General features: G+C 40.4%; 2 protein-coding genes, 1 long non-coding RNA gene and 2 other non-coding genes across 5 annotated transcripts; 3 read left to right on the forward strand and 2 right to left on the reverse strand.

Moving 5' to 3' along the window:
- Positions 1-16,613: 16,613 nt before the first annotated feature.
- LOC125592055 lies at positions 16,614-16,720 on the forward strand. Its single transcript, XR_007327905.1, has one exon. It is a non-coding gene; the product is annotated as a small nucleolar RNA R71 (small nucleolar RNA).
- Positions 16,721-26,294: 9,574 nt separating this feature from the next.
- Positions 26,295-28,066, reverse strand: LOC106405025 (heat stress transcription factor B-4-like). The gene is made up of 2 exons (XM_013845649.3): positions 27,269-28,066; positions 26,295-27,168 (listed from the first exon to the last, which is right to left on the reverse strand). Exons 1-2 carry the CDS (start codon positions 27,545-27,547, stop codon positions 26,440-26,442), a joined length of 1,008 nt encoding a protein of 335 aa, XP_013701103.2. The 5' UTR covers positions 27,548-28,066; the 3' UTR covers positions 26,295-26,439.
- A 6,925-nt stretch (positions 28,067-34,991) lies between these two features.
- On the forward strand, positions 34,992-38,428 carry LOC125591655. Its single transcript, XR_007327763.1, has 2 exons — positions 34,992-35,608; positions 35,693-38,428. It is a non-coding gene; the product is annotated as an uncharacterized LOC125591655 (long non-coding RNA).
- Positions 38,429-50,818: 12,390 nt separating this feature from the next.
- LOC125592248 lies at positions 50,819-50,925 on the forward strand. Its single transcript, XR_007328086.1, has one exon. It is a non-coding gene; the product is annotated as a small nucleolar RNA R71 (small nucleolar RNA).
- An 8,496-nt stretch (positions 50,926-59,421) lies between these two features.
- On the reverse strand, positions 59,422-60,749 carry LOC111208068 (uncharacterized protein At3g43530-like). The gene is made up of 4 exons (XM_022706784.2): positions 60,364-60,749; positions 60,180-60,297; positions 59,727-60,098; positions 59,422-59,658 (listed from the first exon to the last, which is right to left on the reverse strand). Exons 1-4 carry the CDS (start codon positions 60,747-60,749, stop codon positions 59,422-59,424), a joined length of 1,113 nt encoding a protein of 370 aa, XP_022562505.2.
- Positions 60,750-69,485: the final 8,736 nt, after the last annotated feature.

Consider the following 69,485-nt stretch of genomic DNA (forward strand, 5'->3'; position numbering starts at 1 on the left):
GTTGCGATTTCTACCTGATTCGTACCGATTTAAAGTCCACGATAGGTTCTCGGTTTATATGAATTGTATGGTATGAATCGAGCATCTTTCCAAAGATAATTTTTAAGCCAACTGGAAGTGCTAGACCAAAATTTTCGGATTTTTTTTTGTAGTGCGCTTTCGTCCTTGTGTTGGACGTTCGAAGATCAAAAGAGTGATCAAGTTGCGTTTGTTTAAGACGGCTGACGCGTTCGTCGGAGCCAATCGACGAACGGGGTGTAAGGTTTTTGTGGTCGTGGTCGGACAATTTGTTCGCATAGTCTCGAATTTTAACTTGGCGACGTCTCGCGGTTGTTTCGAAGACTATACGAAATATTTTCGGTGCTGAAGAAATATTATTTTCCGGTTTTGGGCAGGGTGAGGCCGCTGACAAGAGTCTTAACGTTCGTAGATTTTCTAGGTGTTTCCTGAGACTTTTGCGTTTAACTGAAGCGTAAGTGTTTTAATTAAAAAGGAGCAATGCATATTGTAAAGAGAGATTTTTTTTTTTTTTTAAATCTCTGAAAACTCGATTACAATAACGCGTCTTTTCCTATGTGGGAGTATACGAGTATACGCACCCACTCCCCCCCCCCCCACCTTTTAGAGAGGGTGATAGCTGAACTCGTCTTTCGACGAGCTGCCTACGTACCTCTTTCGAGGATTAAGCCATCTCGTAGTTCTGTTTTATGTCGCGAGCAATTTTACTCGACGGTTGTCGCCGTGCTAACCGCCTTGATCGTGATGACCGTGGCCGGGTCAGCGTTCTCTTCCGGATGTTCCGGTTGAGTTGTAGCGTCGGCTTCGGACTCGTGTTGAGTTTCGACGTCCGAAGCGTTTGCGTCAGCAGACGATGTTAAATCGTCTTTCCTTGAAGCGTTTTTGGCCGAAGATTGATCTATCTTCGTGCGCTTGCGATTTGCCATTGCAGAAGTCGTCATTTGCCTTAACTTGTGCTCCGCGAGGAAGCATAGTCGCGACTGTTTCTGACATCCCCAGATAGCTGCGACTCCGTTTGGGGTCGGGAATTTGACACCTAGGTGGTATGTCGATGGAACGGCTTGCATGGCGTTGATCCATGGGGTTCCCATGATCACGTTGTAGATGGCAGGATGATCAACCACCGTGAATTCGATGATTTTTGTGATCTCCTTGGCCATGAGTGGCAGCTGGATTGAGGGTCATCGATACTTCCCCTGAAAAACATGTGAGCGGTTTCGGCGTTGGAGTTACTTCTCCGAGTTTGATGCTCATCCGATTGAGAGTGTCGCGGAAGATTACGTTGACTGTGCTTCCCGTGTCAATGAGTACTCTTCCGACTTCCAGATCTCGTATGATGAGATCTATGACGAGCGGATCGCAGTGAGGTTGGTCGATCCCGCCAGCTTCCTCCTTCGTGAAGGTGATTGAGCAATTTTGACCATCTCGGGTAAGAGACCATGTAGGCCAGTTTGCGCTCGACTCCGCCTTCCGCTGGTCAGCCTTGATTGTCGAAATCGTATCGTTGCAGAATTGCGATCCTCCAATGATCATGTTGACTCTGCGACGATTGTTATCGTTCCCCTTGTCGTCCGGCCTTCTGCCGCATTAATCCCCAGATTGGTTTCTTTGAGGAGATTTCTCTGCGGCCTTGCTCCCAAGACTTTGCAGTTAGTCATGGAGTGTCCTCGGGACTGGTGGAACTCGCGGAAGGTGTTTTCGTCATATCCTTGATTGCGAGTCCACGTATTACCCGTGGTTCGTCCCTGGTCCGAACTGATCACGTAATTGTGCGCTCCTTGGAGAGCTTCCCCCTCGTGATGGACATACTTGTCGTTACGAGAGTTCTTCTTCTTCGTTTTTGGATCTATATCTTTCGAGGATGGTCTTGCCGACTTATGTTTTTGCGATAAGACTTTCGTTTCTTCCTCTATTATGATGTAGTCTGTCGCCTTGTGGAGGGCATCCTGGATCGTCCGCGGTTTGTCGAGGGTTATCCATTTTCTGAATTTCGACTTGTACCAGAGCGTCTTTCTAGGTGCATCAATGGCCACCTTGTCGCTTATCCCGCTGACCCTGGACATTACCAGCTTGAATCGACTGATGAACTCGCGGAGGGGTTCGTCTTCCCACTGGGATAGACTCCAGAGATAGACATCGGAAGTTTCTCTATCTATGAACATAGAGTATTGCTTGAGAAATTCCGATGCGAGCTGTCGGAAACTCCCGATAGAGTTTCGCTTAAGGCGTGCGAACCATTCGAGGGCTGCTCCTTCCAGATTCTCGACGAACAGGCGGCAGTAGCCGGCGTCTTTTTCGCCGTCCTTCAGTCTCGCTCTTCCTATCGTGATGTGGAAAACCTGAAGGTGCGCCATCGGATCGGTCGTACCATCATACTTCGGTACTTTGATTTTTCCCGGATCGGATACCCTCATAACTGATATGCGAGTGGTGAAGAGGGTCTTCCGAGCCCCTTCCAGCAGTCTGTCGATCTCCGGTGCAGCGTTGGTAGCGTGATGGATTTGGGATTTCACGGCTCTTACTTCTGCCGCAGTCTTGGTGATATAGTCGCGAAGATCGCGGATATTCGACGTCTCGCCAGCAGATTTCCGAGCCTGTCGGTGTTTACTGCGAGTGAGCTCGGTTTGCTTTTCAGCCAGCTCTTCTTGTTCGTTCCAATAGAGGACTTCCTCCTCTTCAGTCATCGGTTTGTCGAACGGAGAGCTTTCCCGAGCAGATCGGCTTCTGGTCCTTCTTGGATGTCTGTCGACGTCTTCATCGGTATCGTTGGAGACATCGCCAGGATCCAGGTCGACGTGCTCGACTTCGTTATCCTCCAAATCTTTCGCGGGAGGCGGAGGGCTTTCAGGGTTCCCCCTTTCGACGGGAGATTTTTTGCTAGGGTTTTGACCCGAAGGTTGTACCCGCGCGGCTCTAGGCTTATCGAGTGGGGTAGCAATGTCGAGTCTTTTCCCGCGGACTTTAGTGGTTCCGCGGAGATGGATTGCTCTGGTCCTTGTCGTTAAGGTTTCAACCTGTTTGGTCAAGGTGCTCACGAGCCTGTCCTATTCTTCCGACTTTTTTTCGTAGGTGGCGAACATCTTTTTAAACTTCTCGGGCGCCGCGGCGTTGGCTGGTGCGTTGGCCGCGGATACGTCCGCTGCGGGAGTGTGGAGATCAATGCCACTGCTTCCGTTAAGAGGAGTCTGCACATTATCCGCGTCGTCAGTTGACATGTCTGGTTGAGCGTGATGTGGTTGAGAGTTAGATTGATCCGTACCCCCCCCCCCCTCCTTCTAGCGCCAAACTGTGGGAACCGAAATTCGCACTGTCAATTTCCGTTTAAATTAGGAAACTAGGAAAACCCTAATTTCCCAGAGGTCCCGGAGATCTGTTAATACCACACGTTAAGCAATCAGAACACGAGATATCAACGACAAAGTACAAAAATCGTGAAAAGAGAGCAAAATAGATCTTATTATGAATCCGTGTTTGAGCGTTACAACAAGGTATAAGCCTGGGCTCGAGAGCTATCGGCGAGATTCCTAGTTCTAGCAACCCTATAACGGCTAAACCTAATTGAGTCGCAGCTCGAAATAACAAAAACGGAAATATGCCTAAATCGCTCTAAGTGCTAAGTTTGCTCCGAAAAAAGTCTCTCCCCATGCCTCTCGCCTAGGACTCCTTATATACTGGCTCCTAAGTCGGTTTACGCTTTTCCTCTTCTGCCCTTAAGCCGTCATAGCATAAAAATGGAGATATTCCATTTTTTCCGATCTTCGTAATTATCCGCGGAAACTTGACATTTATCTTTCCTTGCGAACCAAGCGTAAACCGTCATGCGGCCTACGGGCTGTTGGTTAAGAAATCGTAAGTTGGGCCTCGAGTCATGTCTTAGGTCCCTTTGGGCCATCTTCTGACTCCAAGCGTTTATTACGGCTTCTTTTGATAAAGAACGAACTTTCCGCGGTTTTTACCGTAAAGTTTGATCGATGACTCAGAATGGCGGGAAACATGAAATGGGTTCGCTACAGTCTTCGGGGGATAACATCGAAGGGTAGACGAGAATGCATGGAATAACGTCGTATCGACGTTTCAGAAGAGCTCGGTCGCTACGTAGCAACCGACGGAACGGACGCTCGGGCGCTACGTAGCGACCGAGCTTGGCTCGAGCTCGGTCGCTACGTAGCGACCAAGCGGGACAGACGCTCGGTCGCTACGTAGTGACCGCACAGCGTGCATGTGCGGTATTTGCGTAATGACCGAGTTTGGTTCGTCCGTGTTCTGATCGTCATACTCGGACCTATCCGTAGCTGGTCTGGGTATGTTTCCGATGGCTTATGTTTGATGTAAATAGAATTCAAACGAAGCTTTATCTCGGGAACATACATTGCGATGTTTTCTTGACCGAGCATGATTTGTTGCGGAAAGACATGCTTGTATTCTGCGGGGATTTGGACGTTAACTTCGTTGTAACCGTTTTCGACCCCAACAACATGCGTAGCCCTCGCCCATCAAATGGGGGCAGAGAATATCCAGGTCTTCGGCGACTCCCAGCTGATAATGAATCAGGTACAAGGGGAGTACCAAGCAAAAGATGACATCATGATCCAGTATCTGGCGGTCGCTCAGTGACTCAAATTCCCCGGGAACAGAATTCAAAAGCCGATGCCCTGGCTAATCTAGGGTCCGCCCTGGAAACGAGTAGCCAGATGAATATCCCCCTGCTCGTGCTTCAATGGCCATCTACCATGGAGGAACCCCCGTCAGAGGAGGTCTCCGCCGTCGAAGAAGGCGAAACCTGGATGACCCCCCTAATCCGGTACCTGGAGGCCGACATCCTCCCAGAAGACCGTAGCGAGGCCAGAAAGATCAAAAAGTAAGCCGCGAGGTACGGCATCTCGCAGGAGAAGCTGTACCGGAGATCTTTCTCTGGTCCGTATCTGAGGTGTGTCACACCCCAAGAGGGCGCTAGGATCCTTGTAGAACTACATGAAGGAGATTGTGGATCCCACTCTAGCGGTCGAAGCTTGGTGCTCAGAGTCAGAAGGGCCGGTTACTATTGGCCCACAATGGCCGCCGACGCCAACAAACAAGCCAAGCACTGCGACCAATGCCAAAGGCACGCTCCAGTCTCCAAGCTTCCCCCGGAGAACCTCAAGTCCATAAGCTCACCATGTCCCTTCAGAAAATGGGGCATGGATATAGTAGGGAAATTTCCTATGGCGCCGGGGCAGAAGGTCTTCCTTCTGATAGTCACTAACTACTTCTCCAAGTGGGTCGAAGTAGAAGCGCTCAGCCGCATAACAGATCTCCAGATCCGCAAGTTCCTGTGGACCTACTTAATCATTCGCATCGGGGTCCCCCACGAGATCGTCACCGACAATGGACTCCAGTTCACGAGCCACAACTTCAAGGAGTTCTGCAAGGACTAGGGCATAAAACTAACATTCGCCACACCCCGACACCCCCAGTCTAACGGACAAGCCGAGTCTACGAACAAAACAATGATCAACACGCTTAAAAAGCGACTGGAGGGCTCTCATGGGAAGTGGGCGGAAGAGCTACACGGAGCTCTCTATGCCTTCCGGACCACTCCTAAAACAGCAATAGGGGAAACCCCCTACTCGCTGGTCTACGGCTCTGAGGCCATTGTACCTACAGAGATGCCCATAAGAACAACGGTCACCGGATCTACCTCTAAGGAGGAGAATAACGAGCTGATGGCACTATGCCTCGACCTGATCGACGAAAAAAAAGAGGCCACTCGACTGAGAAACTGGTCCTACCAGCAAGACGTCTCCAGGACGTACAACAAGAAAGTCAGAACCAGAACCTTCCAGCAAGGGGACTGGGTTCTACGACGAGCAGAAAAAACAACGGAGAAACTCACCCCAGGGTGGGAAGGACCCTATAAGGTCATCGAGGTGCGGAGAACATGCGCCTACAGGCTGCAAGATAGCAAAGGTAAAATACAACCCAACTGCTGGAACGCCCTGCACCTCAAAGCCTATCATTTTTAATACGGTCTCCGGATAATGATTTCTATACTACTATATACTAATTAAGCATTATGATTTCCTACTCCTATGTATGCTAAACGTCTTCGGGCAAAGCTTATAATAAAATAGTTCCGACTATAAAAGCAGAGGGGAAATTATTATATTTAAAGGGGCATACGAGCTGGATCAAGTCTCCAGAGACCTCCGATCCTGGCCAACCCTCACAAAAAGTGGCATGACCACAGTGTCACGCCCACAAAAAATCAAAACGGGTAAGAGACATAAAGCAGGAATGGGTATGCGCAAGCCTGAGTATGCTGTCAAAACTACCTAAAACCCCTGTGCAGCCTAAGGCGCATCGGGGTCCCCAGAGTACCAATGTAAAAAGTACATGTATTAAAACGCTACGAGCTACACAATACATGGAACACATGGTATATACTCATTTCAAAAGTACTGTGAAATACAGGGAGCAATCTAAATCCTGCTTCTCCAGACGTGGAAAGCAGCGTAAGCCTGGCACTTGGGTCATAACACCCACACAAGCACCCTCTACGCCTGTCAGTGACATCCTGCAGATGTAGAATACAGCATATGAACTCGATAGTGGCCAGCTTCCGAGTGGCATAATGCGAAATCCAAACAGGTACCGGTAGTAGTCTTGCCTAGGAAGGCGGAGTACGGTCCCTGCGAAAAACAAAACATTCTGGGTTCCCAAGGAACTCTGGGTCCTTATGCGAGCCCCCGATCTAAAAAGGAAACCTAAGGTTCCCCAAAACGATTTCGTGTCCTACGCATAAAATCTGAGGAAGAACCTCCAGGTTCCCCCGTAGCCTCCGGGTTCCAATCAAATAATCTCAGGATTTAAAGAAGCACCTCCGGGTTCCTATGTGGCCTCAGGGTTCCAAAGATAAAAGAAGTTAGAACCTCTGTGCAGCCTAGGGCGCATCGGGGTCATTACAACTTCAAAGAACCTCCGGGTTCCAACCAAGCGATCTACGGATCCAAACGTCTGGGTTCCAACATGGCCTCAAAGGCCTAATACGATTCTAGGAAAAAGGATAGAACCCATGTGCAGCCTAGGGCGCATAAGGGTCGTTACATCCCTAAGGGACCTCTGAGTTCCCACACGACCTCAGGGTCCAAATACACCAGGGTCCCGATACGATCTCCGGATCTAAGGGACAAACCATGTATTCTCATATAACCTCCGGGTCCAACCACAGAAACCTCCGGGTTCCAACCAGGATCACCGGATCTAATTAGAGAATCTCCAGATTCCTACATCGCCTCCGGGCCCCAGTCTCGGTCTCAGGACCTAGAGAAAAGACCTCCGGGTCCCAAATAAAAGACCTCGTGGTCCGACAGGAACCTCCGGGTCCCAAACACGATCTAAGGATCCTAAGAGAGCCTTTGTGCATCCATCTCCGGTGATCCCCGGGTCCTCATGCAACCTTCAGGTTACGAGATCATTCTCCAGACTCCAAACAGTCCACATTCTAGCCCGAAAACCTCTTGATTATTAACCTATCTCCTCAGATCCTAACATTCAACCTACGAAAAAAGAGGGATCATAGACTACAAAGTCCCACCTCGATCGAGGAACAGGCGAAAAATATTTTTCGAAAGAAAAAGCATGCAGGAGCGAAGTAACAGCAAGGAGTAAATAAAAGGGTAAAAGATGAAGCATCATTATTCATAAAGTCAAGGAGCGGGCTATAAAGAGCGCCTTTATTCAAAAGAAAGCGACAAAAACCAAAGTCTCAAAAGATAAATCAGAAAGAAGGTCCCTCCAAGAATCGATACCCTATAACAGATCTCGGGGTTGCAGCCTGGGAGAGATCCTCTGATCGATGGTCAAACACTTCAGCTAAAAACAGGTGACGCCGATATTCTTCTTCCGGATTCCAATGGTCTACGCGCTTCTCCAGCCATTCCTTCATAAGCTCCAACCTAGCCGAAGCTCTCACTTGTTGAATTAGTAGGTCCCAGCAAGCCATCATGTCTTGTACCTGGCCACGGAGAAGGAGTGCCTCGCTAGTCAATCTCCGATAAGCATCTGCCAGAAGGTCCCGATTAGGCATAATCTCGGCGCTTGTTGACGAGATAGAAGATAGACCCCCAGCCGATAAAGCGGCCCTCGCTAGTTTTGGTGGAAGAGTATAAGAAAGACGCCGCTTCTGTGCTTTAACCTTCTGATACTCGTCAAAGACAACTGATGCCGGAGACCTTGTCACGTTTCCTAAAACAGAAATATATATATCATGAGAAGCAAACAAAGACAGAGTCTTATCAGATGGAAAGGGAAGGCTTACCCCAAACGCGACTATGACGCAAGGCCTCCCTGCTCACCAAAAAGGTCACCTAGCGGAATCGCCGAGGAATTCCCATTATAAGCTTCACCACTGCTTCTCCAGCGAAGGAAACCGGGCGAGACACATCTGAGAAATCAAGAGCTGAAACGTCAGGATCAAGCTCCCGAAAGGACGGTAAAATTCAAACCTTAGAAGAAAAACTTACCCACGGTGCGCCAAGACGTAGGGTAACCCACTGGGTCCTGAATCTTCACGAACACGTACCGGCTGTTCCAACCATCCCCGAAGGGGTGATTACCTCTGACACCCCTCGAAGGTTCCTCGACCAAAGGGGCGCCGTCACGGGATCGAAGATGGTAGAACCCATCTTTGTTCGCCAAAGGAGCAAAGTAATAAGAGTATAAAATCTCATGCACCCCGATGGAAAATCCATGGAGCTCTCCAAGTACTTGGATAGCCATTTAAGTCCTCCAGGTTAGGGGAGTAAGTTGAGAAGGACAGAAACCGAAGGAAGATGACACTTCGTCTATAAGAGAAGGAATAACACCCCGGAAGCCTGCTTCCAGATACGCTTCATAGATAGTCACCTCACCCACTCCGCCATCCGGAGCGCGTTCGAATTCGGTCGGACTCCTCACCCCCACTGAAGGATGAATCGAGTACTTCCTCCTTATGTTAGCCAGGTCCCCCTCTCGGATCTCGGAACGGGGACCGTCATCAAAGAAACAAGAACGGAGCCTTCTCAGGGGCGCCATCGGAACCGCTTCACTATCAGCCTCCGGAATATTCCCCCAAGATGGAACGGGGGATGAGAAAGGATCGGTAAAAGGACGACGCGGCCTTGCACGACCACCCACGAGCGACGACAGAAATGAGAGTGGCTCGGGATTCATCTTTCTCAGCTAAGAATCAGCGCTAGAGTTGGGTTGAGGCCAGCTAGGAACTATCGTGAATCTCTATTTATATCCGGGTCGCTCCCTTTCCGCGGATCCGAAAAGGAAATAAGGATGTTTCCAAATATCCTGAAGAACCCCTGCTTTAAAGAATAAGCAGCGAAAAGGAAACCCGATCTCTGCAGAAAAAGAGAAAATACTTCCTATAAAATGGAAAATGCACGTTTTTGAAAGAATAAAAAGAGCATCTAGTACGGGCCCCAGCCCCCGGTCTATCCTCTGCATGTCAGTGCACGTAGCTCCTCCTCAGGGAACATCAGAGCTCCAGGCTCCACCGTCTCCAAAGACATCATCAGAAGCCCATAAGCTTTCCATCTTCGACAAGAATCAGCGGACCAAGTAGCACCAGACCCCGGTCTGATATAGATTATAGGGGATACTGATCATCCCCCGGGTTCAGAGTACAGTTCCGACCTGAGTGGAACCCGGGATCGCAAGATTACTGGAGCGATGTCCTGCCTAAGGGAAGCCTGCTGATAATGAGCAACTCCGGTTGACTTGAGTGCACAGGTTATTCCCCGAGTTCGATGACGAAATCGAGCAATAAGGGGCAAATTGTTGGGAAAAATACTCAGGTATTGAATTTCTCCAGACCCCAGGCAGGACACTAGCCTCTGGATCCCCGCTGGAAGGAACCCCAGTTCCCAGGATCCCCGCAAGAAGGAACCCCGGTTCCCCGTTATGGAGTTTTCCGGGCACGGTCCCAGGATCGCCCCCTTCCTCCGGGAAATGGAAAACTTCCGATATTTCCGAATATGGAAGAGTTTAACCTACTTCAACCGACTAAGGCCCGCCTTAGGAAGACTATATAAAGGGAACCTAAACCCTAAAATAAGGGATCGACACTTCGAGACTTAGAGATTAGAGCTAGGCGGCTAGAACTACGGTTCTTACTCAAAACTGTTGTAGTTCCAGCTCTTTGATCTAATAAAACGTCTATTTCTGCTTTCTTACTTGCAAGTCAATACAAATACTTACGAATCTAAGCGTTGTCCATCGTTTTGTGGTACTCACAAAGATCCTACACAAAAATCCCCTAACACCTAGATTGGCTGGCAAACATCATAGTGGTATATAAGAAGAGTGGAAAATGGCAAGTCTGTATAAACTTTAAAGACCTTAACAAATCCTTCATAAAAGATCCTTTCCCTCTGCTTCATATAGACAAGTTGGTTGACGCCACTACGAGACATCAGTTGATAAGCTTCATCGATGCCTTCTCCAGATATAATCAATACACATTCACTCAGACGATGATGAGAAAAATTCCTTCATTACATTGAGATGCATCTACTGCTACAAGCTCATGCCTTTCATCCCGAAGAACGCCAAGCTCAATTTACCAGAGACCGGTAAACATGATGTTTGTAGAGCCAATTGGCCAGACTATGGAGGTCTACATAGAAGATATGCTCTTGAAATCATTAGACTCAGAGAATCACATTTCTCATATGTAGCAGACATATTATCCACTGAGGAAATACATCATGAAACTCAATCCTTCCAAATGTTCGTTTGGGGTGAGTTTGAGAATTTTTTTGGATTATATAGATAGTCACACACAATGGCATCGAGGCCAACCCTAGCAGATTAGAACAATCTGTTCACTTATCTCACCACGAATCCCTAAGGAAGTCCACAAACTCACTTACATGCAGGATGATTGTCTTGAGCATATTCATATCATGGTTATCTAACAAATCTCACGATTACTTTGAAGCCCAGAAAAATCCAAAAGACTTTATCTTTGATAAAAAATATGAAGATGCTCTCATAATGCTAGAGGATTATCTTACTACGCCTGCCCTGCTATCAAATACCAAATACATAGAATAATTTGTTTCTCTTCTTAACAGAATCTAAGCATGCAGTGATTGTCGTCTTGGTGCAAGAGTAACTAAGCAGTCAATACCCCATGTACTACGTTAGTAAATCACTCATGGATTCAGAAACACGACACATTCAATTAAAGAAGTTGGCTCTGACTTTAGTGGTAGCAGCCATGAAGTTACGACCTTACTTCCAAGCTCATCCGATTATAGTAACATTATTATCTATCAAAGAAATACTAAAGAAGCCAGAAGTATCAGGACATTGGCCAATTGGGCAACAGAACTCGGAGATTGTGATGTAATATTCAGACTCTTCATAGCCATTAAGTAATAGGTGCTAGCCAATTTTGTTGCCTAACTTACTCCACCCATTCTCCCTATAGTGGAGGAAAAGGTAAAAAATACGAAAACAAATTAATTACGAGAACGCAAACTCTACGTGGAAGGATTTAGCAACATGAGAGGAGCAGATGTAGATATAGTACTCATCTTACGTGCACGAGACACTGCCCCCGAAGCAGTAAGATGCAACTTCGAAGGTATAACAATGAAAGTGAATATGAAATTTGATAGCTTGACTCAACCTGGCAAACAAATGGGACAAGAGAACCTATAGGTGTTTAGTGGCTCGTTGTTGATAGTCAGTCAAACACAAGGAGGATAAGAGGATAAGGACGCAAGAATGGTGATATTAGGAGTTTTCAAAGTTTTTAAGACAAATGTTGTAGTATAGTGATTGTCGAACCAGTTCTGAGGGATATCAAAGCACTGAGAATGCAAGTACTCACTTAATCTAAGTGCAATCAATGATTTAGATGGGTTTTAAGCTATGACTAAAACTAGAAAGCAATAACAGAATGATACTTTCTTGACTAAGGAAAAAGAGAACTCATGGGCATAGGGATTAGACCTTGGGTGATCAAGTATCGAACTAAAGATGGCAAATGATCAATCAAACTATCAACCTTAAGCCTAGACACAATTCTAAGCAAGCTCTATGTCTAGATGAATGCTCATTTGCTAACATATCTCAAACATCAAATGTCTTTGGTTGAATAATATGAAAACAATCATTACTAACAAGTCTATTAGCTATCTTAGCATCTTTAACAACAAATGTCTTTGGCAAAGTATACTAAAAGCTTAGGAGAATTATCTCAGGCATTTCATCAAACACCTTTCGGGTGGGAAATGCCTATTGATCAACTTTTGAGTGGCCAACTCAGAAGATGCATTAGGAATACTCTACTAGCAAGGGACAAGAATGATCTACACTAAAACATCCTAGAACTAACCTAATCACCCTTAATCTCCCTAACCCATGAATTCAAAAGGTGATTACTCACTAATCTCCATGATTCCTCTTAAACCCATATTGGATTTCAGATTAATCATGTAGAGAAATATATAAGAAATCAACAAGAACACAAGAACATAACAATCAAAATCCAAGAGATGAACTTCTCAAGAGAGTTTTTGTGTATTTCTCAATAGATCAAAAGATAATCTCCTCCTGGTGGCTTACAGAGTATTAAAACATAGGTTTAGAAAATAAAAACGTGCATCATGAAATGACCAAAAGGCCCTTAAGTAAAATAGAAAACAGACCCAATAATAGACGCGGAGCGACCTCGGCATGTCGCTCCGAGAGGTCGCTCTGGCCTTCGGGAGCGACCTCAGTGGGTCGCTCTGAGAGGTCGCTCCGGGCTTCGCTTCGTGTCGTCTCGCCATAGAGACGCGAGCGACCTCGGGGTGTCGCTTTGGGAGGTCGCTCCGAGAGGGGTGTGAGATGCGAGTGACCTCGGCGCGTCGCTCTGGACTGGTCGCTGTGGTGAGCTGGAGCGACTTCGCCTTGTCGCTCTAGGAGGTCGCTCCGAAGCGTATAGGGCGAGCGAGTTCATGGCGTCGCTCCGGTAGGTCGCTCTGGCTGGAGTGACTTGAGATAGTCACTCTGGGCTGGTCGCTCCAGGCAGTGCTCGTCCAAAGATCACCCTAATCACCTCCTTTGAGCTCCAAATGCACCCAAGTGTCTCCAGGAACTCCATGTGGTACTCCAATACCTGATAGAGACATATGTATGCAAAATGCAACCTAGATATGGCTTAATCCTAATCTATATGATGAAAATGCACATGAATAAATGGATAAAACACTGTGAATATGCAAGATATCAACTCCCCCAAACTTATTCTTTTACTTGTCCTCAAGTAAACTTTCTAGAACTCATAGGGAGAGAGATTTGAAGGTGGGAGCTCATAGCCAAAAGAAACACACAAAGCACTCAAATCAACATTTAAATTCAGCATTAGTACACCCTCTCTTATTATACTCTAGCTTCTCTAGACCTATCTGAACTCTTTTCATCCCTACACTCATCATCATGCATTCACACATGCAAATCAGCTAACTCTTAAGTTCATTAAGCATAGCATCAAGTGAATTCTTGTAAATGGTCAATTGGTCCAAATCATTTGGTTGAGTAAGGGAAGGTTTTTATTCAAATGATTCAAGAGGTTCAAAACATATGATCTTTAAGGTGGTTTACTCTCGAAACAAATAGCCTTGACATTGCACATAATATATCTAAGAAAGTGACCAACTCATGCATACAATGCTCAATCTCCATTGTTCTACCCTTTTCCCAAACATACAAATCACACAATCATTTCCCAATGTCAAAACCAACTCACACCTCTCACCAAAAGATCCTAAGAACATCAACTCTTTCTCTTTGAAATCTACAAGGGATTTTTCACAACCTCAAAACATTTTTTAGCTCCTAACAACTTTGCTAGCCCCCTTTTTCATTCTTTTTTTTTTTTTTTTTTTTTTTTTTTTTTTTTTTTTTTTTTTTTTTTAGATGGGGGCCAAGACTTTTCATAACTTGAGCTAGAGGTTTTTCTACCTATCCCAATAAGACAATTCACTTAAACACAAAGAGTCATTTCTTTTCCTTTTTCATTGCTCCCAAATCATAATCACAACACTCACCCCCCCCCCACCTATAGCTAGACAATAGAATGTCCAATCTAGCAAGAATGAAGATCAAGCATTGTCGTTCCCGATACTCTCAACATTATGCACATGTAAGACTTTCTGGAGAAGGCCTCACTCATCAAACAATGAAAGCTTAAAAGGAGGGAAGGGTTTTGGGAGTGGTCTACCACTAGAGTTTGTCAAAATAAGATTGGCATAAAGGATGTGACAACTCAAGTGTGTATAGCCATGACTCAGTACACAAGGGACCATGAGCAAGAAGCATTAAGTTCATTCAGTTCAAATAGGGTTTGTAGTTGGCTTCAAAGACTGAGTTTCAGCAATCAACAAGTTTCAGGAAGATTTTTCAAGGCTCGAAACATACAAGTCTTTTTGAGAGGTGCAAAAGCTACTCAGGTGCAACGTAGTGTTCTTTACAAGGCGTTTAAAATCATTGCTCCCAATACAAGTGAATGCAACCTATATGCTCTAGACTCTCCTAGAAATGCAAATGATGCAAACTAAATGAATTTTTTTTTTTTTATATATGCAAATAGGTATGCAATGCATGACTCAATGAAACAACATCAAAGCAAACATGATCAAATACTTGGTACCTCCCCCAAACTTAAATGACACAGTCTCTGTGTTGTCAAGTAGAGAGAGATACCCAAAAGAGAAAGCTAATATGCAAAAATGAAATGGTATATACAAGGAAAGTAGTGGGTTACCTTCTATGGAGAATGAGTAGAGGGAGATGCCCCCTCCTCGTCGTCCTCAGGTGGTAACTCTTCAAGGTGCTCATCAGTAAGAGTGCCCATCTCTTCAATGTAGAAGGCTTGTCCGAACACAGTTGGTTTCTTCATTTTCTCCTTGATGTCAAAGTGTAGAACATGCCCTTTACCCAAATGGAGATCAATCGTGCCCTCTTTCACCTTAACAATTGCTCCTGCTGTAGCTAAGAATGGCCTTCCAAGAATCAATGGGTCTTGAGCCTCCTCACCCATCTCAAGCACCACAAAATCTGTAGGTATCTCATATTTTCCAATCTTCACAGGTAGGTCCTCTAAGATGCCCACAGGGTACTTCACTGAACGATCAGCTAACACCAGAGAGAGTTTACACTTCTTGTACTGAGTGAATCCAAGCTTCTTTGCAACAGACAAAGGCATCACGCTGACACTAGCTCCCAAATCGCAGAGACATTTCTCAAATATCATAGGTCCAAGAGCACAAGGTAGTGTGAAGCATCCTGGATCCTCTAACTTCTCTGGAACATCAAGCCTTTGGATGATGGCACTGCACTCATGGGTAAGAATCATCATGCTTTCCATTTCCTTTTTCTTTGCAGCTACAACATCTTTCAGGAACTTGTTGTATTGAGGAATCAACATGAAAGCATCGATGATGGGCATTGCAACCTGAGCTTCACTCATTTGCTTGTCAAACAAAGCCTTGTACTTCTCTAGCAGCTGCCTCTTGAACCTACCAGGGAATGGTAGTTTGGGTTCATAGGGAGGAGGAACAAAAGAATTCTCACTTGCTGGAGCAAGAACTTCACCATCCTTCACTGTTTTCTTCTCTTCCCCAACCTTTCCTTTACCCTTGGCTTCCACAATCTTCTCCAAGATTTCATCATTGATTTTCTCATCAACAATCACCACTTCATCATCTAAGTTGATGGCCACCTCCTCACCTAGTTTCTCAGCATCCCTGGTGAGGGTTGTAGGAGGTAAATGCTTACCACTCCTAAGGGTGATAGCTTTGGCCTCCTTGGGGTTTTGGTCAGATTTTCCAGGTAGAGATCCTTGCTGGCGAGTCTGGTGAGTGTTCATGGAAGCAAACTGATTCTCTAAATTCTTGACTGTAGAAGCAAGATGTGAGAACTTGTTGTTGAGCTCATTGTAGCTCCCATCAATCTTGGAATGAAGGTTTTTCAACTCATATCCAACATGCTTCTCACTTCTAGTCTGAGACTCCAAGATTTGTTTCAGGAGGGTGTCAGTGCTGCTCTCTTGAGGAGCAGAGGAACCAGATGAGGGGTTTTGCTGAGGTTGATAGCTGCCTTGCTGGTTGTTTCGAGGCGGATAACCAATTTGTTGGTTGTTGGGGTAGGATTTCTGTTGGTAGTTGTTGTACTGAAAGTTGGGCTCTTTTTTGTACCAGCTACCATTGTTGTTGATGAAACACAGCTCTTCCTGACCTTCCAAACCCTCAACCTCATGGACAACAGGTGGTGTCTCTTGACTTGGGTTACCAACAAAGTGCAGCTGCTCTTGTGTGGCTTTATCATCAAGGAGGATGTCTATCTTATCCTGTAGGGCTTTCAACTCCTTCCTCGTCTGCTTATCATCTGTTCGGTTGTTTCTGTCGTGGTCTCCACTGTAGACTGCATCACTCTTTACCATGTTGTCAACCAGCTCCTCTGCATCTTCCTCAGTTCTCCCCAAGAAGAACCCATTGCTAGCTGTATCCAGTCTGGCCCTGTACTTAGGAAGAGCACCACGGTAGAATGTGCTCAGCAAGCTCTCCTTAGAGAAACCATGGTGTGGGCATTGAGCTTGGTAGCCCTTGAATCTCTCCCAGGCTTCACTGAAGCCTTCCAAGTTCTTCTGTTGGAAACTGGAGATCTCATTTCTCAGCTTAGCAGTTCTTGAGGATGAGAAGAATTTCTCCAAGAATGCTCTCTTGCACTCATCCCAAGTAGTGATAGAGTCGATGGGTAGAGACTTCTCCCACTGGCGTGCCTTATCCCCCAAAGAGAAAGGGAATAACTTCAACTTTAAGGCATCCTCTCACACACCATTGGTTTTTGACAACCCACAGTAGCTGTCGAACCTGTCCAAGTGATCGAATGGGTCCTCTAAAGCCAAGCCATGATATTTGTTGTTCTCGATCACGTTGAGGAGTCCTGACTTGACCTCAAAGTTGTTGGCTGCCACAGCCGGTGCTCGGATTCCTAGTCTATGACCAAGAATGTTGGGCCGGTCATAAGTACCAATGGGTCGAGCTGCCCGCGGTTGGTGTTCTGCCCCTTGCGGTGGATCTGCCATATCAATATCCAATCGCTGCAAGTGGGCTTGTTGTTCTTCTTCTCTTCTAGCTCGAACACACTCCCTCTCTAAAGCTCTGATGTCTGCTACTATTGGAACTAGGTTTGTTGGACCCCTGCTCCTCAAGTTCATACACCTGAAAGTTAAAGGTAGGTGAAGAAGAAGAATCAGTAACAAAAGAAAATAAAAATGACTTAGTCTCAAGTAAGTGACTAAATCTCAATGTTCAAATCTACTCAGAATTTGGCAACGGCGCCAATTTGATATTAGGAGTTTTCAAGGCTCCTAAGACAAATGTTGTAGTATAGTGATTGTCGAACCAGTTCTGAGGGATATCAAAGCACTGAGAATGCAAGTACTCACTTAATCTAAGTGCAATCAATGATTTAGATGGGTTTTAAGCTATGACTAAAACTAGAAAGCAATAACAGAATGATACTTTCTTGACTAAGGAAAAAGAGAACTCATGGGCATAGGGATTAGACCTTGGGTGATCAAGTATCGAACTAAAGATGGCAAATGATCAATCAAACTATCAACCTTAAGCCTAGACACAATTCTAAGCAAGCTCTATGTCTAGATGAATGCTCATTTGCTAACATATCTCAAACATCAAATGTCTTTGGTTGAATAATATGAAAGCAATCATTACTAACAAGTGTATTAGCTATCTTAGCATCTTTAACAACAAATGTTTTTGGCAAAGTATACTAAAAGCTTAGGAGAATTGTCTCAGGCATTTCATCAAACACCTTTCGGGTGGGAAATGTCTATTGATCAACTTTTGAGTGGCCAACTCAGAAGATGCATTAGGAATACTCTACTAGCAAGGGACAAGAATGATCTACACTAAAACATCCTAGAACTAACCTAATCACCCTTAATCTCCCTAACCCATGAATTCAAAAGGTGATTACTCACTAATCTCCATGATTCCTCTTAAACCCATATTGGATTTCAGATTAATCATGTAGAGAAATATATAAGAAATTAACAAGAACACAAGAACATAACAATCAAAATCCAAGAGATGAACTTCTCAAGAGAGTTTTTGTGTATTTCTCAATAGATCAAAAGATAATCTCCTCCTGGTGGCTTACAGAGTATTAAAACATAGGTTTAGAAAATAAAAACGTGCATCATGAAATGACCAAAAGGCCCTTAAGTAAAATAGAAAATCGACCCAATAATAGACGCGGAGCGACCTCGGCATGTCGCTCCGAGAGGTCGCTCTGGCCTTCGGGAGCGACCTCAGTGGGTCGCTCTGAGAGGTCGCTCCGGGCTTCGCTTCGTGTCGTCTCGCCATAGAGACGCGAGCGACCTCGGGGTGTCGCTTTGGGAGGTCGCTCCGAGAGGGGTGTGAGATGCGAGTGACCTCGGCGCGTCGCTCTGGACTGGTCGCTGTGGTGAGCTGGAGCGACTTCGCCTTGTCGCTCTAGGAGGTCGCTCCGATGCGTATAGGGCGAGCGAGTTCATGGCGTCGCTCCGGTAGGTCGCTCTGGCTGGAGTGACTTGAGATAGTCGCTCTGGGCTGGTCGCTCCAGGCAGTGCTCGTCTAAAGATCACTCTAATCACCTCCTTTGAGCTCCAAATGCACCCAAGTGTCTCCAGGAAATCCATGTGGTACTCCAATACCTGATAAAGACATATGTATGCAAAATGCAACCTAGATATGGCTTAATCCTAATCTATATGATGAAAATGCACATGAATAAATGGATAAAACACTGTGAATATGCAAGATATCAAATGGCCAAATATTTTGTAACAATTTTTGAAAGTTTTTTGGATATTTTAAACAAATCATGCATAAAACATATTCAACCATTAATAGAAAAGAAGATGAAATGATGGATTATATATTCTGTAGAATGTATAACATAAAGATGTTAGTTGAATGTATATTCAAACGTCGTGAAATACATGACAAACTTTAGGAGATATGTTTTTTACAAATTTCATAACATAGACAAAATAGAAGATTGCATTTTCTGGTATATTATAGCAAAATACGTAGATTGCATATTTTGAAGCTGGTTGATTGGTGTGTAATCAGCTGAATTCATATTTTACTGAGTTGATTACACACCATTCTACCTATCCAAATTGGTAGAATAATATTCTGAGGTTGTAGAATATAAAATTTATTTTTATTTTAGCTACAAGTTTGACCATAACTATCTTTTTAAGAAAATCTTATTTTATTTATAACATTCATTGTAATTTTAATTTTTACTAATCAAAACTATAAGGATAATAAAATCCAAAATAAGTAAAATGAAATTTTATTATATAAAGATAATAGTAAATTTTTTATCTCTTTTTGAAAAAACACATAAAATCAGATCTTGCGGAATTTTTTTAATATATTATTTTATTTTTCATTACTAAATAATAAAATTGCGGTTGTCTTTTTGACATATCTACCAATATATTCAAGGAAACCTTAGCAGTAAGACTAAAATTTATGATATTAAGGCAACAGTATTTTTTTCTTTTTTCTAGGAAAAAATCTTTATAAAATTTTAGATCTTTAAGAATTGTTTTTCAAAATTATTAGTCTACTTTTCTCTACCAAATAATAATTTTACTATCTTTCTCAAAAAATAATAATAATTCCACTACGTGGGAGGATCCTCACCTTTCGCAAATAAATATCCAAATAATTTTTAATTTACTGTTAATTTTTTATTTAAAATTAAAATATTAAATTAAATAAAAATTTAAATTAATATCATAAATTACATAACTTCAATATCCATATTGATAATTGATGTATTATATTATTCTCACCTTTTTTATTTAGGGAGTGTATATTTGGAATCAAAATCTTACCTTGATTAATATTTAAAGTATCATTAGGAAACTTGGATTTGTAATAAAGCATTTCTTATAGTTTTGGACTGAAAAGTGCAGTTTTGGACTGAAAATAATTTCAATGGTATTGAAGACATTAGAAATAGTTACAACTCCTAACTATCATCTATGGAAGGGCAAGATGGAAGATCTGCTCTCTGTTAAAGAATTCCATGTTCTAGTCTTCGAGGAGAAGAAACCTGAGAAGAAGACGGATGAAGAGTGGAAGTTGCTGCATCACCAAGTGTGTGGGCTGATAAGGCAGTGGGTAGATGATAATGTTTTTCATCATATTGAGATTGAGACAGATGCTCGTTCTTTGTGGAAGAAGCTGGAGCAGTTATATGCTAGGATGACCAGAAATAATAAGATTTACATGATCAAGAAGTTGATTGAGCTGAGGTATCAGGAGGGAACTCCGATGAAGGATCACTTCAATGCGTTTCAGGGATCGCTCAACAAGTTGTCTGATATGGGTATCAAGTTTGATGATGAGATTCACGGTCTGTGGCTTCTCAGTACTTTACCGGATTCTTGCGAGGTTTTCACGATGTCTCTTTGTAACTCCGCGTCGGAAGGTGTTATTTTGACGGATTCAGTGAAGAACAGTGTTCTTAATGAAGAAGCAAGAAGACAGTCGAATGCTAGCAGATCGCGTTTAGATGTTTTTGTTAGTGAGTCAAGGAGAAGAAGTTCAAGTAGAGATTCTAAGAAGGACAAGAACAGGAGCAGGAGCAAATCTAATAAATTTGCAAATATGGAGTGCTATTTTTGTCACAAGAAAGGACACATGAAGAATGATTGCTGGAAGTTGAAAAACAAGCAGCAAGGTAATCAAGAAGAAAAGGTGGATCGGGTGACTGTCACCGAAGATCAGTTTCTTATTCTTCTTGAGGGTGATGCCATTAATGTCGCATGCCAACACACCAGTTGGGTGATTGATAGTGGAGCTACTACTCATGAAACAACACAGTGGGATTTGTTTTCTACCTATACTACGGGTAATTATGGTTCCGTGAAGTTGGGAAATGATGCGATGGCTCAGGTTGCTGGCATTGGCGATATATGCTTGGAGACTAGTCTTGGGACTAGGTTGGTGCTTAACGTTGTTAAGCATGTTCCTGATATTAGGATGAATCTGATATCGACGGAAAGACTTGATGATGAGGGTTATTTCAGTTTGCACGGTGGTTGTCAATGGAAGCTCTCTCGCGGTTCTTTGATTGTGGCTCGAGGTGAGAAGTTTTCATCCTTCTATTGGATGAAGGCTAAGGTCTCCAAAGACGCTGTTAATGCGGTGGAGAATGGTGGTGCCATGGAGTTTTGGCATAAGAGACTCGGTCACATGAGTGAGAAAGGAATGTATGTGTTGTCTAAGAATGAGATGATTCCATGAATCTCTGGTTTGCACCTGCAGAAGTGTTCGCATTGCTTTGCGGGAAAACAACACAGGGTATCTTTCACGTCTTCTGCGCCTTCTAGGAAACCCGAGGTACTGAATTTGGTACATTCAGATGTGTGTGGTCCAATGAGGACAAGATCTCTTGGCGGCACATCATATTTTGTGACTTTCATTGATGGTCATTGAAGAAAGTTGTGGGTATTTCCTATGAGGACGAAAGATCAGGTGCTGGGATATTTCAAACATTTTGTGACATTGGTTGAGAGACAAACAGGGAAGAAGCTGAACTGTATCCACAGTGATAATGGTGGAGAGTATTCTGGCCATTTGATGCTTATTGCAAAGAGCATTGAATAAGGCATCAGTTCACGCCACCTAAGAGTCCACAGTTGGATGGATTAGCTGAAAGGATGAACAGAATGATTGTCGAGAGGATGAGATGTTTGATCTCACAGTCAGGCTTATCGATGACTTTCTGGGGAGAAGCTTTGAACACGGTGGTTCATGTGCTGAATTTGTCACCGAGTGTTCCATTGGATGGTGATATTCCAGAGAGGGTTTGGACTGGTAAGGATGTTTCTTACAGACACTTGAGGGTCTTTGAGTATAAGGCATTCGTTCATATTCCCAAAGATGAGAGATTGAAGCTTGAGATGAAATCACGGTAGTGTGTGTTCATCGGTTATGGTTAGGATGAGTTCGGGTACATATTTTATGATCCCATTGAGAGGAAGCTCGTAAAGAGCAGAGATGTTGTGTTCATGGAAGATCAAACGATAAAGGACATTGACAAGCCCAGAAATCCAACTCAGGTTTTTGAGGGTTTGATCGAGATACAGAGGCTACTCCTTCTACATCGGTCCACGGTGAGGTTGAGGTTGTTCAGGATAATACACCCAATGCAGATGCTCCCACACACGAAGACGGTAGTGGTGATCATGGTGACGATCATGGTGAGACACCAGCTGCTGAGAACCAACTTACTGTTGTTAGAAGATCCGCGAGAGGTCTTAAACCATCGACAAGGTATGATCCTAGTGAGTATGTATTACTTACTGATGGAGGAGAGTCTGAAAGCTATGATGAAGCTTTGGAGGATGAACAAAAAGATATGTGGTTTGGTGACATGGATGAGGAGATGGATTCTTTTGAGGAGAACCATACTTTTGAGTTAGTGGAATTGGCTAAAAGCATGAAGGCTTTGCTTAATAAGTGGGTGTACAGAATTAAGCATGAGGTTACAAATTTTCCACCTCGATACAAGGCTAGATTGGTTGTGAAAGGCTACATCCCAAAGAAGGGGATTGATTATGATGAAATCTTTTCTGCTGTTGTGAAGATGTCATCCATTCGGGTTGTGCTTGGATTAGCAGTGAGCCTTGATCTAGAGGTTGAGCAAATGGATGTGAAGACTGCTTTCCTTCATGGTGATTTGGAGGAAGAGATCTACATAGAACAACTGGAAGGCTATGTGAAAAAAAGCAAAGAAAATTTGGTTTGTCGCTTGGAGAAAAGCCTTTATGGATTGAAGCAAGCACCGAGGCCGTAGTACATGAAGTTCAAGTCTGTTATAGGGGAGCATGGTTATGCAGAGACTGATTCAGACCATTGTGTATTTGTGAAGGTGTTTGGTGAGGATGATTTTATCATCTTGTTGTTGTATGTCGATGACATGTTGATTGTGGACAAGAACAGGGACAAAATTTAGGAGCTGAAAAGTCAGCTAAGTGAGTCCTTTGCGATGAAAGATATAGATCCATCGAAACCGATTCTCGGTATGAGAATTTTTCGAGATAGAGGTGAGAATCTAATTCACTTATCTCAGGTGAAGTACATTGAAAAAGTACTTAAACGGTTTCACATGGACAAGACTAAAGTGTTGAGTACTCCTCTTGCTCCACACTTAATACTGAGCAGTCAACAAAGTCTGAAGATATGGCAAAGGTCCATATGCTTCTACAGTGGATAGTTTGATGTATGTCATGGTCTGTACAAGACCAGATTTAGCCTACGCCATTGGAGTTGTCAGCAGGTTTCTCTCCAATCCTGGAAGAGAACATTGGAATTCTGTGAGGTGGATTTTGAGATATCTCTGAGGGACTTCTGACCTGGAGATTACATTTGGGGGTAACAAGCATTTGCTTGTCAGTTACACTGATTTTGACATGTCTGGAGATGTTGATTCTAGCAAGTCTACTTCGGGTTATTTGGTAACATTTGCGGGTGGAGCTGTGGCATGGCAGTCGAGGCTGCAAAAGTGCGTTGCAGTATCTACCACTGAGGCAGAGTTCATTGCTGCAACTAAAGCTTGTAAAGAGTTGTTGTGGATGAAGAACTTCTGTGAAGAGAACGGTTTCAAGTAAGAAAAGTATGTGTTGCTTTGTGATAGTCAAAGCGCCATTTGTCTCGGAAAGAATTCTACATTTCATTCGAAATCAAAACACATTTAGAGGAGGTATCATTGGGTACGAGATGTGGTTGCATCTAAGGAAGTGGAACTTGAGAAAGTTCATACGGATGATATTGGGGATGATATGATGACAAAGTCTTTACTGAGGGGAAAGCTTGAAGTATGCCGAGGGATAGCCGGAATGGCTGTTTCCTCCACCTAGTCGGAGGAGGAGTTTGTTGGATTCCTTCTAGATGGAGGAAACACATTGGGTTTGGTTGGTAATAACCAAACTTGGAAATTGGGCCATTGGTATTAGTCTATATGATTAGTATTGGGCCTTGGGGGTTAGTGAGACACTATACAAAGTCTCTTAACCTAATTTGTGTGGTTAAAAGAGAGAAAGACTTGGCACAAGAAAGAATTGTGCTTAAGAAGACTCATTCGACAAAAGAGAGAAAATGAGAGAAGAAGACAGATTTCGTCTGGGTTTTTCAAGGCAGATTTGGAAGGTCAACCGGATCTTGTCTGGGCTGATATTTTGTGGGAAGCTTCTTCGGTCAGTGGGGTCAACGGTTGGATCTCCTGTTGTCTGGGTTTTACTGAAACTGGTCTTCATAGTTCTTCAACATTGATGTCTTGAGTGTTTGGTAATCCGACGGTTGGATCTTCTCTGATTGAGCTGAAATTTGGCAGAGGTGTTGTTGACTTGTTCATCTTGGATTTGAATGGTGGGATTAGTCTCTGGTTGCCGGAATCCTAGTGAGCTGAGGTCATCTTTTGGCTGTATGTTTTGAAGCTCTTATTGTTGCTCTCTTGTTGTTGTTGTTCTTGTGTTGGAAATAGTTCTTTGTAGCTAGAGTCACTGTTCTGTTCAGGGTGTTGAATAGGAAGGACGTGTTTGTACTCATACCCATTTATATAGTGGATTTTTTAGTGAACTACGGTCCCGTTGGGTTTCCTTCTCACATCGTGCAGGTTTTCCAACGTAAAAATTGCTTGTCTTATTTAGTTATTGTTTATTGTATATCATTCCATCGTCGAAGTATTTTCCTCACAGGTTCACACAAGGTCAAGGGAACACGACCATTACATTCTGCAGCGCCTCATGCCCATTTCCCCAACAAGGCCTTGATAAACTGCTCCGAAAACGGAATCCCAAGGAAAGCATTGACATATCCAAATCTTGAGATCTCTTTATATTGCTCCGGAGAAGCGTAGCCAACGAGACTGCAAGGAAAAGCCAGAACGAAGACGCAATATATTCTTCTCGAGAGAACATAACAAGGAGCAAACTAGCGATGGTGGAGACTTATACAACTGAAGCGGAAAAGTACTGGTAGATGAATCACCTATGCCGAAATGAAAACGCCCAGATCTTCAACAATAACAAAACAAAAAAGTAGCAAGATACAGACTTGAAAGGCATGAACAATCTTTTGTGTCTACAAGCAGAAACCCGGAACCAAAAACAGAGAAATTCAAGTCTATGCCAAGTTAGAAACAAGGACAAACCCCCGTTTTAAACACCGTCTCCTTTCTGATTAGGTTATCAAACTAAGAGATCTTTAGATTTCACCATTAAAACAAGAAAAAGATTCCCACCGTAGTAGGAGACAAAACTTAAACAAGACATATGTTAAAAGAATCACACCGAAAAGATTTACAAACATGAGAACACTACTGGACCTGAAAATGTGAAAATCTGAAAGGTTTTTGTTGAAGAGAGAAAATTAAGAGTTTAGGGGAGAAAAAGAAGATAAGGTTTATTTTATGTTTTGATTTTATTTTAATATTATAGATGTATCACTATTACAAAACTAATAAACTAAACATAATATAAATGTAAAACTAATCAAATTATTTATTAAAATTAAAAATTCAACATAAAATATAGAATTTTATAGAGAATATGAAAAATAGCAAAATCAATTTACAAAATAATAGTACGGTTGTTTGGAATATGTGCCAATACTAGGACAATCTAAAGAACTTTTTGAAGAGGCCCAAACTTGTTAGAAGTTAGGACTGAACTAAATTGAACAGTTGGAGATAAAACCAGCCTTTTGTGCCCCAATTTATGAATCAAAGATGTAGCCCATTTGAAGGCTTTTCTTTGGGTGACTAAAATTGCAAAACAACAAAAAAAAAAGTGCTTTATTAAATAAGAAATTCCTGGGAACTAGAAACTGGGGCAAAGATGATGTGGATAGATAAAAAAAAAAAAAGAGAGATAAAAATAAAACACATGCAAGGAAAGAAGACGTGAAAGCATTAAATAAGAAATCAATAAACTCGATAGGTCCAATACACATGAAAATTTCGAAAATGCATGATAAAAATAACCTAAAAGCATATCTACATTAGACCCCACTCACATTCTCATTTTCCACAAAACAGAACAAGCCAAAAGTTAATAACATAAAGTTAAACGAAGATTATTAATCAGGACGTCAAGCTGTTCCGTAGATCCGAATTCAAATTTACACCACAAGTGATTTCCACAACACGCTTTCACATTCTCTCTCCATGGTTTACCATTTTATTATTAATCAGGGAATCAAAAAAGTAAGATCGAAGTCCATCATAAACGTACACTAGTAGAAGTGCTAATAATGCTGATTCTTAACGAGATAAAAGAAAAAAGAAAAGAAAAAAAGACTTTTAACGTGTAAAAGCAGTCATGAGATTCAATCCAAGGTCTGAATTATCCAACACCAGTCGAGTTTTGCTACTTTGATGTGAAAAATGATGTAATCTTTTCTTGGAAGAAGGCAATGAAACTCCAAAAAGCTTTGTCTTCCTCGTATTATTCTCCTTGTAATTAGTCTCATTTTCAAGAACACTAATGGAGCTTTGAGAAGTAGGAGGAGAGTGATTAGGGACAGTGGCATTATTGTAATAATCGAGCGGAGGAGGAGGTTGTTGCTGTTTCTGTAGGAAAGATGGTAAGTAAGAGTTACTTGGAGCAACAGGCTTGACATGATTCTGAACAAAGTAGATAATGTCGTTGTATAGTTTCTTCATATGAGCAAGCTCTGACATTAGGACCGTGTTGCTCCGTCGTAATCTCTCGTTGTCTTCGGTTAAAGCGGTGACTTGCGCATCCACTGTAGTGGGTATGGCTCGTGGTCTCGGCGGCGGAGATTCGCACCAGTAACGGTCGTCTATTGAAGCGGCGGCGGCGTCGACACGCGGTGGTAAAGGGAAGAAAGAAGTGCCGTCGGAGAATGGAATCTGCGGCGGAGGACGGTGAGTAATGAACGGAGAGTGTTGGTTTGGTATCATCTGAGATGTTTTTCTCCGGTGGATCTCGCAGAGTAAGTGCTTTTCTCCTCTCTTGAAAAACTCGTTCGCGAACTCCCATCTGTCTGGAACAATCTTTCTGAAACCCTAGAATCCAAATAAAAATAGTTCCTTAAAAGAAAAAGAAAAAGAAAAAACAACCAAAATGTATATGAAAAATATAAAAAATCGTTTTTGCTTTACTTACATAAGTATTGAGCTGACGAACGAAGCTAGAAAAGTTGTTGTGTTTAAAGTACTTAGGAAGAAGATCACGAGCAAACTCCGGTGGACGCCAAACGATGAAAGTAGTGTCATCGTCTCCCCAAGAAACGACATGATCCGTCGCTGGATCATCGACAAGCTGGTACGTCTTAGTCAGAAACGGCGCAGGAACCGCCTTGCCTTGACCTTCCACCATGAACTGTATCCTTTCTCCGGTGCCTCCACTACCGTAACCATAGCTATTCTCCACCATCATCGCCATTACTGAAAGGGATGAGATACAGAAAGAGAGGAGAGAGAAAGAGACGATCGTGTTTGTTTTCTAGGACTGAGTATAGTGAGTGAGCAATTCTTCAGTTTTCTGCTTTATATTTATTTGGAGGTTATCGTGTGTATCTGCCCGCGTTACTAACTTTTTTTTTGTTTTAAATATTTTCATTTATATATTTGTAATAGTTTATGAATATCTCTCCTGCTATATATGAAATTAGAAGACTCGTGTATTCACTTTTGCATGTCCAGAAAAAATAATTATAATGGTTATCAAAATTTGAGATGAAAAAAGTATGCATAAAAGCATCTCTAAACCTATTCTATTTTATACCATGAATTTTATTATAAAATATATTCTTTTCTCCGATTCTACAGTGATTCAACAGTAGAGTAGTGGATAAAATTACTCTATGAATATAGACTAACTCAATTTTTTTTTTTTTACTTTATTTTCGAGGGGAATTTTTATTTATATTTAGTTCTTTTAATTTTTAATCTTTTTATTTTTATATACATTATTTAATAATGTAAACGATACATAATTACATCCAACACAGTATATATACGTTTGAAGTCTATTATCACTTTTGTGTAACAGTTTTATAACATATAATTTATTTATCACATTTGAAGTAAGAACAAAAAAAAAAAAAAAATGAAACACTTGAAGCATATAGTTTTTATAAGATTAGCGAAAGAAAATAAGTACTAAATTTAAAATAGACAACATAACCTAAAATTAAAACCATAAAGAGTAATTACTTAATATTTTGGTAAATTATTTAAAGATCCACCAAAATTGTTAAAATATTATCCAAATGAAATAGATGGAGAAGCTTGTTGATCGTGTTGTTGACCATGTCATTTTTTTAGATTAATGTTTGTTCCGCTTGACCATGTCGTTTTGTAATGTATTAATATAATAAATACTTAATATACAATATCAAAATTCGTAAAATTTTGTGAAAAATCAAATATATAGAACCAAACTGTAAATTTTATAAACAAAAGGTATCAATCATAAAATATAAGAGAATATTTAAAATTATTTATTTTGAGTAAATATAAAGTAAATCATTGAAGATAAAATTTATGTTAGTTTAAGGTTATTCTATTTAAAAATGCAAATACTCTAGAATTAGAGAAAATCATGGATTTTAATTTAATAGACCCATATGTGAGAGAGATTCTATTTAAATGATTTTAACCCTTGTTCTAAAACACGACTAAGGCAGCCAGCTTTATAGAAGTTAAACGCTCGGCGGTTCATGAACGTAGCGATTTGCTCCTACTCGGTGAATTAGGCAGAGTGGTATGAAAATCTTCATTTTCATCATTTTAAAGTTCAAAATCACTCGGTATATATATATAATCTACAAATCTAATGTTTTAATCATGTTTAAAACGCATAAATAATGAAGATTATGGAACGGATATCAAAGGCGGCTAGTATAAAAGTTGCAAATTCATAACGACGTAATGAAGAAGACGAAGAGATATTTACGAAAATGCTACTCATTAATTCTTTTCTTTTTTTGGAAAATAACCAAAAAAGTTAATACAGATAATTTATATATTTTAATAATAGTATTATTTATTTATATAACGTAAGATGGAAAATACAAATTCTATTGTATTTGTGAGAAATACCTATTGATTATTTGTGAGAGATAAAGCTAGATATTGATGGTTAAACAAAATTTATTGTTATATATTTTTATGCACCCTGAAATATAATTTTTTGTATAGTATATGCTTAATTAAATTTAAAATTAAATAAATAAGGTTAATAATTAAATTTTATATAAATGTGTTATTAATAAAACATAAAAATATTTTTTAAATATTTTTTTAGTATAAAAGTAAAATTAAATGAATTAAGAGAAAAGAATTTATTTTCTATAGAGAAAAATACATTAGAGATTGTCTTAGTTGGTATATTGACAAAATTATATGTAGGAGAATCATGTCAATTACTACAAATGTTCACACTTATTAGAGATGATTCAAAGGATGAGATGTGGAAATACTAGAGAATTTTGTTGTGCCAGAGAACATACTGCTAATACGGAATTTGGCCATAAGCCAAATTACACATCGAAATACATATTGTTGGAGCTATATCAATAGTGATCAATATATTGTTAAGTCTGGATACTTAGTCACTAGAAATATCCTAAAGCATGAAACTGGGATAGTATAGTTAGAGCCTAGTATCACTAAGCTTCAAATCTTCGTTTGGAAAATTAATGCTCCTCGGAATATGCGACATTTTATATGTCAAATGGTAACAGATCATGTAGCGATAACAAAGAATCTGGTACGTCGTCATATTTGATGTGATAATCAGTGTCCTAGATGTGGAGAACCTGATGAGTATGTGACTCATGCAATTTTTGAATGCCCTCTAGTTTCAGAAGTATGGGCCTTATCGAGCACACTCCGAACATATTCCAGTCTTGAGTGTCTACACTAATATGGACTATCTCTTCTTGCGGAAAACAACATTGAGGATCCGGTTTTGATAGAGATCCTTATCTCTGGATAATTTTTTTTTTGGAAAACACGAAATGATAAATTATTTAGAAGAATTGGCAGACACCCACTAGAGCTGATTAGACATGTGGAAGGATAATGTAATGCTTGGTTCTTGGCACATGCAACAACTATTTTAGAGGCTCAGTCACCAGGTATTATTGATTCACAAGTTGTATGCTTGTAGAATATATGTTTGGTATATGGTTCTTGGACTTCTACATCAGAATTTAGTGGATGTGGATGGAATTAAAAAGACGCGTTTGGAAAAATCCAACTTTTGGGTTCAAGAAATCAAAGAAGAAGGGAGTCCTCTCTGCATTTAGAACTAGAAGAACTTGGTTGCAAAATGGAAAGTATGCTACGTCATTCTACCTATCAGACCTTTAGAATGGACTGCAAGAACTTAATCACAATGCTTAGAGATCTTCAGGCATGGCCAAATTTCTCTACTAGCACAAGTAATCTGATATGCTCTTGCTTGATCAACATGGTCTTGAGGAAGGTCATGAAAGTAACAACAACTTTAGGAGTTTAGAAAGCTCTAGAGGGACATTATCAAACCAAAAATCAACCAAATCCCATATAATTGAAACAAAGTTTGCAAGATATAAAATAGTGGAGAGTAAGAGTATTGAAGAAAATCTAAAGCTAACTGATGATCTGACTAGCCTCAACATCAAGCCATTCAAATCCTCACAAGTATTTCTCCTCAATATGATTCGTTGGTACACACGCTGAAGTATGAAACTGGAAAGAAGCCTTGACGGTTAAGGATGTTACTACATCAGCTTAAGCTAAAAAAAATTGAACTAAATGAGAAAAGCCTCACAAGTAGGTCAAGATCAAATGCAGAGGCTCTAGTGGCTATTAGAGGAAGACCAGAAAAGAGGTTTGGAGGTCAAGGGAAGTTTTGTTCTAAGAGAAGAGATCAAAAGTAAGTGTAAGAAAAAAATGTTGTTTCTAAGATTTATTCTGTCCAGGTTGCATTGTGATTCTCAAAGTATTATTCTTCAAACAGGTAACACCTGTGGTAGATGACAGTGAACACGACAGCGACATTCCTAACTTGTAACCTGCTCTGGTAGATGACAGTCAACTCGTTGGTGGGGCGTAGTACGTCGTGAAAGTTATATAACTCTTTTTTGAAAGGTTCAGACACGGTTATGGTTAATCGGAACATAGAAAAAGGTAGGGATGCTTGTTTAGACTGAAGACTAAAACAAGGAGAAGAATTTTGAGGCATTGTTGCTTTTCAGTCTAGGCCTTTTAGTTGGCTGAGTGATGGTGACACGAATGATGAGCCAAGAACTGTTAATCAAGAAGTTGGGCTGAGTCGATTAAAATGGATCAGGTCATCTGATAAGAGTAAGATGCTCTAACAGTTGTAACAGCCATTGTCTTATTCATATGTAGAGAGAGAGAGGGAGAGAGAGAGAGAGAGAGAGAATAAAACATAGCAAACAGAAAAAGAAAATTAAGAGAGAGAGAAAGAGAGATCTGGTGCGATCAATAGCTCGTGAGATGGATAGCTTTCTATTGGTGGATAGGATACGAACATTTGTTCTGGTTGACAAAGTATCATTGGTAGAGTACGCGATGTCGCTGTCATTTTCACTGTTGTAACCTTCTCTACTAAGCTCTTCAAACAAGTAACACCTGAAAGAAACAGTATATGAGTTAACTATTGTATCAAATTGATCAATAATGGATGATGAGAGTTTTGTTCCCTCTCTAGACATGTAAAAAATGAATATATGGGTAAACAGTTGTGTGGTGTTCTTAAGTTTTCGTGTTGCGGTTGACTGATCAATAAATTTAGATCGAAATTTAGATCAAACCTGAAATTGAATCGGATTTAACTTGAATATTAACACTGTTCAGCTGAGATCTGAAGTAACAAGTTTCAAAGATTTAAGCTTTAATGGTTAAAAAAAATGGAGACATATACAATTTTTGTACAATATATCTTGTTTCCAAACATCATATCTGCCTTTTTTTTAAACAAATTAGGCCATAACATGAATGCATTATAAAAGGTGTTGAAAATATTCAAAATAGAAACTTTGGACTATATGAAATTAATTCATATTTTGGAAAGCATTATTCATCCTCTTCATTGTTAATGGCCAAAAAATTTTGGAATGAGTCTGAAGAAATTAAAAGTGTTATCAATGTAAAGAAATTTGAAAAAGGTAAAGGATATCATTTCTCTAAATCTGATGTGCTCTTGCCTGGTAAGTAAGGAAAGTTAATTAGACTAATTAGAATATGTGTATTTGTAAATTTCACAAAATATTTGATACAAATAACAGTTAACAAACGTCGTTTGTTGTCCATATGGATACGGAACTACCAGTTTGATTTACAAAGTCTGTATGAATATGTTATGTTGCTGACAAAAAAAAACCGTTAACATGTTTGGTTATTTTTTAAACAAAATACAATAAAATATTTCATGTAAACGAAATGAACCACCATATACTAATTACATTATTGGATAGAGAAGAATCTGAGAATATGTTTCTCTCTATTATTGGATAGATTGCTAACAACATAATTAATTAATTAATAATTATTCACTCAGTCACATAAGTTGGTAAATATTAAAGTGAAATAAGAGTTATCTTCGAAATATATTTCAGTTTTAATAATATAAATAGTGGCAGTGGTCTATTGACTACTATTTTAGTGTTTAAAGTTGGTTTTATTGGGTCTCTAATTCAATTTAGGTTTAAAAAAGATAGACTTACGCTATGTTTTGATATTATTAACTGATGCATTCAATCTAGGATGATTAGTTGGCGCGAAGACTCAGATCACTTCATAATTATTAAAAAATAATGATCTTCCTAGGATTGAACTCTTTTGGATTAATACATCTGGCTATTAGAAAATAAATACGAAAACCAACTTTGTACATATAAAACTTTATAAAAATTGGTCTCTTTCTTCCTCTCTTTCTCCTCCCTATCTCTCTATCGAAACTCAACTAATGTTAAGATTTTTCCGACGTTCGGCGGCACGTCTGAGCGCGTGCCAGCTGCCGGCGCTGGAACCCTCTTCTTTCTCCGCTTATCTTCTATTTGCCTGTGCATCGTCTCTTTTTCTCCTCCGGCTATGCGTGTGGTTATGGCATAGGGTTTAAATTTGAGAGCATATGTCAGCTACGTATGAAAGACATGGTTAGCATTTGTAGGAGGAAACAAAAGCAACCAAACTGGATCCGTGATACTCTGTGGAAAGAAATGACAGCGTATTGGGACACTCCTGCAGCGAAAAAAAAAAGTGAAACTGCATCAGTGGTTCGTTTGTCTGAACGGAACGGACTTGGTCCACACAAGCACAACACTGGCCAGAAGTCTTTCTAACAAATCGAATATGAAATGGTAAGTTGTTTTTGCTCCTTTCATAAGTTAAACAATCTGTATCATTAACCTTTGCTTCTTTTTTTTACCATTTTAGGTTGAGGAATTGGGCAGACCAGTTTCTCTTGGTGAAGTTTACATCAAGACACATACAAAAAAGGATGGGACCTATGTTGATTTGAAAGCCGAGCAGGTTGCAGAGATATATAAGAAGAATAAAGAAGCCAAGTTGACTGCCCTTGAGGCTGAAAACTCACAGAGTTCAGATGGTGCTTCCAATGATCGAAAGCTCTCCATAGAGGATGATACCGAGATATTCCTTTTGGTAAGCTGTTTCTTTCAAAAAAAAATTTCTCTTTATACTTCATACTCTTTTCTTCTGCTTTATAGTAACAATTTTATTTTTTTGTTGTAGTCTACTTTCACATATGAAAGAGGACATTACTATGGCATTGGAAGCCTCCAGCAAACTCTCGTCAATGGTAAACGGAAGTACAGTGAGGTCTCTTCTTCTGCATTCCTTGACATGAATAAGCAGCTTGAAGAAGCTCACCGCAAAATAGAAGAGCAGGCGGCTTCTAATGCAGCACAGGCTACTACTATTGCTGAGCAGGGCTCTACTATTGCAGAGCAGGGTGCTACTATTGCAGAGCAAGCAAAGCAGATCAATGAGTTTGATGTAGTGAAGAAGTTTCTGTCTGCAACTGATCATAGATTTGATCAGTTCGTATCTACTAATTCCACCACCTGATCATGCTTTCTTGTTTATGTCTCTTGGACATGAAACTTGACTTTTGTTTAGTTGTTTGTCAATATTTTCTGTAAACTCTCGGTGGTAGGTAACATTTTTTTGTAAACTCTCGGTGGTTCACATTTTTTGTTTAATGAATATTGTTTTATTATATAATAGCATCACAAACAAAAAAGCACAAATAATAAAATTAGGAATTAAAATAACAAAAAAGAAGTCTGAATACAGTTGTAAAACAGTCATCAAAATATAAATATTTTACGACTAAATAGCGACTCATAAAATAACTGTAGTCGCTAAGCAGTCAGAAATATATTGACTAGTTTACGACTACGAGTACCGACTGATTTATGACTAAAAATACCGACTAACTTACGACTGTACATAACTGACTGATTAACGACTACAAGAACCCGATTGATTAACGACTTCGAATATCCGACTGATTAACTACTGCATTTAAACGAAATACTTGCCAAGAAAGTAGTTGTAGATTAGACGTTAAATAGTCGGAGTGTAGTCGTAATATAGTATGACTGTTGCCCGACTAGTTGCCGACTGATTTAATTAGTTGTAATTTAGTCGTAAGGTAGTCGTAATTTAGCGACCGATTCCCGACCGCTCTAATTACCGACACGATGATTGACGACCATAACGTTTAGTCGCTATTCAGTCGTAATACGTAATTTGCGACTGTTTCCCTACCGATTCTTCAGTCGGTATCTACTTGTTTTCTTGTAGTGTTTCGCTCCATTGACTGCTCTGCTCGAGAAGGGTTAGTCGCCGGTGGTTGTTCTGCTATCTCTGGAGATGCGGCGAGGTCGTGGTAGTTGTGGTTGAATATTTTTGGCTTTGGAGCAGATATATTTTCTTTTTCGATCTCCCTCAGATCTCTTCGAACGTGAAGACAAGTGATGGTTGAATCTCAGTTCGGTTTTGCGGCTCTCCTTCTGTTTGTCTGACGGTTTCTCCGGCTACGGCTTGTGCTGTTTCTGGTTTTCTCCGAGTCGACGAGAACAAGACCCTCTATTATGTATTCCAGTGTCCTCCAGAGGGTTTTGCTAACTCGGTGACGAGTCGTGAGTAGTAACACGCAGGAAACAATGGTGTTCCACTCAACTCCGGCTCGTGTAAGCGTCCAAGATGTTTTGACAGGGGTTGTCTATGGCCCCTCGGTGGCTTCTTACGCCATTTCTTCACCACGGATCTTCTTTTCACAGCTCGAGTTCCTGTTTACGCAAGTGAAGGTGTCGGTTTCTCTTCGATCTGGTCTCGGCTATTATTGGCCTGTCTCCGTTGACACCGGTGTTGGGTTCTCTCAGTCTGGTAAATCAGATTTCGGTTCTTAAAGGCGTCAAATGGGGATACGGTTCTCCAGGTTTCATTGACCGTCTAGGTGTCTATTTTGGTCCAGCTCACATACCGGCTCCACGAATTTTCACTTGATTTATGTGGTGGTTTGTTGGACTTTACCTTGCAGGTTTTTAGAGACCGGAGGTTTTGCAGCATCGGTGATATCGATCCGTTTTTTACTTGGGTCAGCAAAGTCTTGTATTTTGCTTGGCTCGTTATTGTGTGTGTTTGTTGCAGTGGGGTCATCTCTGTCTCTTAACAGTGGGGGTTGGGGTCCTGTTACTGGCTTGTTATTTTTCGGATGTCGTGCCTAGAATCTGGTCACAGAAGCTCTAAGGTATGTTTATCTCTCTATTACTCTATCTTCATCGACTACAAAGACTTCGGGGAGGAGGAGAGTTGAATGTTTCTAGGTCATAACCGGATTAACTTGGGAGATGTGATGATGACGAAAGGATTCAAAGTTGCGCCCACAACTTGATTGTGTAGTCCGAATTATTGGAACTGCTAATTTCAGTATTGTACCAAACTTTTACTTGAATCTGAATTGTGATTTTTTTGTAGTGATACCTTTTTGGGAAATATTAATAAATATTTACTTAAATTCTTTTTCATAAAAAGTGACGATACAATTGTAAAAAACACTTTAATTTATATTAAATTAAATTACTCTAAATAGGGATGTCAAAATATTTTAGATTCAATTTATTACTCTATAAAATTAAGTCATGTTGCTTCTGAACAATCACGTGGATACAAATTTTTGTTTTCGGTCTATTTGCTTATTCTTAAAATAATATTTCTAGATATGAATCTTTGTTTTCGGTCTATTTGTATATTCAAAAATCTATTTTAAGTTATATCTTATTTTAAAGATTAGCTTAAGCTATTTTAATGATCAATGATACTTAAATTAGTTTAATATTTCTTTAAATTTTGGATCAGAACGAATGGGGTGAAAAATAAAGAAATTTTAAGCAAAAAGTGAGTAACATGTAAAAATATGTTTTTGGAAGTTAGCAACCTCGATTGGTGAGCAGACGGAGGGAATATGTGTCTGAGTGTCTGAAATTAAAATAAACTAAATTAAGAAAGAAAAAGTGGCTTTCAAGGCAAACCCGTGACGCCTTCTTTCCTTCTTTTCTGACACGACGATCCCTTCCGTCACCCACCACTTCCTTCTCTTGTTTTCCTAAACAATCCAATAATACAAGCTTAGTAGTATATACCAATTCAATGACTGTATTTACCCTTTTTGTTATCTTTTTTTGTCTGTTGAGTCAACACTTTTTTCTTTATGAGGTTTCTTCTATGTTCTTCTCTACATGCAATGGCATTCCTTCGTTTCTTCCACAACAAACTGTTTTCTTTTCTTTCTTTTATCCCATCGAATAATCAACTATAAAGTCATTTTCCATATATATACATTTTGCTTCTTTATTTGAATACTTCAGCAAAATATATTATTTGTAAAACCTCACACACAGACACACACAAAAGCTCTTAAAACTTATACATGTCATTCATAACAATATGCATTTTTACATATCATTGTTAAATGAACTGTCCATTGGTAATTTAAAAGTCTATACGAGTTCCTTCATCTTTCTGGATCTTGCAAAGTGTAACGTTACTTATTAAATCTGACATAGATTTATGTGAAAAACATAAATTATGTAATTTAAAACTAAAAGTATGTCATATGTATATCCCCTCTCTTTTAGTTTCCTAGGTCATGTGTCTATCACATGAAGCTCTGCTTTTCCTCGGGCAACTAGCAGTTGTTTCTCCCTCATATATTATATATCACGGTAAATAAACTTTTTTTTTTGCTTTAAAAATAAGAAGATGAAGTATATGTAAAATTTCTTAATCTTCATATGGACTGTTGGACAACATGAGGCTTTCTCTCTCATTCTCTCCTAGAGAGAGATTTCTCTCTCAGTTCCTCTTCCTCTTATGAGGTTTGAGATAGTTTTGAGAGTGTGAGGGATCGCGTTTGTAGAGGTCCAGAGACTCCGGGATGATGAGGCTTTCATAGATCGTCATCGTCGGTGTTTGACTCCGGGGAGTGGAGGTTTATTCAACCTCGCGCCGCCGGCTTTGGTGGTTCGCCCCTTTTCTCTGTTGGGTGTGACACAACGGGTGGTGAAAAAAGGAAGTGAAGCTGAAGAAGGCAATCGCTGGAAGAGGCGATGGTGTTGAAGGGGTATGCATTTTATACGCATGATCTGGACGTGATCCGGTGTGTGTCGGAGAGATGAAGCTGATGAAACCCGATACCTTTAATACAGTTGTTAGAGGTGGGTTTCATCGGAAAATGGTGGAGAATAGAGTTTCTCCGATTTGGCTCTGGAATTGACGCTTGAATGATTCGATAATCGCCGATATTTTCTTTGCTGGTGGTCATCTTTGGCATTGAAGGCTTGTAGTCGTCTGGTGTGTTTTCCGGCAATACGAGGTCTCTGGCCGTGTCTCCGGCGATGAATTGAAGCGGTGCCGTTCAGGCGGCGAGGAAAGAAGTGGTGGATGGGTGGCGCGTGTCCCTGCGTTTGGGCTTTCTTCAGCACGTGGCGTTCATGCTTCATGAGGTGTCCGGACGCGTGTGTCGCGTTGACGGTGAATCTCAACGCGTGGATGGTCACGTATGTTTGGTTGACGCGCGTTTACGTTTGTGGGTCGATTGGGCTTTAGGCCCATTTGTTTCTGTTTTGTTACGTCCATCTTGTGGGCTTTTAGTGTTTTTTTTGTGTTTTAGGCTTCGGCCCAGCACTTTAATAAAAGATGGAAAAAAAAAATGTAAAAGTTCTTAAACAGCCAACAAAAGAATTCGTGATATAATATGAGGGAGAAACAACTGCTAGTTTTCATCTGTTGGCTCAATCTTTCGCCTCTATCTCTTTTGTTTTTTTTTGACAACATTTCTTTTGTTTTCATTCCGCGTTTAGCAAATGCTCATGCTATTCTTTAGCTAAATCAGTGTTGTATCACGTACGTTCTTCTACTCTCGAGTAGGTAAACATCACTCTTAGTATAAGTTTGTTTTGATCAAAAAAAAAATATATATAGTGCTTCCATATCATTTATATTTTCATGTATTCTATAAGAATGTCATTTCTAAATTTATAGAAGTAAATAGAAAATATCATCTATATTTTCATGTAAAAAAAATCCTTTACTTTTGAACTTGTGCCTAGGAAAGCCTTAAGAGAAATAAAATTTCACTAAATACTGAAAAATGACAGCCATAAAAACAATCTAGATCAGTTACAAAAAAAAAAAAAAAAAAAACAATCTAGACGGAAAAGAAACAAAAATAGACAGAAGATGAAGTATATGTAAAAGTTCTTAAACAGCCAACAAAAGAATTCGTGATTTAATAAGAATCTATAGCGGGCAACTTATACAAAATGTAGAAAGATAAAAGCTTCAAGTGGTGGTGGCTATTAGAATAAATTATGATGAATTTATTGTTCATCAGATTTTATACCAATTAGGTTAAAAATTTGTAAAATTATTGATACATAAACTTTCATTTCATTTTTTTCATTTTTCATATTTGATAAATAAACTTTCATTTAAATAATATTAAATAAAATTTTATTATTTTTTATCCATCAATCACCAATCAAATTAGTTTTTTTTTTTTTAAATGAGAAGATAAGCTTAGCCATTTTGTTGATAAATCAAAGATAAATATCCCTTCTTAAGAAATTACAAGTTAAGTTAATATCCCTACTATACTCATAAATATCCCTTGTTAAGAAATTAATCTATATCCCGTGATAATAATGAAAATGTTGATATTGAATATCAACTAGACTAAAAAGAGACTGTAAACACAATTTGAATATATAACTTGATCAATCATATTTTCATCTATTCAAACAAAACGAGAAGAGAGAGAATCTAGAGGGATACGACTCCTATTTACATCTTTTACACCTTTTTGGTATGCGCCCATTCAACAGGATCAAATGGTATTCAACACTGAGTCGTTATAAAAAACGTTCGCTCCCACCGAATTTAATTTATATGAGAAAAGAAAACACTATTTCTTGCCTGCTTATCAAGAGGATCTGCACACACATTTCTTGATCTAAAAATATGAAATATGTTGAATTCCAAATAAACGCCAGCCAGTCAACAAGATTAACAGTCATCTCCACATCAGATTATCTAAATATTTTGTGACATTTTTTTTTGGTTTTGAGCCATCAGACTCTATGAACAATTTGGATTATAACAATAAAATGTTTTTGTTCTGCATAATTTAAATAACTAACCCCACATCAGATTATTTAAATATTTATCAATCTTAGTTATCTATATACAAAGTTGGTTTTATTCTCTCCACAAACCTCCAGATTAGTAAATAAATTATCATATTTCTGATATGTCAGCATGCCACAAAACATCATTTACACGAGAGTGATTAATGGGTTTGGCTGATTTGTTTCATTCATAATATATGATTTTTGTTTGAAGATTTTTTTTTTATAAATATCATTGAAAATATAATTTTAATTTAATTTTTGCAATTATAAATAAAATAGATTAAATTTAATTAATTGCACCCTTTTGATAAAGTTAAAATTATCTAAATATATAAAGATAACTTATAGGAGTATTGTGAAATAACAAAACAAAAACAAAACAAAAAGTTCTAAAATATGTTACACATTAAAAGAGAGAATAGAATATACTCGGTTATGTAAAATTGTTTATTTTGGTTATTTTGTTTTGTAGATTTTCAAGAAGAACGATTGAGGTTTTCAATGGAGAAACAGACATACTCCAAACTTTTCTTGCAAACTATTTTTCTCTTCGTACCCTTTTATGATTTCGATATAGGAGTTCACATATTATATGTTCTTAATTACTTCATATTTGTTATAACCTATATTCTATAGTGATTAAGAGTATGGTGCATATCTCCACAAATGTATCTCATTAAAAGAAAATGATACAACTCGAAGAGTTTACTAGATTTTGACTCGCACGTTTGTGCAGATATTTTTTATTTTATAAATATATTTGATATTATTACAAATGTATTAAATATATATAATTTTTATTTCAGTGTTATATATTGTACAACTCTATAATATCTAATCAATTAATTTAGGATCATGTTTTTATCTACTATTAATAAGTCATAGTAGGACCACTTAAAAAATTATTTAATATGTCATATTTGATTATTTACATTAATAATAGCTCAAAAATAAATTTAACTTTTTTTAATTATAATAATTTCTGTTGAGAAAGAATCTAACCAAAATATTACTAAAGATTTAAATATTTTTATAAAATAACACACTAATTAATTTTGTAATTAATAATATAATATTATTATAAATCAGTGCTAAATAAAATTTTATTTTAAAAAAAGAAAACAAAAATTGTATACTATATATTTATAAATTTTATAATTATATTCTATATTATATAAAATAGAAGTGATTTATGAATTAAAAAGGAAAAAAATTATATTAAATAAGTAATTTAACAAAATTTATTTTTTAAATTGTTTCATTTAAATAAATTATCACTTATCATTAAAATGAGTTAAATTCCTAAAATAATTAATTCTTTTATACAAAAATAAATTTACTAACATAGGTTAAGCTTTTATATCTACAACTAGATGATATCTTTTTATTTATTTTGAAACTCTCAACAATATATTGTTTAAAAATGTTTATAAAAAATATAATAGTATATAATAACTTTTTAGTTCATATAATATGTTATTAGAAAACTATAAAACTTTCCTTAAACATCATCTATTTTGAAACAAATAAATTAATTTCTCAAGTAGTCTAACTATGACTTGTTAATAGTAGATAAAAATAGGATCTAAATTAATAGATTAGATTACTCGACAACAAATATCATAAAACGCGATGATTACAAAAAAAAAATTTATATCATAAAAACACGATGATTACAAAAAGATATAATTTAAGAAAAAAAGATTGTGGAAAGTGGAAACGAAGATCAAATAGACAAAAGGGAAGCGTCTAGTGTAACTAAAAGTAAAGAAAAACATCCATATCGATAGTGACTGTAACAGTTGTGTTAAGTATTGGACGAGTGTTTTTTTTCAAGTATTGGACGAGTTGAATATATTCGTGCTGATACTATATAAAATAATAATTAAAAATCAAGACAAGCGCAGACTATCTTTTGTTTCTTGTTCATTTTCCTTTGTTAATCCTATGAAAATGTTTTTTCATGCACGAATTTGCCTTGAAACAATCATATAACTTGAATTTTTGTTGGGCTCTTGATTATTACATACGCACCACCTTTTGGCGATAGTGGTCTCATATATAATACGTCATGTGTGTGCGCGCGCATCAGTGCATTACATGCCCCTATGGTGTTTGGAGAGCTAGAAGATTCTATTCTAATCTCTAAAGTGAACTAAAGTTTGAAACCACGAATGGCTTCTTTCATCACATGACTTCTCTGCTTCTTCTAAAATCTAATGAATAAGATAATAATTCACATTCATGTTTTCAAAATTAGAACGTGAAGGGTAAAACAAAGAGAAAAATACAAATCGAATGGCGTGAAACTATAAGTCTAATTTATAACCCGAGACACGTGAATCTCCATAAGTTCACAAAGCGAATAAGGATAAAAGGAAACATCTGCCTGCACCCAAAAGTTCTTTTTTAATTAAACACATATTTTATATATTTCCGCAAGATGTTTTCATCCTCTTTTGTTTGATTATATCTCTTTATATTTTGTCCCCAAATACAAATTAATAATGTAAATAATATACAATTATAACACTTGGGAAGACTTAAAATCATGTGGTATGTACGACAAGGTGGGTACCCCTACAAGGTTTTCTCTCGTGTCTCTTCTACTTGCTTCCTTCTTTTGTCTCATTCAAGAACTTATTCAATGGCACGAGTTTCCATGCTTTTGCTTAAATATGTTCTCTGACAACTTAGTACTATTACTAAAAATATTTTGTAATAAGAAATTTCATAAGAAAATTAGACATATGAATCAAATTTATTCTTTAATTGCAAATTATTACAAGATAAATACATCAAATATATTTCATGCATTTGAATCATGGTCTTTCGTTATTCACATGCAGACATAATTACCATTTTAGTTTGCAGAATCTTAAAACTTTATTTATGTGGCTGACAAAAAAGAGAATCATAGACTTATTTAAAAAATGTTTTCCAATTTGAAAAATACACTTAAATTATGTATCAACCGAAACTGTCAAATAGGTCATCAATATAGCGCTAGTTGTTCGTACCAAACTGCATTCAGATTTATATTTGGGTCGCTCGTTGGACTGCCATCTACACGTCAGATATAGTAAGACCGACAGGTCGTATGTTTGGTATAATTATATGCATGATTTTTTTTCTTTTTTTTCTTATTAGGGGATGTTGGAGCTGAGCTCCAAACAATTTTCAGCGGTTGATACCGACTAGTAAGCAGTAGCTCAGTTTTACGTTTTGTTTTTAGATAAATCTTAAGGCATATATAGTTATATGTTTGTCTCTTTAAGAGGCATATATCTTTCCAGTACCGAGTATTTACGCTAATATGGATTATCTCTTTTGGAGAAAGAACATCATTGTTGAGCTAGATTTAGACATAGATCCTTATCCCTGAATAATCTGGTACATTAAAGATGAATAGCTATATTCAGGTGGTTTGGTGAACAAGACAAGTTTGGTGAACAACGCAGTTTTTTATATGATTAGTTTTAGGTTTTAACCAATTAAAGATGAATAGCTAGATTCAGGTGGTTTCTCAGGTATGACAAGTTATGCTTTCTATAAAATATTACGAGTTTATAAATGTTAATTGTTCTTGAACTCAAACTTAAATTATAATCTATCAACTTCTGTTTGTTTAGATTATCTGCTGTCTAAATCTCAAATTTCAACTCTCGTTTGTTAATCATGAGAAAGTGTCGATCAATGTTATATTTGAATGTCGATCGATACATATTTCAAAACGTCAATCGATATCACTACCGTCACGTCGATCAATGTTTATTATAGCAGGCTTTACGAGTGGGTTTGATAGGTTCTCTAGTCTCCTAGACCAACTTTCGTGTGTATCTAGTTAATTAGATCATACTAGTTTAGTTTCAGGTAATTAACCAAGCTTCCGCTTGCGCCAATTAATCCTAAGATCTAAGTTTAGGGTGATCAAGCATAGACTTAGCAGTAAGAACAACTAGATGAAGAACTATTTACGTTTCTAATTAATATTCATTTTAGCAATACATATATCAACTTTTGAAGAACCCTAAATCTAACAGTACGACTATTCAGACATATTCATAAGAAATATTATGAAGGTCTGAATAATACTCAATAATATAAATATGAAAAGCAAACAAAATAGAGTAATAGAACAAGGGAGTTTAAGATCTTCTCTTTTTATGTAGTTCAGATCTCTCTCCAATCCTAAGCTCTATTCCTCGTGTAGAAATTTCTGCCTCCAAAAGTATCTCTCTCTAAAAGTTTGTGTCTAGGTAAAACATAAAAAACCCTAATAATTAGCCTAACAGGCGGCAAAAGACTTATGGTCCAAATCTTGAAACTTCCGGATAAAACTCATAATTTCCTTAAGTTGGCAATGCTTTCATAAAATCGACTCTTCTTTGATGTTTTCAGCAATGCTTTCATAAAATCTAAGACATATCATGTAATCGACTCTTCTTTGATGTTTTCAGCAATGCTTTCCTTAAGTTCTTCAATAATCGACTCTTCTTTGATGTTTTCAGCAATGCTTTCATAAAATCTCCAAATTGCCCCAAAATCTCCAAATTGCCCCAAAATCATCACTTTACTCCAATAGGTACATGAACCTGTAATTACTCTACAAGACTCCAAAATGCATATAAAATACTCTAAAAACATATATACATCATTGGTAAAAGTGGTTAAAATCTAAGACATATCATGTAGTCAAGGTCGTTCTAATATAGCGTAGAAGGGGTGAAATGCTTTGTTACTGCAAACACGGCCTTGAGTTGGAGGTTGCAGATTTTCACGATCAGTGACGCAGTTCCTAACGGTTGTACCATGACTCCGGTGTTGTTCCGTGAGTCATTATGGGATCTGGATATCTGATTGTTTTGAAGGCTTCTAGTGAGAGGATGTTACTTGCACTCCCGGTGTTGATTAGAATATTCGAGAAGGTGGACCCTCCTAAGTCCAATTCAACGACTAGGACATCGTCGTGAGGTTTATCGAGTTTAATCATTTCATGTAAAACGATCTTATCTTTTTAGATCGGTTATCGTCGGAAATGGTGAGTCGTTTTCTGACAGATTGTTCTGTTTTGGCTCGGCCATCGCTTCTTATTTTAGCTGGTAGGCCGGTATAGTCGGGCCCCCAGCGATGTTTGGTTTCTCGGTTCTGGTCTAGAGAAACAGAAGTCAGTGATGCATGACTTTTCAAGGGTCCAAGATCAAATCAATGTAGTATAAAAGATTGTCGAACCAATCCTAAGTGATTATAAAGCAAAGGGAATGCAAGTTCATGCTTAAGCTAAGTGCGATCCGGTTTTAAAGATGGTATGAACTAAGAACTAATAAGCTAATGCAATAAAGTAATGATCTTTCTTTCTCAATTTGAAGCAAGAGGACTCATGGGGCTAGACATTTGATCTCGGGTGATGTAGATCCAATCTAAGGGTGGCGAGGTATCAATCAAACACTTTCCTTATGCCTAGACACTAAGCTAAACAAGCTCTATCTGTAGATGAATGTTCTTTTGGTAAAGCAACTCAAGCATCTAATCTCTTAGGTTGAATGTTACTAAAGCAAACATAGAGAACAAGTCCAATAGCAATCTTAACTCCTTTAGCAACAAATCTCTTAGGTAAAGCAAGCTAAAAGCATTGAAGAGTTGGTTCAGGCATTTCATCATACACCTTGTGGGCAGGAAATGCCTAGAGATCTATTTTAGTATGATCAAGACTAAAATAGCATTGAGAACCCTCAACAAGTAAGGAAACAAGTAAATCTAACACTAAACACCCTAGATCTTCTCTAATAACCCTTAATCACTCTAGCCCATGAATCCAAGATTAGTCTACTCACTAATAGACATGAATAACCCCAAAACCATGGATGATTCAAGGTTAAACATGATTAGAGAGCAAGATAATCAAGCAAAGATAAGAAATTATGATCAAGATTAGATCTTTCAACTCAAAGTTCTTTGTGATTAGATAGAAAATAAGATATCCCCTAACTTTGGGATTACAAGAGTATTTATATATCATTGGAAAACCTAATGTCTCCCTTTAAAAAGTCTAAAATGCCCTTAAAAATATCTAAAATCGACTAAGTAAAAGACACGACTCGGGTAGAAATCACTGGCGTCAACCCGAGTTGGTTACCCCGCGTTGGACGTCGATCAGCTCCAACTTCACGCACGCGAGTACGGCTCCCCGCGTCTCCCACCCCGAGTCGAGACGTCGCGACTTCTTCCTCTTCGTGCGAGCGGGTTCACGATCCCGCAGGTCTTCAACCCGTGTCGTCGAGCTTCATCTCCTCCGTCGTGGTCATCAACAAGTCGCCACTGCACTCAGAGTCGCAGCCGTGACCTCAGCTCGAGCTGTGAAAGCATGTCCCGAAGCTCTGGAGTCGTCGCTTCTCACCGTCGTCAATGTCACACTCTTCTTCCTCGTGTTCATCTCCATCACCATGGCTTAGGTTCAATCTGCTACTTTCCACCATGAGAGCGTTGGGTCAAGCTTCATCGTCGTGCTCAGCCTTCGCCGTCGTCGGAATCAGGCTCACCGTCGCGGCCATATCTTTAGATCGTGAAGCGCTTGTGAGCTCCAATGGTGAGCTCTTGCTCATTTGCAACACAGGTCCCCAGGGTTCTGATAATTCATGAATTTGCTCCAAACCTTTGGATTGTGCACAAAGGACCTCCCGAATTGACCCATAAACTTTCAATTGAACATTCAGACCCCCTCGTATTTGCAGAATGGTCCCCGAGCTTTTGATGACTTCGTTTCTGACCCCGGACTTCTTAAATTGCAGAAATGACCTTGCGAATTGGCCCAAAACTCACAATTGTGCTTTCCAAACCCTGTTAAATGCAAATGGACAAATGTATGCAATATATACATCTAAATGCAGTCTAGAATGATCATAATAATGTAAATTATGAATCTGAAACTCATCAAAATCTCTAGATATCAAATTCCCCCAAACTTGCTCCTTACTTGTCCACAAGTAAACTTTTATGAACTCAATTAGGATATATTTGAAAATGAAAGCACATAACCAAAAGAGACACTTTCTAGCCTTCAACCTAACATCATAAGAAAACATAGCAAATAGCATGAGCAACTCCCTTATTATACTCTAGCTTCTCTAGGCCTATCTATACTCTTATGCCTCTACTCAAGTTGCAATACTCATCAACTAACAAGTTCTTTCAACCAGCTCGCACATTAATTCACACACACACACAAGGTAAATTCTCACAAATGGGCACATGATCTCAATCATTTGGCTAGGTAAGCAATGGTCTAATATGAATGAAAAGAAGGATTCAAATGTTGTCATTTCAAGGTAGTTATCACTCAAGAACAAGGAGCTTGATCATTATGCAAAATTTATCTAAGATTAGAAGCAACTCATGCATACATAGATTCATTCTCATCATTCTACCCCATTCCTAAGTGATTACAAATTCTACACCCATTTCATTCATCCCATAACCCAAAATGAAAAACACTCACATCACTCACCCAATGAACAACATTCTTTTCTTAAGACTCAACCACTAAGGACCTCTTATTTACTTTTCACATTTCTAAGCTCTAACACTTTTTATTATCTCTTCCCCACTATCTTATTGAATCTTTCTTTTTCTTTTCTTTTCTCTTTTTTTTTTTTTTTTTTTTTTTAAGGGGGAAGGTCTCAAACAATACAATCAAGAGCTTTCTTATTTTTCTATTATAGGTCCCTAGGGATTTTCTTTCTCATGACAATCTTTTGTTCATCAATCTCAACTTTATCACTTCCCAAACCCAAGATATAAACCTTTAAGGAATAAAGACCACACTCACCATCCTAGAAGCTAGCTCAAATGATGACCCTATGCTAGCAAGAGATGAGAACAAATCCATGTCGCTCCCAATACTCTCAAGATTTTCCACATGACAAACTATCAAAAGAGGCCTCACTCATGCAATTCAATGTTTGGTCTCAAAGAATGGTTAAGGTTTTAGGGTAAGGAGTGTCATTTGGGTTAACAAAGATAGGTATAAAGGAATAAGATAACCCAAATGTGTATGAGATCCATGATCAAGTATGCAAATGCCCATATGCAAGAGAGATTAAGTTCATTCAAGCCAAGTTCAGATTGGAGCTGATCTTAAGAACAATGCTAACATCAAGCAAGCAAACAAGTTTCAAGAAAAATTTTCAAGGCTCGAAGCTTACAAGTTTTTTCAAAAGATGCTTAAGCTACTTGATATGTTTAGCTAGGATGTCAAATTGAGTTCTAGACATGTGTTCTTTACAAGGTTTCTCCCAATGCATGAATGCAATCTAAATGCTTCTAGACTCAATCCTAAAGATGCAAATGATGCAACTAAATGCTTATTTTTGTGATTTTCGAAAATTTTCAATTTTTGTGGATTTTCTATGCAAATAATTATTCACAATGCAATGCATGAGACTTAATGACAAGTAGACAAAACAAAACACAATGTGAGATAGTAGACTCTCCCCCAAACTTACTTCACACAGTCTCTTGTGTGAGAATAAGCTCAAAGGAGAGATCTAAGGGAAATACATAAACATGATAACTAAGTATTTACAAAGGTAGAATGCACTTACTTGAAGTTGGCTGTCATAAGAGAAGGGAAATGAGGAGGGAGGACTTGTTGTCACCTTGGAATTTTCGACATGACCTTTGGGAATTTTTTAGAATTCCCCCAAACTTGTCCCTAAGCTTATTCAAACACACTAAAGCAAGAAAAAGATATATAAAGATATATACAAAGGATACCATGATACTTTCTCCCAAGTGAGCTTGTTTTAAGTCTCTAGCTTGACTTTCCTTCCAATTGGCTAATGAAGAGGATGATCTTTCCCACCTTCAAGAGTGATGGTGAGGACTTGAGAGAGAAGCTCTTGAAGCTTGATTGGATCATCTTGGAGCTGTGAAGTGATGATGGCCTTTGCACTTGAGAATGGTGTAGACTTTCCCTTGCATTTGATCTTGTACTCAATAGCTCCATCCTTGAACTTCATTGGGTGAAGAGTAAGAGTGTGTGGCATTATATCAAGAGGTGAAGGGTAATGTTCTTTCATCATTTTCTTTTTGCCATGAGCAGCCTTTGTGGCTCTACTCACCTCCTCCTTTGTAGCACTTTCCAAGTGCTCATCACACAGCTCTTTAGAGGACTCTCCAGCAAGACCTTCTTTCTTAATACCAACCCCTTCAGCCTTGGTCTTCTCTATGGAGGATGCTCCACAAGTGATTGTTCCACAATACTCAGCAATCATCTTTGGTGATTGTAGTGGATAGGAGACATCTTTGTTCACATTTACGAGTGTGACCTTCTTATTGGCAAAGTCTATGCAAGCTCCTACTGTTGTAAGGAATGGAGTGCCAAAGATCAATGGGACTCTCTTCTCAGTTGCCATCTTCAGAACGGTGAGGTCTATAGGAATGGTGCATGCTCCAATCTTCAAAGGGAAGTCCTTGATGAGACCAATAGGAGTTGTAGAAGAGGAATCTCCAAACTGTAGGGAAGATGTGTTTGGCTCCATGCTCTCAATCCCTAAACTCTTCATCATCTCCATTGAGATCAAATTCACACTTGCACCATAATCAACAAGAGCATCATCAAAAGTGAGCTTACCAAGGTAGCAAGGCAAGGTGAACATCCCTTGAGACTCAATCTTAGGGAGGGACTTTGGAGGGATTGGTGGATCAATCTTCGGAATGAAGATGTCCAAAAGCTCGGCCACTTCAGTTTGGTGGTTTAGAATGTCGTTGATGAGCATCATCTGGACATGTGCTTCACGCATACCCGAGATTTCTGGAAGCCTGACCCCAACATCACTAAGATCTTTCCTGAACTTGGAGATCACCTTCTTCTGAGCTTTGGTGAGAACTCTTTGGAGGAAAGGGAGCTGATCATAGGGTGATAGCTCAACCTTAGTTGCTTCCTCTAGCGTAACCTTTTTCAGTTTGTTGTCAGCTCTCTTCTCAACTTGTTTCTCAGCCTTGTGCTCAGCTCTTTGCAGATTCGTTGCTTTAATCTTCCTGCCAGCGTCCTTCACCATCTGTGCTTCAGCTGTGGCTACAACAAATCTCTCAACATCCCCAAAATCAGTTCCATATACCAGTCTTTCAATCTCATCCTCCTCTTTCTCATGATCACTCAGCTCAATCTGTGGAGAAGTAGTGGAGAAGACAACATTGCAAGATTCCTTGGAGTTCTTTTCTGGTTTCCCTGGTAGAGACCCCATTGGCTGCTTGGAAGATGAAGGCATAGAAACAACTTGACTCTCCAAAGCCTTGAGATGAGAGGCAAGTTGCATGTACTTGTTGTTAAGGTCAGAATAGTTCTCATCAATCTTTGCATGGATGTTCTTGAACTCATAAATCATGGTTTTCTCATTTCTGGCCTGAAATTCCAAGAGTTGCTTGAACATAGAATCCACACTTGAATCTGGAGTTTGAACTTGAGAAGAACTTCCTTAAGTCTGAGGAGATTGGTTGTCTTGAGGATAGTTCTGCTTGGCTTGGTAACCTCCTTGTTGATTGTTGTAGAGTGGCCTTTGCTGGTAGTTGTTTTGGTACTGAAAGTTGGGTTCTTTCTTGTACCATGTGCCATTAGCATTGATGAAGCACAGCTCCTCTTGGCCTTCTAAACCATCAACCTCATTGATCACTGGAGATGCCTCTTGTTTCTGGTCACCAACAAAGTTCATCTTCTCCTGCTTAGCCTTTTCTGCAAGAAGTAGATCCAACTTGGCTTGGAGAGATTTCAGCTCTTTCTTTGTATGCTGATCATCACTTCTGTTGACCCTATCATGCTCATCACTGTAGACTGAGTCACTCTTGGCCATGTTTTCTACCAGTTCCTCTGCCTCTTCCTCAGTTCTTCCCAAGAAGAAACCATTGCTGGCAGTATCAACCTGTTTCTGCACTGTGGTAGAGCTCCTCTATAGAAGGTGCTAAGCAAACTCTCCTTGCTGAAACCATGATGCGGGCATTGAGCCCAATAGCCCTTGAACCTCTCCCATGCTTCACTGAAACTCTCTAGAACTTTCTGTTGAAACCCAGAGATTTCGTTCCTGATCTTAGCTGTCCTTGAAGTAGAGAAGAACTTGTCTAGGAAAGCTCTCTTACACTCTTCCCAAGTGGTGACAGTGTCACTTGGAAGAGTCTTCTCCCGTTGGTGTGCCTTGTCTCCCAAAGAAAAAGGGAACAACTTCAACTTGAAGGCATCTTCAGTAACACCATTTGTCTTGGTCAAGCCACAATACTTATCAAACTTGTACAAGTGATCAAAAGGGTCTTCAGCAGCAAGACCATGATAGTTGTTGTTCTCTATGGTGTTGAGCAGCCCTGACTTGATCTCGAAGTTGTTTTTCTCCACTGGTGGTGCTCTGATTCCTAACCTATGACCATTAATGTGAGGTTGATCATAGGCTCCAATGGCGCGAGCTTGGCGTGGTGGGTGTTGTGGCTGGCGCTGTGGTCGAAGGTGATCAGCTCTTGGATCAATGCCTCCTTGGGCATCACCATCTTGAGGCAGATTCTCCATATCAAACCCCAACCTTTGCAAATGAGCTTGTTGCTCTACTTCTCTTCTCTGTCTTGCAATCTCCCTCTCAAGTGCTCTAATGTCTTCAACTCTTGGAACTAGGTTTGTTGGACCTCTGCTCCTTGTGTTCATACACCTGAAATCCAAAGGGAGAAAAAAGAAAGAAAAGTAATAACACAATTAAACAAAAATTGACTTAGTCTCAAGCAATTGACTAAATCCCAATGTCACAATCAACTTAGAATTTGGCAACGGCGCCAATTTGATGCATGACTTTTCAAGGGTCCAAGATCAAATCAATGTAGTATAAAAGATTGTCGAACCAATCCTAAGTGATTATAAAGCAAAGGGAATGCAAGTTCATGCTTAAGCTAAGTGCGATCCGGTTTTAAAGATGGTATGAACTAAGAACTAATAAGCTAATGCAATAAAGTAATGATCTTTCTTTCTCAATTTGAAGCAAGAGGACTCATGGGGCTAGGCATTTGATCTCGGGTGATGTAGATCCAATTTAAGGGTGGCAAGGTATCAATCAAACACTTTCCTTATGCCTAGACACTAAGCTAAACAAGCTCTATCTCTAGATGAATGTTCTTTTGGTAAAGCAACTCAAGCATCTAATCTCTTAGGTTGAATGTTACTAAAGAAAAGATGGAGAACAAGTCCAATAGCAATCATAACTCTTTTAGCAACTAATCTCTTAGGTAAAGCAAGCTAAAAGCATTGAAAAGTTGGTTCAGACATTTCATCATACACCTTGTGGGCAGGAAATGCCTAGAGATCAATTTTAGTATGATCAAGACTAAAATAGCATTGAGAACCCTCAACAAGCAAGAAAACAAGTAAATCTAACATTAAACACCCTAGATCTTCTCTAATCACCCTTAATCACCCTAGCCCATGAATCCAAGATTAGTCTACTCACTAATAGACATGAATAACCCCAAAACCATGGATGATTCAAGGTTAAACATGATTAGAGAGCAAGATAATCAAGCAAAGATAAGAAATTATGATCAAGATTAGATCTTTCAACACAAAGTTCTTTGTGATTAGATAGAAAATAAGATATCCCCTAACTTTGGGATTACAAGAGTATTTATATCTCATTGGAAAACCTAATGGCTCCCTTTAAAAAGTCTAAAATGCTCTTAAAAAATATCTAAAATCTACTAAGTAAAAGACACGACTCGGGTAGAAATCACGGGCGTCAAACCGAGTTGTTTACCCCGCGTTGGACGTCGATCAGCTCCAACTTCACGCGCGCGGGTACGGCTCCCCGCGTCTCCCACCCCGAGTCAAGACGTCGCGACTTCTTCCTCTTCGTGCAAGCGGGTTCACGATTCCGCAGGTCTTCAACCCGTGTCGTCGAGCTTCATCTCCTCCGCCGTGGTCATCAACAAGTCGCCACTGCACTCAAAGTCGCAGCCGTGACCTCAGCTCGAGCCGTGAAAGCATGTCCCGAAGCTCTGGAGTCGTCGCTTCTCACCGTCGTCAATGTCGCACTCTTCTTCCTCGTGTTCATCTCCATCACCATGGCTTAGGTTCAATCTGCTACTTTCCACCATGAGAGCGTTGGGTCAAGCTTCATCGTCGTGCTTAGCCTTCGCCGTCGTCGGAATCAGGCTCACCGTCGCGGCCATATCTTTAGATCGTGAAGCGCTTGTGAGCTCCAATAGTGAGCTCTTGCTCATTTGCAACACAGGTCCCCAGGGTTCTGATAATTCATGAATTTGCTCCAAACCTTTGGATTGTGCACAAAGGACCTCCCGAATTGACCCATAAACTTTCAATTGAACATTCAGACCCCCTCGTATTTGCAGAATGGTCCCCGAGCTTTTGATGACTTCGTTTCTGACCCCGGACTTCTTAAATTGCAGAAATGACCTTGCGAATTGGCCCAAAACTCACAATTGTGCTTTCCAAACCCTGTTAATTGCAAATGGACAAATGTATGCTATATATACACCTAAATACAGTCTAGAATGATCAAAATAATGTAAATTATGAATCTGAAACTCATCAAAATCTCTAGATATCAGTCGGTTACTCCCGGTTTGACGGAACTGGATGGGATTTGAGTGGGATCCATGATCGTGCTTAGGAACCTTAGATCGGGTTCTTAGCAAAGATGTTTTTCGTCTCTCTTCCCCTACAGACGGCGCCAAAATGTGGATCCTAAAACTCACGCTAAGTATTTGATAGTGATTGTTTGTAAAGATTAGGGAAGAAAATAACGTGGGCAACGATATCTTTAGAACACAACGATGTAATCAGATTCTTGTTGACAAAAATGAAATTTTATTGATAAGATTTTGCAAATATAATGGTGAAATGAAATCGAAAATTATATTTAAGAAAAAGTAAGATCAAATACAAAGTCTGAAAAACAGAATAAGCGAGGTTGAGATTGAGGTCAATATGTTTGCCAGGGTTTTATGTGTTTTCTCTACTTTGGTTTTCTCCCTTCTTATAGATGCTCGGGATTTCGCCCTCATCGTGTTGACCTTGTCTTCCACTTGTTAATGGCGCTTTTTTGACCGGGCCTCTCCTAGGCCGAACTGCTGGCCCTCGCTATCTATAACTCGTCTAAATCGGGTTTGGTCGAAGTCAAACGCTAATGGGCTTGGGCTGTCGGTTTATTGTTTATTGAGTCCAACAATTATGAGGTGATGAAAGGAATGGAAGTAATAAGTAAGAAGAAGAAGATGATTGAATTTAAGTTGTTTGGAAAAACTTACTATATTATAGGGAGGTATCAGGTCTTGTCTTGTATTGGTTCCAAGCGTCATATGGATTTTTCTTGGAGACTCCTATCGGGGTTCGGAAATGGGTACTTAGTGCTATAAACTTTGGTATGACTTGTGTTTTGTAAGAAACAGTTTTTGTATGTTTTTTTTATCAGTATGCCAATCTAGAAAACGAAACAACAGAAGTTAATATTAACAAACAAAAGAAAGCAAGGAAAGTACTCTAATTTGACCCAATTGGAATTTTTCTATTCTCATTACCCCATTCATTTTCTAACTACCCCACCATATTTTCCCTCTCCTTATTACCCTTTACTATTTTATTATTATCTCATTTCTTGTGGATCTCATGCATTATTCTCTATTTTTTATTTCAAAAGTGGACCCCCTTCCCACATAAAGTCCAGAATTTATTGGACAACCTAACAGGTGATCCCACACCCAATCTACCTCTCTTGTTCCTACAGCTGTCCATCTTGTTCCCTTTTCCCCAACCACCTTCGAACCTCTTCTCCCCATCTTGGCTCCATTGGCGAATTTTGAAGCTTCTTTTGACGTAAATTGGTATGTTTTTTTGATAAAATTTTTTATAATAATATACTACTTATGTTTTATATGATATGAGTAACAAAAAATATTAAAGCTTAGTTGTAAAAATCGTGAGAGTTTTTTCAAAGAAATATGAAAATAATGTTTGAAGAAGATTCTGTATATTTCTCTTTTTTTAAACACGGTTTTGGAAGAAGAAAAACATGAAAATGGTGTTAGATGATAATGTGGGTTTTGTAACACGTTATTAGTTGATTAAAAAGACTTAAATCAATGAAAAACTAAAGTTTTAGGTATATTGGTATGAAAATGATGTTTAAGGACTATTTTGTATATTTCTGCTTATTTTCACTGTTTTAAAGCAAAATAATACATTACAGTTGTGGTAGACGATATTGTGGGTTGTATAACAGCCTCTTGGTCAGTTAAAAGGGTTAAATCGAGAAAAGTGAAAATTTATAGGAACTACTGGAATTGCTAGTATTACTGGATCGATTATGTACCAAAGATCTTGGACAACTTAGATTCTTTAAATAGTTAACTAATCATAATTTTATTTCTTTTTCAGGGAAATCTATTATGGCTTCTCTTGTTACAATCATATGTTTTGACTATGGAGGAAGTTACATCAAGGATGTGGCTGAGATAAGGTGGATCTCGGGAGAAGATGAAATTCACACTCTAGTAATGAAAACATTTGTGGAAGAGGTTACATATTCTGAATTGTTTGAGAGTATATGTAGAAAGATTAAGGCAGATGGAGATGGGATGCTGAAGATTAGTTATTTTCCAATTATATTTTATTCGAACAAGCCATCATATATTTGGTGTGATGAAGACGTTTTGGGTTATCTCATGCAAGTAAATCATGATAAATGTAGAAGTGTTTTACACGTGGAGATCAGCAGTGACCTGGATGATACATATGGTGGTCTGTCACTTTCAGGAGATGATGATGGAACTGATGATAGCTATGTCGGTCTATCTGATGGAGAGGATACAGATACAGAAGAAGATGGAACCGAAGAAGATGGGACCGAGGAGGATGGGACAGAGGAAGATGGGACTGAAAAATATGGAACTGAGCAAGATGGAACTGATCAGGATCATGAGATGGATGGCGTGGTCACGCTTTCCACAGCTGAGCAACCTGAAGACTTTGAGATGCATGAGAATTTAGAGCATGGGTATGAAGGAACATAAGTAAGAGGGGAAGTTGAAGCTGCAAGAGCGGGATTTGAAGCCACGACAATAGTAGAAGAAGAATGGGATGATGGTCTCGATTTGGTTAAGGGTCAAGAATTCAGAACTAAGACAGCCATGCAAGTTCTAGTTCAGAGGGGTGCACATAAGAATGGTTTTAAGTATGAAACAACTAAGTCTGATACTGTGAGATTTGTGGCAAAATGTCGAGGAGCCAAAGAAGGTTGCAAGTGGTATTTGCGTGTAGCAAAGCTTAAGAATTTAGATCTTTGGACGGTTAGAACTTACATCAAGTCTCATACATGCTCAGTAGTAACTACAAGTACCCTTAGAAATAGAAGGAGAGGCACACCACATGTTGTTGCATCTGTTTTGGGTGAAGAATATCCCGGTAGATATGACACACCAAAACCAAATGATCTGATCAGTATGGTTACCCACAAGGTTGGTGTTGATGTATCATATGCCACAGCATGGAGAGGAAAAAGTATGGCTGCTAATGAAGTGCGAGGAACTTCGGAAGAGAGTTTTTCTATGATACACTCTTTTATGTACATGCTTAAGTTGAAGAATCTTGACTCAGTAAGTTATGTTGAAGTGAATGCGGTGAAAAGATTTAAGTATCTATTTTTTGCATTTGGAGCTTTCATAGAAGGGTTCGCGGCAATGAGGAAAGTTATCATTGTGGATGGAACACATCTTAAGCATGTTTATGTTTGAGTTCTGCTTGTTGCGATGGCTCAAGATCCTGATCATCACCACTACCCTATTGCATTTGGCGTAGTTGATGGTAAGAAAGATGAAAGCTGGACGTGGTTTATGAATAAGTTGAGGACTGTGATATCAGATGAAGGCGGATTGGTGTTTCTTTCGGATAGAAATGTAAGCTTGATCAAGTAATTACGAGAGGTGTTCCCAACGGCCGCACATGGGTATTGTATCTGGCATTTGTCTCAAAATGTCAAACGACATGTTGCCAACAACAGAGACGCTTGCGCATACAAGTTTAGAGAGTGTGCCCATGCTTATAAAGTGGCTGAGTTCGATGATCTTTATGCTGTTTTTTCCAGGAAGTATCCTTTGTTGCGGTTTATCTGGAGAAAAGTGTTGAAACGGGAAAATGAGCAAGATGTTACTTTGAAGGAGACAGATACAATGTTGACACAACAAATGCAGCAGAATCTATTAATGGTGTTCTTCGGGAAGCGAGAAAATACTTCTTGCTACTGATGATTGATGTTATCATTACGAAAATGTCTGATGATTTAACAAACATAGGAAGAAGGCACTCAAATACCAGTCACAAAGAACCTTGTGCCTACAGTGGAAAAGGAATTGTTAAAAATATGTTTGGAAGCGAGGTGTTTAGATGTTGTTGAGATAAACAGCTTCCACCTTGAGTACAATAATGTCAATGGTAGTGACGGAAAGATTTATACGGTTGATTTAGCAAGAAATATGTGCAGCTGCAAGCGTTTTGATATAGACAAAATCCCGTGTGTTCATGCAGCAGCTGCTGCCAAGTTCTTGAGCGTAGGAATGGACCTCCATCTACAAGAGTTTTGTTTGAAATACTATTTGGTGGAGCTCGGGCATTGGCATACTGTATGACGATTTATCATGTTCCTCATATGTCTGAATGGGTCATACCAGATGAGATTCGAGCACTTGAAGTTCTTACCCCGGTATATGAAAGAAAGAAAGGACCCACTCAAAAGCAAAGGTTTCCATCAGCCGGAGAATCTCGTGGACGAAGAAGAGGACAAGGAAGGGGAAGAGGCAGGGGCAGGGGAAGGAGAGGCGGACGTTTGTATGAGTATTTTGAATGTGGAAGTGCTTCTGCCACCACAGAGTAACATGGGACCCTTGTGCTTTGAACTAGTAGGTAACGCTGAACTACTACGTACTGCTATGAACTACTGTATGTAATATGGACTACTAGGTACTACTACGGACTATTATGTGTAATATAGACTACTATGTACTACTATGGGTTACTATGTGTAATATGGACTACTAGCTATTATTGTGTACTACCTTGGAACTACCTTAAAATACGTTGAATTACTATGTATTATGCATGTTTGTAAGAACCTTAATTTTCGTCTTATTATTTATTTTTTAGAAAACATATCTCATGTATTACGTGATTATATGTCCATATATGTGTTTATTTGTCAAATTAGGCATTAAATACTCTCAGATTCTCAAGTTGGTAAAAAACTTCTCATTTTCATAGAAAACATCCTTATACTTCCATACTAATGTCTTGATGGGAAGGCCATAATGAGAACTTCAGAAAATACATATTTTCTGTGTTTTTTTTTCTGTCAATGTGTTATATACATTCTAAAACTGTTTAAATAGATTGGTATTACTAATAAATTTATTTTTTGACGAAGTATTACTAAAAATTGTTGTAGTTTGCCAAAGTATTACTATGAAGAAGAAAATATTACTACTACCTTGAGTACTACTAAGTGTAAGTATTCAAACATGTGTTCTCTTCCTTTTCAACACGTTTTAGACATGTTTTTTTTTTTGCTGAAAATTTTAAATACGTTTTAGACAAGTTTTTTTTTTAACTTCTTAGTAATACCTATCAAACCTAGTAGTTCTAATTTTGAGTTTTAGCACACAGTAATACCCTATATTCTAGTAGTCCAAACCTGCAACAACACAAACAATTGTGTTACATATCATCCATCATACATAGGTTCAAGAGATTCAAGTTTTACATATCATCCTAAATAAGTTCAAAAGAAAAGCCGAGATACATAATAAACATCCAGAAAATCTTAACGCACAAGTCTTCTAAGCCTTTGTTTTACGTTTCTTCTTTGGCTCCTCGATCTCATTGGTCTTTCCTTCAGTGAAAGGAGTTTGCACCCACTGTGATCGTGCACAAGTCCTCTTTGCTGGCAGCATTGTGAACTTCTTTGGATCAGCAGACTTTCTCGGTTTACCCCTCTTCTTAGGACCATGTTTCTTCACCGCCATTACCTTAGGCCTGTGCTTCACCGAACTGCGAGAAGGAGCTCTCTCAGTTCCATTCATCTTATCCACACCAGAAATTCTATCATTGCTCTTGCAAATGGTAAGAATTCATCCTTGTTTCTCTTCCTCTGTGTATTTCTTATGCTTTTCCTCCTCAGGAACATCTTCTTCACCCTTTTTTCAACATTTTCTCCAGCCTCAACCCGAGCCTCAGTTCCAACCTCTTCTTCACTGTTTTTTTCCAGCTCTGCCTCAACCCGAGCCTCAGTTCCAACCTCTTCTTCACCCTTTTTTCCAGCTCTGCCTCAACCCGAGCCTCAGTTCCAACCTCTTCTTCAGCATCTTAAGCTTGAGTCTCGGCTTCATCATCTTTATTTTCAGCTTTGACTCCTTGTTCTTTTTCTTCCTCAGGTTCTTTGTCTTCTTCAGCTTTAGCCTCAGTTTTAAGTTCTTTCTCTTCCTCAGAACCTTCATCTTCCTTCTGAGCCTCTTCTTCACTCTCTTTCTCAATCTCAGCCTCCTTGTTTTCATTCTATTTATCAGTCTCCTCAGCTCTCTGACCTTCTAGTTCTTCTACCACCTCTGTGTCCTCAACCATTTCTGCATCTACAGGTTCTTTCTGTTCTGTTCCATGCGTCATATCCCAGTCAAAATCCATGTCTTGGTAGTCGAAACCCTCATTGTTCTCCCTCTCCTTCTCTTTCAGTTCCTTCATTTCTTTTTCAATGCCATCAATCCTCCCGTCTATTGTCTCCACCTTCTTGGCATTCTTTTTTAAATAATATTGGAAATCTTCAATCTTCTCAAGCTTCTTCTCGAGACCCTTTATCCTCTTACACCTCTTTTTAAAACTTCTTGGCTCTTTTCAATGACACTAAGCCTCTTGTCCATTTTCTCCACCTTCACACTCACTTCACTCAAACATGTCATCAACCGGTCTTCTAACGCTTTCAAAACGTCCTCCAAACCATGATTAGAGGAGGATGCTTCTTCTCTCATTTTCTCTTTGTCTTTCTTCTTAGTGAATTCCCTCGCAGCCACATCTAGCTCAAAAAGATCTGGCCACCAGATAGACTTCCCCTTAATAGTAAGCCATGTGCTCCACAAGTTGTTTGGTCCTTCTTCATTTTCGTAGTCTGGCTCTCCATCCATAATGTGCCCCATGAGAGGTTCCTCATCAACAGTAGGAACCAGAACACTGTTAATAACCTGAAATAAAATCGAAAACAATATCAGACTTATATTGTATCCCACTCACTTAATTGTAACAGAGCGATATTCAACACATACCGTAGTTTTTCCAAGTGCATTGTACAGATCCTCAAGTGGATAACCCTTCATGATGTTACTTTGGAACCGCTTTTTACACATCCTGGGACACCTACTCAAACAGCCATCTACACCTTCTCTGAATTGTGCAAAACAAAAACAATCAGATGAAGAAGTAAAATTTACCTCTAAAGGAAGTATAAACCCGAGAAAGCTGACATTCTTCTTAGGTTTCCCCTTGAGCTGCTTCATCACGTGATTGATGGACCAGATATCATCATAAAACGGCAAGCGACCCCAAGGAAAGGTTTTACAATCCTCCACATTGTTGACGACTCTTATTATGAAAGAGCTAAAGGAGGCAATATACTTTCCCTTCGCTTTGATAACCGTGCCTAGGAAGTAAAGCACCGCCATCCTGAGTCGATCCCCCCACGCGCTCATACTCAACAACTTCTCTTCCACAGATTTGATCGTTATCTCCTTATGTGATTTAAAGTGCCTGTCTACAAACGCAAAGCTCCCAATCTTCTCATACTGAGCCGGGTATTCATGGCAGTCCAATCCTGAGATGAGTGCATGCTCTCTCATTGAATACCGGATGGACACGCCATTAACCGAAAACCAAGCTGTGTCCTCTCCCTCCTGTTGTTAGGGGATTTTCGTGTAGGATCTTTGTGAGTACTACGGAACGATGGATGAGCTGATATTTAGTCTAGATTTTGAAGTAGTAAAAGAGATTATGACTTGAATAAGCGTTTATTAGATCGAACTAGAAGAGATTACAAAGTATTGAGCAAGAAACCCTAGTCTAGCCGTCTAATTCTAGCCTTCAAGTCTAAAAGAGTCGATCACTCATTCTAGGGTTTAGGTTCCCCTTATATAGTCGTCTATAGGTCGGTTCTTGTCGGTTGGAGTAGATGGAAGTCTTCCATATTCGGAAATATGGAAGATTCCCCTTATCAGCAATTTGCCTTTCTTGGAGCTAGAGGCAGTTCCTGGAACCGATACTGGGGTACTCGATACTGGGGACCCATAAAGTTTCTGGAACGGGGATCCGGAGATCAGGGTCCTGCCTGGGTCTCGGAGGAATATGATACCTGAGTATTTTTCCCCAACAGTTTGCCCCTTATTTCTCGATTTCGTCATCGATTTCGGGGAATAACCTGTGCACTCAAGTCAACCGGGGTTGCTCATTCTCAGCAAGTATCCCTCAGGTAGGACAGCGTTCTAGGAACTTTTGTCTAGGGTTCTTTATAGGCTATAGTCCTACTCTGGACCCAAGCGAGAGACGACTTTTCTGCAGAGAACTCAGTCTTGGTGATGTTTCCTTGGGTTCTTGAAGGAGGAGTCTAGAGATTTGATGATTTCTTCCGGGGGATCTCGAGTTCGCCGGCTTGATACGAGGTTTTGTAGAAGAGAAGCTCCGAATATTTGCCACGGAGAAATGTAGATTCTTTCCCTTTCTGAAAGATTTCTTCATAAATATAGGAGATTCGTTGATATCTCAAAAGCCGGAGGAGGGCTATTTGAATTTTGAAATCATCTCGAGATCCGAGATTTCCGGAGCACGCGATCTTGGCCTTTATATGCTTCGGCTTTTCCCCATCTTCTTTACATCCAAGCCGACCATATCTTTACTTCAGGTATTACCTTTTATCCCTCTATTTCTTTGCTACTGAGAATTTCTCTAGGTAGATCGAGTCGTCTTAGTCAGTTAGGGTTAGAGATTGACTTCCTTACGATACTCCCGGCTTGTTGAATAGGACCGATTTGAATTATGTCCAAGCGTTCTGCTCCTTCCGACCCTTCTGTTATTGATAAGGCCAGATCGAAGAGGAAGGTAGATCCCTTTGTGTCTCACTCCGACAGTTCTTCCGACCCATGTGAAGAATCTGATGGCTCCCCTGCCACTGACTTATGGTCCGGCGGCTCCCACATTGATAGGCCCCGCTTCAACGGTCGTTGACGATGACTTGACGGAATGGCGGAGGAGGTATTCTCTTCCTTCTCATATCGTCCTCCGAGCGCCTGCTTCCGAGGAAAGGGCTTCCAGCTGCACCTCGGGGGAGATTACTGTTTATGAGGCCTTCTTTGACTCCGGCATCAGAGGGGTAATCCCATCACTCATTGTTAATTTGTGCGGACTCTTCGAGATCTCTCCTTCCCAGCTGAACCCTCCTGCCTGGAGGATCCTTATAGCCATCCAGAATCAGGGTGACTTGGTGTATCTCTCTTTTGGCCTCAACGAAGTTTTGTTTGCTTACCATCTGGCTCCTCTTAATGGAGGGGAGGGACGATTCCACCTGCGTCCTCGTAGGGGCCTGCCGATTGTGCAAGAGCTCCCGAAGAATGACCGGAAAGGGCCAGTTTTTAATAAAAAAATGGGCGAAGAGATATGCTTTCATGGCGCTTCCTGGGTCCGCTTATCGATGGAACATCATAGCTAGGCATGGGGAGCCGATCGTTCTTTAATACTTAACCGTTTTTCTGATCATTATATTCTTTCTGCAGCGGGAACTCATCATGCTCCTGCGGAAGGTGAAAATACTGTTCTTCGGGCGCGACAGCTTCCTTTAGACCGTCGTCAAGTGAACTTCCTAGTTAACGAGACTGTATTGTTGCGCATCAGTCTTTGGAGTAAGTGTGTGTCTTCGCATTTTCTTCATTTGCTCTTGGTGTCTGACGGTAGTTATTTTATAGGGAACATGTCTGGGAGCGCTATCAACGATCCTTTCGCAACATATCAGGAGGCGGCGAAGATGATGTCCGCCAAAAAGGGTTCCGCCAGTAGGACCACATCTGGAGATGAGGTGATAATCACAGGTAGTCGCCGTGCGACAATAGCGAAGCCAGAGCCAACTTCCTCATCTCAGGGAAAGAAGTCTAAGGTGGGGGCGTGACAACCAGGTCTGCGCATCAGTCAGCTGGTGCTGCCCGTTCTGCTGGGGATTTATCTGGGCTAACCTGAATTCAAAGGTCTTTCCCCAAGATGGCGTTGTTCTTCCGGCTGGGGATCCTTCGGAAGTTGTCCAAGTTCTCCAAGGTGGACTTCTCCAGGTAAATCTTCGCATTCTGCTCCTTTCTTTTCTTCTTTAGTAGTTCTGATATAGGTTATTCACTTCGAACAGGTTACTTCTCAGCTCTATCACCTAAAGGAGCGACTATCCAACGAGAACCTGGTGATCGATCGTGAAGAGCTCAAGAGTTTGAAGCGCTAAGTTTCTGAAGAGAGAGAGTAGTGTGTGGCCCGGGAGCTGGAGATTTGTGACCTCAAGGATAAGGTGAGGGAACTGGAGAAGGTGGCCGAGACATCTTCTGCTGATGCGCTAGCAGCGAGCCAGAAGAGCCGGGAGTTGGAGGAGGAAGTGGAGATTCTCAAGCTAGAGTTGGTGATGGCCGTGAATGGAGAGAGGATTGTTGCTCGGTGGGAACTGATGAGGGAATGGCTAAACAAGCAGAGCAGCCAATGGAACCTGAAAAGGGCGCTGGATCAGTATAAAATGGTGATCTTGGAAGAGGCTAAAAACAAGGGAGATCCGCCTCCTTCCTTCGAAGATGATCCTGCTATCCCGCATGCTTCAGAGATGGATGTGGATTCATCTGTGAAGCCTTTAGGGGCTGATTTCTTTTTAAATCTCTTTTGCTTTGAACGATGCTTCTCTTTCTATTGTTGCTACTCCTTGTTTTTCGCGTGGTTGCCCTGCTGTGGCTAATAAAGATAACTTTGGGTTTTTCTTTATATCCTTTGTGCTCTTCTTTAAATCAAACTTGTGGTGAAGAAAGGTGGTCTTGAGGACTTAGACTTTATTGAGACTCAAGGAACCTTCCTTTCAGCTTTCAGGCTTGAGGGTCTTAGTCGAAATGAAGAAGCTGTGAGGTCTTAGATTGCACCGAAGATGCAGTCATCTTTAATACCTGGAGATTCGTGAATCTTTCAGAAGGGTCTCGGACCCGTCTGAGGGTCTGGTTGACTTTAGACCCCAAGATTCGTGGGTTCTTGATGCCCCAGCTTGACTGTGGAACACATGGACCGTGGGTCCGTGGTTGTTAGGTGTTGGACCCTGGGGTCTTTTATGATTTCGAGAGCTCTTCGGGGTATCCCGCGAGACTAAAAGTTTGTTAGATGGCATGTGGGCCTGGATCCGGGTTTTGTGTTAACCCGGAACTATAATTTTTCGCAGGGACCGTATTCAGCCTCCCTAGGAGAGACTACTACCGGTATCTGTTGGGATTTCGCATTCTACCGCTCGGAAGCTGGTCACTATCGAGTTCCCGTGCTGCATGCTGCCTCTGCAGAAGCCACTATCAGACTTATTAAAGCTTTGCTGGTGTGGATGAAAATCCAAATGCCAGACTTTACCACTCTCCACGTCTGGTCAAGCAGTCGAGGGCTCTCTGTATGTCACAGTACTTTGGCACTTATATAGCGTCCCTTGTATTGTATAGCTTGGAGCGTTTTAATACTGGTACTTGCGCGTATTGTTTTTGGGGACCCCGATATACCTTAGGCTATACATAGGTTTTAGGTAGTATCGACAGCATACTCAGGTTTGCGCAGACCCATTCTTTCTTTATGTCTCATACCCATTTGTTTTCACGTCGAAATACCACGTATCAGTGAGGTTGAGCTGGGATTCGAAGGTTTCGTGGAACCTGATCCAGCCCTATATGCCCCTTTAAGTATTGTGGCTTTCCTACTACTTTTATAGTCGGAACTATTTCATTATATATATGCTTTTTTCGGAGACTCTTAGCATACATATAAGTAGGAAACCAAAATGCTTAAACAATAGATAATGGAGTAATATAAATCGAGATCCGGGGATCCTAATATAGAATAGTAGGTTGCAAGGTGTTCCAAATAGGTAGACTACGTTTTACCTTTGCTTTTTGATAACTTGTGGACTCTGTCCTGTTGTAGAACCTCGTCCCCTGGTTGGGAGATCCCCGTCTCAGCTTGCTCATCATGGCTCCTGGTCGTGTGCCATCGGTTGGGTAGGTCTCGGGCCGACAGCTCGGCATTTCCTCGGATGATGAGCCTGGGGGTTGTGCTCAATGTAGAGAGGGTGTCTCCTTTCATCGTCTGGGGGATAGTCCGTCGGGGATCGAATACTCCAAGTGGTTTCTCTACTAGTTTTCTCCAAGGGCTTATCGGGTTCTCTTCTGGCCTATGGGTCCTTGCATTGCTCGTGGCTGAGCTTGCCCCAGAGATCCTATACTGATAGTTATTTTCTTCGGGAGCTTGGGGGTTTAGAGATCTTGCCCCGGCGTCATGGATGATCCTGCTTCGAGGCGCGTGCCCCTCCTTTGGAAAGGCCAAGGTGTCGTCGGGGATTTAGGATTCCTTGGACTGGGTCTGCGATCATCTCCACCTGGTTGATTGAGGACTTCGAAAGCTTTCTGAGGTCTGATCCCTTCCGAGTGTACGCAGAAGATTGGTCTCCCGAGTGGTCCTTTACGGGGAAAATGAGGTATCTCATCCTGCTTCTTGGTACTCCTTATCTGGCCGGAGTTTTCGAGGTGCCGAGGTATCTGACAACATGTGGAGATGACACCTGCAGACCGTCGCCCTCTCCGAGCTGGGGAATGAAGCTTCTCTGGGCCGAACCTGTTGGAGCTTATGAGTTTAGCGCAGATCCTCGACCCTAAACTTTTCCTTGGATCCGGTTCTCCAGATATGATGCTTCGTATCTGGCCCTTGAATCGAAAGGACTCTGGGTTTTGACTACCTCCGAACTAGCTCGATTCAAATCCAAAAGAGACCATGCGAAGCGGCCGATGTTAAGCTGGGGAGAATTCCTCGGCCTCCTTCTCTCGTTTCTAACTCGTCGCATACCTTTCCTGTTGTTAGTCTCTGGTCCCAATACGTGTGGAGCTCGGGACCCACACTGTAATTGCTATAAGACCTTTGTCTTCCCCTTTAAGGTGGTCTGGTAGCAGGATCGAGAATTTTCTTGATCACCCCTGGCGGCCTTGATGCCCCAGGGAGTAGGGAACTTCACCATTTGATAGAGTGTTGAGGGGAAAGCTCTCATATCATGGATCCATGGTCTCCCCAAGATCATGTTGTAGGATAATTGGCAGTCGACGAGGAGGAACTTAGTTGACATGTTGATTCCTTCAGCATAGACTGGAAGGACCACTTCACCGGCGGTTTGCTTCACCTCTCCACTGAATCCCACGAGTGGGGTTGTCTTTCTAGTTAAGGCACTTTCATCCAACCCCAGGTCCTGATAGGCGGTCTGGAAGATGATATTGTTGGAGCTTCCGTTATCTACTAGGATCCTCCTTACCAAGCAGTTTGCTACGGTAAACGATATTACTAGAGCGTCATGATGGGGAGCCAGGACCTTCTCTTGCTCCTTCTCCGTGAAGCTTATCTCGTCTGTTCCCAAGAGTAGCTGTTTTGATTAAGACGTCTCCAGACCAAGTTTGACGTTTCGAGAGCTCTTCTTTGCAGCTGCATGGCTTATGCCGCTTATCTCTGAACCTCCGGATATGACATGGATGACTCGGTCTTGGCGAGGTGGTGACGCGGGCTTGGTTTCAGCAGATTTCCTGGGTGTCTCCTTGCTTAGGAGATTCTTCGCCTTTTCTGAGAGGCCATTTAACCTGTTGACCCATCTGCATTAGGGCGTTGATTAGCTCTGGTTGGGATACAGACAAGTGTGAGATATCTGGCCAGGTAGACACCGACATCCCTTCCGCTCTCTCGAGTGGACGGTTCATATGTACCTGCCCCGGTTCCTGCCTCCTTGGTCTTTCGTGGGTTTCTGGGAGGACCTCTCGTCTCAATCGTTTCGGTCTTGCCTGGCTGCTTTCTGATCTTGTTTCAGTTGAGCCTTGGCGCGGCTCGCGACATCCTCTTCCCATTTCACTTGGGCCCATGCTCGAGACAATACGTCTTCCATGGTCTTGCACTGGTACTTGGTGAGTTCCTTATAGAGATCATCGTCTGGGAGCAAGCCTCTTTTGAAGGCTGAGATTGCCATAGTGATGTTGCATTCGGGGATCGATACCTTTTCCTGATTGAAGCGAGCTATATAATCGCGAAGGGGTTCGACCCGATGCTGGAGGATTTCGTAGAGGCTGTCCGAGGTTTTCTCCAGACTTCGGCTACTTGTGAACTGCTCTACGAACTTATCGCTGAGGGCCGCGAATGAAGATATGAATCCGATGGGTAGGTTGATGTACCATTGCAATGCGGGTCCGATCAGGGTTAAGCCGAATCCCTTGCACATGGTAGCCTCGCGGAACTCCCTTGGGAGTGCTACAGCTAGCATCCTTTGTTTGTACTGAGCGATGTGGTCGTCTGGGTCGCCGGTGCCGTCATACATCTTTATGTTGGGGAAGGAGAACTTTCTCGGCATCTCGATCAGGGCAATGTTGCCTGTGAAAGGAGTATAGGCGTAAGAACCGAGATTACTTTTCCGAATCGGAGGTGCCACCCCGGGGAGCCTTTCTACCATAGATTGCATGGCGTCGAGCTTCTTGGAGAACATCTGCTCCAGGTAGGTGGTCAATGAGGACTGCAATGCCGCGGCTCCTTCAGATGTTTCCTTCTCGGAGTCTGACTCAGAGTCGCTGGATATTGTTTCATGGACTCGCGTCCAGCTTTTTCTCCTGATGCCCCGGCTTCATCTGAAGGCTGTCGAGCGGTACCTCCTGCGGTGTTGGGTGTGTCCAGGCTCGGCATGGATCGGACCTAAGTGTGGAAGCGGCGTTTCTTGTTGCTTACCTTGTTGAGGGCTTGATTCTTGTCTCGGAGAACAAGGTTTACAGATTCGAGCTGAGTAAAATTCTCAGCACTTTGCTCCAGCTGCTTCGAGTGTTTGTCTAGCTTATCCTTGAGGCTCAGGGTTCTCGGTAGCTTCCCAAGCCTTGTGCAAGTCGGTTACCTGGCTTTGTCATCCGTCGAGCTGCCTTTGTAGCTCGGCTTCTCTTGGAGTAGATTCTGACGGGTTGTCTGGCTCATCCACCGCCATCATCACATAGTTTAGATTACTCCCCTGCTTCTAGCGCCAAACTGTTAGGGGATTTTCGTGTAGGGTCTTTGTGAGTACTACGGAACGATGGATGAGCTGATATTTAGTATAGATTATGAAGTAGTAAAAGAGATTATGACTTAAATAAGCGTTTATTAGATCGAACTAGAAGAGATTACAAAGTATTGAGCAAGAAACCCTAGTCTAGCCGTCTAATTCTAGCCTTCAAGTCTAAAAGAGTCGATCTTTTATTCTAGGGTTGGAGTAGATGGAAGTCTTCCTTATTCGGAAATATGGAAGATTCCCCTTATCGGCAATTTGCCTTTTCTTGGGGCTGGAGGCGGTTCCTGGAACCGATACCGGGGTACTCGATACTGGGGACCCAGAACGTTTCTGGAATGGGGATCCGGAGATCAGGGTCCTGCCTGGGGCTCGGAGGAAAATGATACCTGAGTATTTTTCTCCAACACCTGTAAAGGAATCGTGCGCAGTAGAAGCATCCACATACCCAGCAGCTTCATGTTTGGTTCATAAGGCATGTGGAAAAAATAGCAAAACTGAGGGTGGTTTTCGAACCACTCCAGCTCAGGCTTAAACTCAGGCTTCTTAAAGATCTTCCCCGTGTTGCTCACATAACACTTGATCTGTATCTTACACGTCTTGGTGAACTCGGTTAGCTTGAAGTATAGCTCATCAGGTGGCAGTGGTTGGCATTCCTGCAAACCAGATAAAAATTGTATCAATTGTGTACTAGTACTACTAGTTGTAGAACCAAAAATCTACACTATGTATTTTATAGTGATCGGGGTTTGATCTAGGGAAGACAAATGATGTAGGCAACAATATCTTTAGAACACAACGATGTTAAACAGTTTCCCGTAGGTAAAAATGGACTTTATTAATGAATAAGATCGAATACAAAGAGTTGAACTAGATCGAGTGATACAAACGAGATCCGTAAAGAAAGAGTCTAAGATCGGGAGGAAAACAAGGTCGATGTAAGTGTGTAGCTCTCTCTAGGGTTTTGAATGTGTCCTTCTTAATGTCTCTTCTCCTTTCTTTATTGTAAGTTGACTTCGTGATCTCCGTAGCTTCTCCGCGATCTCCGGGGCCTCGACTCCTTTGCTTTTCGAGCTCGATTGCTTGTTATGGGCTTCGGTTCCTTGCGGCCCATAACTCTTATCGCGGCCCATTGATGTATTGACCGAAATTGGGTCCAACACTTGTCCCCTAGCCTTTTGGTTTATTTGGGAAACCGAAGGGGCGAAAACCGACGTTACCTGGCGGCGTCGCAAATCTCGGGAAGTGGGATGTCACGCGCATCGGCTTGATTTGCCTT

The sequence above is a fragment of the Brassica napus genome, chromosome C8 (genome assembly GCF_020379485.1).
Source record: "Brassica napus cultivar Da-Ae chromosome C8, Da-Ae, whole genome shotgun sequence".
Lineage (NCBI taxonomy): Eukaryota > Viridiplantae > Streptophyta > Magnoliopsida > Brassicales > Brassicaceae > Brassica > Brassica napus.

Coding starts and splice junctions, on each gene's coding strand:
- LOC106405025 (XM_013845649.3), bottom strand. CDS start 27,547: ATGGCGATGATGGTGGAGAATAGCTATGGTTACGGTAGTGGAGGCACC. Junction 27,169..27,268: donor TTCGTCAGCTCAATACTTAT/GTAAGTAAAGCA, acceptor TTTGGATTCTAG/GGTTTCAGAAAGATTGTTCC.
- LOC111208068 (XM_022706784.2), bottom strand. CDS start 60,749: ATGAGAGAGCATGCACTCATCTCAGGATTGGACTGCCATGAATACCCG. Junction 60,099..60,179: donor ATGCACTTGGAAAAACTACG/GTATGTGTTGAA, acceptor ATTTTATTTCAG/GTTATTAACAGTGTTCTGGT. Junction 59,659..59,726: donor AAGAAGTTTTAAAAAGAGGT/GTAAGAGGATAA, acceptor TATTTAAAAAAG/AATGCCAAGAAGGTGGAGAC.